Source organism: Glycine max, chromosome 11 (genome assembly GCF_000004515.6).
Source record: "Glycine max cultivar Williams 82 chromosome 11, Glycine_max_v4.0, whole genome shotgun sequence".
NCBI lineage: Eukaryota > Viridiplantae > Streptophyta > Magnoliopsida > Fabales > Fabaceae > Glycine > Glycine max.
The window spans coordinates 13,815,087-13,887,175 of NC_038247.2; the positions used below are offsets into that span (position 1 = coordinate 13,815,087).

Below are 72,089 nucleotides of genomic sequence, written 5' to 3' on the forward strand. Positions count from 1 at the left end.
GCTCCTTCTTCCATGGCTTATTCCCTAGTGGATGGTGCCTCCCCTCACCTCTTCTCCTTTATCTTTCGCTGCATCTCCATGGTGGAAAATCACCATTGAAGGACCTCATTGAATCTCAAAGATCCAGCCTCCATAGAAGCTCCACAAGCAAGTTTCCATCAAGCCCCAGGGTCTTCTTTAGAAACTGAGTTTCATCTGCAGATCCCTCATGTAAGACTAGACTCAGCTTAAGTAGCTTACTAAAGTTTAGCCTAATTTAGCCTAAGCTTCATCCGCAGATCCCTCATATAAGACTAGGCCTAAACTAAATAGCATTATTGTAACAGCATAATTAAAACCAAAACTTAACCCGTAAATCCCTCATGTAAGGCTAAGTTTCAATCCTACTTCAATCAAGTTCTAAGGCAACAGTACATTTCCCAATGCTAAAGTCACCTAACTGTGCACACAAATGGGTGATCATACCAAAAGCATACAAATATTAAGCATTGAACACAAAAAACATAATCAATTAGATATTAGGTATTTACATCAGTTGTTCATTAGAAATCCCCAACTAGGGTGTTTAGTTAGCCATTACAAAGAAACCCTAATAATAAATGAGATTAAAAGCAGAGAATAATAGTTCCTTACACAAGAAGGGGGATTCCTCCTCCTCTTCTCAGCATCTCACACTCACTCTCTACTCAATAATCTCTCTCAAATGACAAAACCTAGGCTTCAATGCACAAGCTACTCCCCTTTTCTACTTCTAGGGCTCTTTTACCCAAATAGGCCTGTGGCTGCTCTGGAATTCTATGCCCTGGCCGTTCTGCAGAAGCTATCATAAAAGGTGTTGTAAAAGATGTAAAATTTGTACCCTAATTATGCACAAGACAGGCTTTAAATAGGCTTTGAAATCGCGAAGCTGCACTTAGCGCCACCCTCGCACTTAGCGCGAGTAAGTGAAATTGGGCTTAGCGCCAGTCTCGAGCTTAGGCTGGCTGAAGGCACCTGCTGTGCTTAGCGCACTGATCTCGCGCTTAGCATGCGGCTTTGATGCTGATGCTCTGCCAAATTCTCCTTTGCGCTAAGTGTGCTGAAGCTGCGCTTAGCGGTGGATATGCACTTAGCCCAACTACTGAGCTTAGCCCAACTGCTACATTTGCAATTCAAAACTTAGCCTCTTTTTCACCTGAAAATGCACAGATTTCATCATTAAATCCAATGGAAATGTTCTAGAGACAGCGTTAACCATAAAATAAGATTTATTTACAAAAATCACTACAAAATAACCATAAATTGGGGAACTATACAAGCTTTGGAAAATGATTTCTATACAAAAGTTAGTCGTATGAAGCGACTAATAGGATGCTAGCATTATTCTTTCTATAAGAAGTTGGGGTTACCAGCCCACTAACATTTTTCTTTTACTGGCAGGCAAGACTTTGACTTATCCGCGAGGAATAATGAAAAATTTGCTAGTTGAAGTTGGAAAAATCATTTTCCAACTGATTTTGTGATTCTAGATATGGAGGATGAAGAAATCCCAATTATTTTTGGACAACCCTTCCTCTACACAGGAAGGGTTTTGATCGATCTCTGACAAGGAAAAATAGTTTTGAGGCTAGGTGTTGAGAAGAAGTGTTTAAAGTATTTGATTTAGAAATTAATTCTCTTCCTCCCCTACATGTAGCAAGCGTCCAAAGGCTTCTTCTACAAAAAGGAGTCCAAGGAGGCAAGTTGATGAAAAGAAGACCACCAACCAGATGCTAAGGGACTTGAGTGAAGCTGATGAAGATAAGGTTCCACTCATCCACTAAAAAAGAAAAGTTGAAGCTCAACAACAAGTCCTTGCTGCTAAGAAAAAGAAAAAAGTTGCTAAGGGTCCTTCTACCAAAGAACCTTTGCTTTCCTCTAAAATGCCAAAGAAAGTGAAGACTTGGGTAAGTAGAATGAACAAGGCAACTCTTGACAAAGACTAGACGCAACCCTATCTTTCTCAAGAATTTGTAAGTGTTGTTATCTCAACTTCTCACATTTCTCCTCAGTGATAGCGTCCACCTACACCACCACTAGCTCAAGAGTGACCACGATGTTCAATCATCATCTATTTCTTTTTTGTTAATGACAAGAGGGGGAGAAGTCTAGAGAAATTTTGATGTAAAGAAGCACTCTTTATATATATATATATATATATATATATATATATATATATATAAAGAATCAAACAAGGTTGCTTACAAGGTTACTTCAACAAACATTCAAAGGTTAAGCATTGCTTCAAGATTAATTCAAGATCAAGAAAAAGATAAGGCCTCAAACAATCTCACTGGTTGATTGGTTTTTTCCTTTAAAAAAATTGTTTCCAAGAGATCAAAGGCTCTGGTAATTGATTACCAGGCAGTGTAATCGATTACCAAAAGATAAGTTTGCAAATCAACTTTTAGAAAGGGTTTTGAAATTTGAATTTTGAATCTTGTAATCGATTACCAAATATTTGTAATCGATTACTAGTAACGGAACTCCTAAAATTCAAATTGAAAAGTCACGACCCTGCAAAATATAACTGTGTAATTGATTACGAGAAACCTATAATCGATTACCAGTGAGAAAATTTCAGAAAAGCTTTTTGAAAAGACACATCTCTTGAAACCATTTTGAAAAGGCACAATGGGCCTATATATATGTGTGTCTAACTTCAAAAAGCATAAGAGAGATGTTCTAAGAGAACTTAATTGTCAAATTCTCTCCAAACAACTCTTGGCCCAACACTTGCAAATCTATTGAGAATTCATCTAGGATCTTCAATTTGTATCATCTACTCTAAAGGAAAGAAATCTTTTTGTTCATCTCTTGAACTCAGTTGTAATCAAGAGACGGTGTGTCTCTTGGAGTGTGAGAATCTTGGACACAAGGGTGAAGGATCCCAAGGTGTGTTCAAAGTCTGTAAAGGATTTACAAAGATAGTGGAAAATCTCAAGTGGGTTGCTTGAGGACTGGACGTAGGCACAGAAAGTGGCCGAAACAATATAAATTGAGCTTGCATTTCTCTATTCCCTTATCTTAGTTATTTTACTGGAATTTACTTTGTCTTGCGCATTCAAAAGAACATTGTTAAATTGATTGATTCTTCGTCTTCTGCATTTTGAGCCTATCATATATCATTTAAAAGGGGGATAAATTATGTTAGTGGGAAATTTTGTAAGACTTAATTCACCCCCCCCCCCCCCTCTTAAGTTATTGAGGCCACTTATCCAACAACATATATATGTGTGTGTGTGTGTGTGTGTATTTGCTTTGATATACATAATTAATAATCATGCATGAGCTCACTATTATCTTTATACATCACATGATTAAGTTTTATCTTGATCAATAATCTTATGGTTTGTCATCAATAAAAAAAGGGGAGATTGTTAAGTTTGGATGGTCCATTATACTACGTTTGGATGATCCATCCATACCCTTAGTTTTGATGATTACAAAGATATAAATTTATGATGGATTAATGGTTTACTCTTAAATGAATAGGACTTACTATATATGAGCACATGGTAATGATATTATATCTTTATGCTCATTATTCATCGTCTATTCACACTAGAACTTATTTTTATAAAGAGTTATATTCAGTGTCCATTGCACTACCTTAAATAAGCGTCTAATCAATTGTGAAACCAATGTCTACACACTGAGTCCTTTTATTCACATCCATTGGACTTATTCACTTGCACGAGGCATTTTATTTTAAGTACAAGTAATGTCTAATATGTACTGATTCATTGGACGATACATTTAGAACCTTAGTTTTAGCATAACTACTTGATAAAATTATCTCTTTGCGAAAAGGTTTTCATATTTATTGTAACATCCTTTGTATAGACTTTTGGTTAATTTGAGAACACTCATAAATAGAATCTTGAATTCTCTCTCTCTTCTCTCTCTTTTCCTCTGTTGTTGCTCTTTTGAGGTGCTATTTGGATACTTCATAATCCAAATGAGCTAAATTTCATAGTTTTTGAGTGATTAAAGTATAATTCAAGTATGTAATCTTTGTTTTTATGATCAATCTCATAGTTAATGTGATCCTATTGATCAGGCTGGTTAGAGGCCATCTTTAGATGGTTTTTTGTCATCCAAAAAAGTGCTCATTCTTTTATGTGCCTAGTTAAATTTTCTCTTGGGAAAATTGGATTCACTCAATTCCTCCTTCTCAAAGCTTTATTTTTTTAAGGTTAGCTCATGCAAAGATGCCAACTAATTAGCTTTTAAGAGCTCATGGCTATGTTGGGGAATCTATGTGTAGTCTTTGTGGTGAGGCGAAGGAAACTTCAAATCATATTTTCCTTAATTGTTCTATTGCTGGTAGACTTTGGACTTGGCTACAAAATATTATTCACTTATGTATTGACAAAACATCTTGTGTTGTTGTTTTGAACTAGGTGACTGACAGGTCTTGTAGTAGTCATATAAAGGAAGTGTTAATCTCAGTTGTCATTCATATCTTTTGGGTGGTTTGGGATTGCCATAATAGTCTAAGATTTTAAGATACTAGTATTTCATTTTGTCAAGCCCAATCTATGGTAATTTCTACAGTTTCTTGGACAGGTTCTATGTCCAAAGGCAGTGCTTCCAATTCCATAACTGAGTTTACTATATTGAAGTGTTTGATTATGGTAATGGCTAGGCCCTCTAAAAGTGTAACTATTAAGCAAGTTGATTGGCATTTACCCATTAGTGGCTATATTAAATGTAACTCGGATGGAGCATCTCGTGGCTCTCTAGGTCAGATAGGAAGTGGTGGCATTTTTCGAGATGGTTTTGGGAAATTTAGAGGATGCTTTGTAGAATACATTTTTTGAGATGGCCTGATCTTCCTGGGGGCAAAGCAGATCATGGCCAAAAGGGTGGTTAGAGATGTCAAAACGGGTCAGCCCGGCCCACATGGGATGGCCCGCAACGGGTTGAGCTAAAAGTGGGCTAGCCCAGCTCGGCCCACTTTTGTGTGGGCTAACAAAATGCCAGCCCGGCTCGACCCACCACGGGTTGGTGGGTTATGCGGGCTGGCCCACTTTTCTGCCTTTTTTTGTAAAAAAAAAAATCCAAACAACTTAAAATAAAATCCAATATAAAAACCAAACTAAATCAAATCCAAACATTCAATATTAAAGTGATTGAAGTCTTCAAAATAAACATTCAACATTAAGATAATTGAAATTTAAATGTCATCAAAAATAAACTTCTAAACTATTGATATTAAACATTAGAGTCATGGAGTGTGAAATCCAGAACAACTTCTTCTTCTTTCTCAACATCACCATTAATTTCATCTACAAAGACAAAAAAAAATAAACAATATCATTAATAAGTCAAATAAATAAAACAACACACCAATAACAAACTAAAAATTATGGAAAAAGAAATGTAAATTACCAATATCTTCAAAACCATTTATCCAATTTTGGGTTAAAATTAGTGCTTGAACATTGGAAGGAAGAAGACTAGCGCGATACTTGTTTAGCACACAAGCACCAATGCTAAATGCTGATTCACTAGCAACAGTTGTTATAGGAATGCTTAACACCTCACATGCCAATTTACAAAGATTTGGATAACGTTATTGGCGGTCCCTCTAATAACTCAAAATATCCAACTTAGGAAAAAACTTTGGCTCAAGCGGTGTCTCAGCCAAATAGATATCTAATTCAGACTTGCCATTGACATTAACATTTTGGCTCACATAATTGATATATTCCTATGACAATATAAGAGAAAAATTAAATTAAATAAATTGAATCATAAAACAATTAAATAATTAAACAAAAGAAAAGACTAACATTATATGGATCTTCCATCTCTTGATTTTCTTCTATACTGAAATCTTCTTCAACAGTAGGTTGTTGAGAACTTGATGCAGTAGATGAACTTGACTTTACACTCACATATTCATCAAAGAGCTTGTACATCTTCTCTTTTGTGTTATTAATATTTTCATCACAAGTAGAAGCATCAAGCTTTGAATAGTAAAACCGAAGTGCTTCAAGCTTCATCCGTGGGTCAAGAATCATAGCAATTGAAAGAATGACATTATAGTCACTCCAATACTTGCCAAACTTTTCCATCATCAACACCGCCATATTTTGCAATACTGGATCATCACACTTAAGTGTTTCTCGCAACAACCATTCAATTTTCCTTACTTGCATGAAGTATTCATTGGAAGTTGGATAAGATGTACCTAAAAAAAATTCAAATAAGATAATTAAACTATAAATATAAATCTGAAACTATTTATTATAATTTTGAAGTTTGAAAAAATATACCTGAAATCAAATTAGTCATCTTATAAAAGGCTTCAAAAATTCACACAATTTTTCAGCTCTTTTCCATTCCTCATTAGATGGACAACATTTGTATTTTCTATCACGAATAGTGAAACTTGCAAAAGCACGAAGATACCTAAGAGCACTCTCAAGCATGATATAAGTAGAATTCCACCAAGTAGGCACATCCAACCTCAAGCCCACTTTAGTATCAATACCTCTCACTTGAGCAATACATTCGGTAAATACTATTTTTCTTGACTCGGATGCTCTCACATATTTAATGCTGTCTCTAATTTTTTGTAAAGCAACTTCAGCCACTTTTAATCCATCTTGAACTATAAGATTCAACACATGGGCACAACACCTCACATGCAAAAATTCACCATCACACAACAAGCTATTTTGCAATCTTAATTGCTCACCCAAAAGTTCTTATATACGATCATTAGCACTAGCATTGTCTAAAGTAATGGAAAATATTTTCCTATCAATTTCCCATTTAGTCAAGACTTCAAACACTTTGTTTGCCAAATCTTCACCGGTGTGAGGAGGCTCCAATTTACAAAAAGCAAGAATCTTACTATTCAATTTCCAATTATTATCAACAAAATGTGCTGTTAAACAAATATACCCCTCTTGAGTACAAGTAGTCCAACAATCAGATGTCAAACAAATTCTATTATGACATTTATGAATTGAATATTTTAATTTTTCTTTCATCTCACCATGAAGTTTCAGCAAACTAGACACCAATGTGTTCCTACTCACATGCTTAACATCAGAATTTATATATGAAAGTAATTCCCTAACCCATTTATATTCAACAAAGTTAAATGGCAAACCATGTTGAACAATACACATTGTTAGAAGCTCAAGAACACGCTTTTGGTCAACTTCCCTAGATCTTAACTTTCCAGCATGATCAATTATCATTCCACCCACATCATGAAATTTAGCTTTCTTTTTACACAAGAGCTTAACATGACGCAATAAATGTGAAGTACCAACTTTACTCCCACCAATTACATATTGTTGCCCACATGCAATGCATTCTGCCTTTTCTTTACCATCTACCACACCAATTTTAGTAAAATATTTCCAAGCTATATGTGACATCCTGCAAATTTCTACCCGGAATTTTGTATGTGATATATTTTAAATAATTATATATATAAGTATTATTCAGTGTACATATATATATATATATATATATATATATATATATATATATATATATATATATATATATATATATATATATATATATATATATATATTCTTGGAAGAAGTATGTACATTGGGGAAAGATACGCGGGTTAGGCTAATTAACGAAGAGTAATCCATAACTAGACAGTTATAGATTAATTCTCAATTAATTAGTCTAAAAATTATCGTTTTGCGTGCAACTAAAAATTTAACAAAACCAACCTCTGAACCACGCTCAGGGTTTCATTCTGAGCGTTTTGATATATATATTGTCTACTTTCGAAAACGGGCCCCGACGGGTGCAGAGAAACGCGAGGAACTAGAACCAGAGAAGTGGCACGCAAACTGAGGAAGGATTTTTAGCATTCAAAAGGTCAAATTTTTCTCTCCTTGTGGCTGAGTATGAAGTCACATCAAGGGGAAGAGGTGGGCCCCTTTGCTCCACTCAAAATGAGACATGTGGCATTGCTTTTAAAAAAGGAAAGAGAAAATCTTTTTAAAATAAAAGCCAAATTCTCTCTCTTCATTCAGACTTCAGAAAGCTTTTCCTCCCCCTTCCCACATTGCTTTTCTCTTCTTCTTCCTCTCCATTGAAGCCTCCATTAAAGCTCCAAAATTGCTCATCACTTCTACTCCAAATTGCAAAAGGAAGCCATTTTCGGAGTCGTGAAGCACACCTCTACGTTGTGGGACTTCGAATTTCAGGTATGGGTGGACTTCTTCTCACATGAAATTCATGGGTGTTGGCTTTTTGGGAGATATGATGGGTAGTTCTACTAGGTTTATGCCTTGTGGTAGTTATTTGTGAAGGAATTTGTTGAAAGCATGCTAAACTTGACATGTTTGATGTGAGTAAAGCTACCCATCCTGTTTTAGGGTTTTATGATGATGCTTTGTGATATTTGTATGCTGAAATTGTTGGTAGAAAACTGGTAAAGATGATGGGGAGAGTTAACTTAGGGTTAAATGTGAGAATGGTAGTGATGTGAGTGGAAAAGTGTGAGATTTTGAGGGTTTGGAAAGCCAAATTTGGGGTTAGTGGAAATTGGAGTCTAAAGTGAGTTGATTCTAGTTTAGAATGTCAATTAGGACTTGTAGGAAAGCTTGGGCAGAGCAAATGAGAAAAATGAGTGACAAATGTGAAAGCAAGAGTCATTTCTAGGGTAAATTGGGTGTTCAGAGGCCAAATTTTGAATCGGTGGAGTTTTCGCCTTAAAACCAGTTTGAGCAAGTCTAAATTAATGTTATAGACTTGTTTGAGATGAGAGTTTACTCCAAAATTAACCAATTCTCATTTTCACTTCTCAAACCTTGAAAATCCACAAAATTGATGGGTTTTGGATACCTAGATTTTGATTTACCTTGATCTGAAGCTTGTTTTTGGTTTAAATATGATTTATACATGATTTAGGACTTGTAGGATCCAATTTGAGCAAAATTTTATGTGGGCAAGATGGATTTCGAAATCTGCCCTATTATGCAGAAAAATGCTCTTGAATTGTGCAGCAGATTTTTTATGTGTGCAGAAAAATGCTTGTGCATTGCTGGGTATGGGAAAGGTAGTACATATTGGGTTCTAGACATTTTCTAGCATATCCCAACGGTCAAAATCTATATTTTTGTACTAGGAACCTCCAGTAAAATTTTCAAGGCGATCCAACGGTTAACGAATCGGAACTAAGAGAATGTTACTGGGGTATATGAGTAAGGAAAGCTGTGATATTTGAATGTGTTTTGGGCAGAGTTTTCTGCCTCTACTCTGTTTTCTTGGTTTAGGATAGTTCATGATATTTTGAAATTGAATTGCTTCGATATTGTGGAAGCTTGGAGGGGTTAATGGGGACCCGGTGTTGAGAGGAACGAGGATACGGGCTACGTGGGAGTGCGTGACCTCAATTTGAAGGTGGGCAACTGGGGATGGTACGTTAATGTTTGATTTGTGTAAGTGGGAGAGTTGATTTGCACCATCACCTGATCGCCACCTAGTACCACATATGACAGGTGCCCCATAATCCACTAAGCTTGATGTGAGAAAGCGTGGAAGAGTCAGTCTTCCTACTTTTGTTTGTTGACCACAGAGTGGTACCTGGAGATATGTCGCGGGGGTTAGGAGACCTTGGGGATGTCAGGTGGGGTGCCATTGCCCAAAACCAAGCTTGACCAATCCTGACCCAACCCGGGCATAGTCAGTCAGTGAGAACCTGTGACGTACCTAAACAGGCGAGCTCCTGGAAGTCAACCAATAAAAGAACAAAGACCACGAAGCAAGGATGCTTGTGTGGCGGCTGGCCAGCTATGAATCTTGAGTGGTATCTGGAAATTGGCCTCTGGTAATCGATTACCAAGGGTGTGTAATCGATTACATGGCTTAAAAATGGAGACAGGAAGTTAAAATGGCCTCTAGTAATCAATTACCAATGGGGTGTAATCGATTACACAAGGTGATAGGGCACTGGTAATCGATTACCAGTTTGGTGTAATCGTTTACACAGTGCTACCTGCCACTGGTAATCGATTACCATTTAGGTGTAATCGATTACACAGAGTAAATTGTAGATTTCCAAGTGCAAAAGTTGTGTAATTCGTGTTTGGGCACTGGTAATCGATTACCAGAGAAGAAATCCCTTGAGAAAGACCTTTTGACTATACGTAGCGGTTACAAGACGCATTGTATTGTTACCTGTAGTTAGATTTCTTGTGAAAGAGTCTACCCTCTTTCTTTAGTTTCTTGTAGATCGCGATGGCAGTGCAGTTAATCCATGATCGCGTGGTGATGGAGTGCCTAGAGGGAGTTTGGGAGACCCTCGAAGGCAATGAGAGGTGCCGATTCCGTGGCACAATTCGACTCACTGCTACTTCATTAGTACATCCGGAGGAACCCGCACGCACACTTCAGCAGCCTGTGGAGTGGATACTATCTACACCTACTCCATATCGACTAGTGGAGCCAGTTCAAGTGATAGAGGTGTCATCCTCTGAAGAAGATCCTGAAGAGGACCCAGAGGAGTTACCTCCTAAACCTGCTGTGGATGATCTTGACTTACCCGAGGATGATGAAGACCCCCTCCCTGATGTTGATTCCCCAGAGGATGTCATGTCAGCATCTGAGGCAGACTCCACAGAGGAGAGCGGCCCTAGAGGGACAGCGAATAGTGATGACTCTTCATCGTAGCAGACGGCTCCTTAGACTTGGAGTACATACTTTTTATGGGTGGGTGTATCTAGTAAAGACTGCTAGGTTTACTCTTTTGATTTTTGGGTGGGTAGACCTATTGTATAGAAATTTTGATGATTGTATATATGTGGCTGAAGCCACCACAGTTGATACCTTTGCTCTGGATGTCACTATGTATTTTGCAAACTCCCATATTTTGGACAATTTTAGATGATGAATGTAATTATGTTTAATCTTATTATTTGAAAAGGAAGTGTTAACAAACTTTATTGGAAAGAGTTTATCGACCGCATTTTATTATTTTTCACGTGACGTCCTAAAATGATGGCTGGTATATTTTTCTTTTTGAAAGAGCAAAATAGTTTAAAGGTTATGAGTGATTAGAAAGAAATGACTCCGAATAGAGTTGTGAACTAGCCATTCAGGACTCTATAGTGATAATTTTCCTTCTGAATTTAATTACTTTGAAAAAGAGAGAGAAAAGAAAAAGAAAAAAAAAATTCCCATGGTTTTTGCTATTTAATTTATTACTATTAAACCAGTCATTATTTAGGGATGCCACACTATAGAAGTGCAAACCTTAACTTTTTTACTCTTTTTTTCATCATTGTCACTTTTGTTCTCCTTTGCATTTGGTTTAGGTTCAACCCTGGCTTCTTCCTCATCTTCCATAAACTCAATATCATCAACAGAGTCAACTCGATTTACAGTTTCAGAAGTCATTTCCATCAATCTAATGCACATGTAGTTAACAAAGAAAAGAAAAGAAATTAAACTCGGATTCAACTCGGTTCACAGTTAGAAGCCATTCAACTCAGATTCAATACATCAAGAATAATTAACATTTAACAAAGGAAAGGAAAGAAATTAAAAGCATGAAAATAGGAGAGAAATTACCGTTTTGGAGGTCGACCACAACTCGGTGTCGTGGTGACGGGCAATTGAGCGTTCGGAGGTCACCGTCACCGTCGGTGGCTCGTGTGGTGGAGGTGCCACCAGATCAATTTTCTCAATTCACACTATTAGGGATTTAGGTTTCGTAACTTTTGTTGGCTCGTTGCCGTTTAGGTTTTCTACTTTTATATCTTTTCTGTTTGTTTGTTTAGGCTTGCTCTATTACGGAATATGAATTGCCAATTGGGTTACTAACTACAAAATAAAAATTTAATTTCTTAACAATTATAAATTTATAATAATAATAAAATAAAATAATATACTATTTAAATTTGGTGGGTTGACGGGTTGGCCCACCAACCCACGGGTTGAACCCACCTAACCCACGGGCTAAGTGGGCTGGGCTAAAAAATTGCTGGTATCGATTTTTTTAAAAAAATTGAGCCCAGCCCACCTCTAGCCCGCAGTGGGATGGGCTAGGCCACGGGCTGTAACCCATTTTGACGGCTCTAAGGGTGGTGAGGAAACCACATAGGAGGATAGAGCTTAAGTTGATGTTGTTGAAGAGCCCATAAAGACTGAGGTTATAAAGGCTACTAATTAATGGAGTAGATAAGGGTGTTACCAATGATCACATGGAGCCTATCACTGAGCTTAATCTTGTGGATGAGGAAACTGAGGATCAAAATGATAACACTGAGGGTGGCATTGTTGATGAAGTTGATGATATCATTGGAAGTGTCATATCTTCCATTGGAAGTTGATGATATCATTGAAAGTGTTATATCCTCTAGGAAGTCAATAATCGATTCATAAGTCTGGAAACTACTGGAGTAGGATCCTACCTCATTATGAACCCAAGACTAAATCGAAAGGGTATGGGTACTACTTTATAGGCTATCTAGGAGGGGAAGAAAGAGGAGGGATGAATGGATGAGGGGCTATCACTTAAACGGAAGTAGCCTTCGAGTCCAAGTCAATGACATTGCAGGAAGGAACAGGCAGAGGGAAATCGGCCTCATCCTTTTGGAAGCTTTTGAGGGCTGAAAGGATGCACCTATGCAGATTGTTTGATATTTTCTGCAATATGTAAATCAACGATTGGGGAAGGGAATGACTTCTAGCTATCTCAGGAGCGTTTCAAAATTCAAAGGTCATAATCATTATGCCTTTTTCGAAAATGTGAGAAAACATTTAAAGCATTTGAACAACATAACAGTTGACAAAATATCGCTTCGAATACTCCACCACTCAGATTTGACAGACACAAGTGCAATTTTTTCCCTTTAAGATTGATTCAACACTCGACTGAAAAGGAAATTGACTCCTTCGCGGACTTGACTATAATCAAACCGATGAGTATTACTCGAACTTGGCTAATAGATAGCAATGTCAGAACTGAGAACTTGAGATTATTTTCACAAGACTCCTACAACCAACTTCAGAGCTTAGGGGGCATGTGTACTATTTGGACTCGACAAGCCTCCATACTCAATGGCTAGCCAAGTAGACTATTCGATTTCTGTAGAACCTAACGGATATAATTAAAGTAAGAGGGAAAGTCTATCTTTTATTAGAAAGATAAAGATATCCCCTAAAAATGAAATTTATCTATTATTAGAGGAAAGATAAAATAAAATAATATATTTCCCTAATTACATTATCTTATGAGGGAAATTGAGATCTTATCATCGAATTTCACCTCTATAACAGGGAACATCAAGGTTCAAGTAATCCAACTCTTAATCCTACCTATATTTTGATGCATGTTATACCTTTGTACTGCTAACTTGAGCATCAAAATGTCTTCACAAGTACACCTTTACCACCATTCGTGGAGGAGCTTACAAAAGAGCACCACTATGAGAAGGTTTTGCCAAATTCAATAAGAACAAATAGCAAATCAATGAAATATTTCTATTGGGATAAAAAAAGATACCGTGTTTTGATCTGACCACTTCAATACCCAATAAATATTTGAGATCTCCAAGTTGTTTCATCTAAAATTCAAAGGCAATATTACTTTTTTGGTACTATAATTTGTGAAATAGAATGATGTTTTGGAGATGGCCGGTATAATTCCCATATAACGACAATGCCTTGGCAATGGTTTATATATATATATATATATATATATATATATATATATATATATATATATATACATTTTGCTGTTAAAACAAAAAAGATCATATCATCAACATAGATAATCATTGTGTAACCATATAAGTGAACTTAATACTACACCTTAATCAAAAAATTTAATGCTCAAGTTTACAGGATTTTCCTTCACTTATATGGTATTCAATATTTTCATTATTACACAATGTGAAATTTCATTTCACAGCTATACTTCAACACTTTGATTATACCAAATGTCTTCATAGACTTAGTCAACCTACCAAACCAAGCTCTTAGATATTGTTTTAATCCATACAAAACTTTGTTTAATTTGCAAAGCTTCATGGCATCTAAATGAGATAGAACATTGTCATCTATTAAATAATATTTGCTAACACATGTGTAGCATTACCGTATCCTGTATAGTTATGGATGCCTTTTCTTAAAGTAAATAAGTTCAATCCTGAAGCAAATATTAGTCCACTATTATTCAACGTTCGAACAAGTCTAAAACAAAGAGACAATTCTCAGGCACCAACCCATAAAACTTAGCATGGGTCTAGAACATAGTAAATTTTACGTATACGCACGAAGGGAATGTTTCAAATTAGAAAATTTTATAATATGAAAATGAGAATTAAGAGTAATAATCCTTAGATTATAGTTAAAGAAAATTAACGATTAAGATTAAAACTCGGTTAAGTAAAATCATGACTTTTATATTTATCTATTCTTCCTTAGCACTTCCGGATAGTCATTTATTGTTTCATCATGATTAAGTATATAAAAATCGAAATAGAAATTGCTCACGGTTTTATCATTAATCTGCCACACAGGTTAATAGAATATGTATTTTATATGCTTTAATTATTTAATTTGTGGTAGAAATCCAGATGACATCTTTGTTTTGGCACCCACGTCACAATTTCATCTTGTTGTTAATTTTCGTTTTCAGTGGGTTTGATTGCAATCTTGCGTTTATTTTGTATATATAAATCTCTTTTCTAGTCATTGTATAAATCTCATCATGTATTGTGATTTACACGAACAAAACACTCCCTGCTACGACGTGAACAAAAGAGGAGGAAGGGGAGATTGGAAACGACTTTGCGCAAGTTGTTGAATATGAAAGTCATGTGATTTCACTTGATCGGATTTTAATCATAATCGTTAATTTTTTTTAATTTCTAATTATAATATAAGGATTGTTATTCTTAGTTCTTATTTTCTCATTTAAAACATCTACACATGAAAACATTTATAAATTTTACTTGCTCTGTTTCTGTTAATGACTTTTATATTTTATTTTTTAATTTAATATTCAATCAATGACATTTGGACATGTACATTTATAACTGCATTTGTAATCATGTTTTTCGTACTATAATTATAATGATTACTGTTTTCTACTGCATAATCTAAAAGGCCCACTTTTGTTTGATTGGATTTATTTTTTCCAAAATTACCTATTTGGCTATCAGCTGTCCATTAAAGTTGGTCATTTCTGTTTTGATAATTATAGAAACTTGATAAACGTTTGTGGTGTAATCCAATGGTATAATTAGGAGACAAGAAGGAAAGACAAAATAATAATATGATAAGTAATCTAATAAAAAAAATTGAAAAATAATAGGATACAAATGGTATGCAAGAAAAAATAGATAAACAATTCTAATTTTTCTTATATTTACTCATATCTTAAATTACCTTTTTATAACATAGCTCTTGTTTTTACTTTAATTTTTTGTATTCCATCACTTATCTTATTTTTTTTATAATTAAACTTGGAGGTGTAGAAAACTTCATGGTTAGTTACTTGTTTAAATATAAAGAAAAAAGTCATAAAATGTTAGAGTAAAATTTTTCTATTAAAAATTTATCAAATATCTTATTTGTTAATATTTTTAGTTTTTAACTTATAATGGTTGATACAAATAGTAATGACTTGTGTCCCTTAACCAAATGATACAGGAGTTGAATCTTGGTTGGTCCTTGATGTGAATCCCTCTTGTCTTGCTTTAATTCGAATTAATTTTAGGATGAAATTCACACACCAATTGAGTCAGAAACGTATTGTTAACTTTTATACATTTCTCAACCTATAGAACTCGGATTGAAACGGTTCCAAATTGAGATGAAAGATGATGTTCTAAAACATAATTTAGACACAAAAAACACCCAAAAAAGTTAAGTAAAACTAGAGGTATACAAATAAGAAATTCGAACATAATTACAGAATTAGTATTGCAGAAAATTAGACAAGAAAACAAAAAACGTGAAAGGAAGAATAAGATATGCACCACAAGGAATGATGTTTGATAAGCCTTGAGGATCGCTACAAGCATTGAGCAATTCTTAATAAGATCAAATGATTTAAGAAAGAACCCTAACAGAGACAATTCTCACGCTTTAATGATAAAACCTAACAAAAGTCCCTTGTCTATTCACTTCAAAAAAATATTTATATAAATTAGTTCTCATGCACTTGGTAGAAAATAAAATAAAATAAAATCTCAACATTGTAAGCATAACTAAAATGCCTTAGTGATTAATTGAGGCATAATTAAGTGAGGCATGCAGGCCTCTAGATGTTGAGTCTCCTCATGCAATTGGATTACCCTCACATTAGCCACTATATGTTGCAAAGCTTCTTGGGTCTTTTAAGTACTTACTCTTGTCATGAGTCTTCTCATGCCTTTTATTAGGTCTTAGACTTCTTTCTAGGCTTGGGTCTAATCATTGATGTCCTCATCGATGGTTATGAAATAAATATTATTAGAAGAATATTCATTTTATGTACGCTTTTAATTCCCGATGAAAATTAATCACCATGTTCGTTCCAATATCACGTTGAACCAAAAAAAACATTTGTAATTTTAAATTATTTTATTTTTGAAAGGCATATAACTGCAACATGGTGATCCATTTTGCATACTCAAAATCAAAGCCCAAGCTAAAATGGCTTTATTACATTAGAGGCCCTTTGTTAGTTATTTCATTCACATACGTTTTTTGGCAACAAGGCAAAGATGATTCTTCTTGTGGCGAGCAAGTCCTGGCAGCCCCTCAGTGTCTATGTGTTCAGGTTTCATCCCTTGAGGCATTTCCCAATGGAATGAATTAAGAAGGTTTGCAGTTATGAGTTCCACTGTGGCAATTCCCAGTGATATTCCTGGGCAAATTCTGCGCCCTGCACCGAACGGAATGAACTCAAAATCTTGCCCCTTAAAATCTATCTCATTGTTCAAAAACCTCTCTGGGTAAAACTCTTCTGGGTCTTTCCAAGCCTCAGGGTCCCTCTGAATTGACCAACCATTCACATACACTATTGTCTTGGGTTGTATTTCGTACCCTTCTATTGTGAAACTTCTAATGGCTTCTCTTGGAACCAGTGGCGTTGGTGCATAAACCCTTAGTGTCTCTTTTATCACTGCCTTCAGATACACAAGCTTTTGAACATCCTCTTCCTCTATTAACTCTTTGTTGCCAGACAGGTTTCTAATTTCTTCTTGGGCTTTGCCCATTGCTCTTGGGTTCTTTATCAATCCGGTCATCACCCACACGGACGTAGCGGCAGTTGTATCAGTTCCAGCTATGAGTATGTCCTGTGATATAGTAAAGAATGAGCTAATATCAGAACTTTTTTCAATTTGTTAACATAGAGAAGAGACATAGTGGAAAAGAAGAAAGAAAGCTAAGATTTCATAACATTAACAATTGTAAAGTCTGTACAATACAAGGCATAAAAGAGTAATATATATACCTTTAATATTCCTTCTTTTCTGTTTGCTCATAATTTAATTTTGATTTGTTTTTAGCATGTAGAAGCTAAAGGATTGTTGGTCAAGAAACCAGTTCAGTTGTCCTAGAAGCTTAATACTCAATGTGTTTGTGCTATAATTTAGTTTTGTGACAATAACTAGGAAGCGTAATGATCAAATTCTTATTTGTGATGTGATGTTTTTGGGTCCATGTTTTCCATATGTTTCACGACACTGTATCGATGAACTAATAATATCCTAATGCGAAGAAGACAAAGCCTGATTAGTGAAAAAGCATGCTAGGCAGAAGAAGAAAAAAACATTTTCTAGATGATGCAACTCATTTAAATCCTTGGAAAATCATGTTTAGACACTCCTTGGATATTGTCATCAAAGAGAAAGAAAAATAAATGAAATAAGTGATTAATATGATTAATGATATAATATTTACATTTTGAAAGTGTCCAAAAAATCAGGATTATATATCCTTACAAATTTTTGAACAGTTACAGTGGAATTCGTTCCCAACTTATTATTAGTTTTAACTAAACGAATCTATCTTTGTTTCCTAAAAAAATCAGCTCCAGTGATTTGTGAGGGTCCACATATGATTTATAACTGGGCATCCACTTACTAATTATAAACTAAAACATTAATAAAAGTGTAATATATCTCATTAACAAGTAGAGACTTGTGTCTTAATCAGGTGATGAGGATTCGAATTCTAGTTAATCCTTGAATATAAAATAGACTTAAATATGTTTTTGATCCCTGATATATACCTATTATATTTTTAGTATCTAGTCCTTAATAAAAAATTTCTTCGGAAATTCCTATTATTTTAAAAGTTTTATATGAGGTTTCTATCGTTAGTCGGGAGCCGTTAACGGCTTACGTGACCGTTAACCAGACACGCTGACATGCGACATGTATTGTTAAGTGTCCTCGTTGGTTGAGTGGGATTACGTGTAGGAAAATTTTTTAATTAAAAACAATGTCATTTCTACAAGCTCCTTCTTCCTCTTTTCTGCAACCTTTTCACACACCACTGTCACCATCGAACAATGACACACGGTTAGAATTAATGTCTCGTGTAAGAGACATGTAACTTATGTAGGGACTAATAAATTAATAATTAATAATTAAGGACTAAATTGTAATTGGGTTAAATAGGAGAAGTTTCTAAGGATAACTGTTATTTGATGGGAGTAGTGATTATAAAAGGGATTAATACCCACTAACGTGAAACAAGGTCCCCTGAAACAAGGTCCCCTTCCTGGCAGAAAAGTATTCTCTTTAATATGTGGTTATTACAAACGTAGAGAGACAAAAAAAATAATCAATGAAGTGAAATCTTATTTCTCTTCTCTTTTAAGAAATCGAAGTGCACCAAAGAGAAGTCTCATTATTGAGAAAAGTACACATTATTTATCTATTATGTGTGAGAATCATAGGCTTTAAGATCAGTTTTCTATACTTGTTAATCCAGGAAACCCTTAAAATTTTTATATGTTTTATGAAATTTATGATTCTCCAAAAATGATTTATTTTCTCCCAATTATGCACAAACCTTAATTATGAAATTTAGGAATTTTATTTTTATGCTGTAAATATGATATTTTGTAAATAGAAAAAAGGGAGATTTTTTTTTCAAGAAATTATAATATTGGAAAAAGAAGTCAATTTTGTATTGATTGCTTTCAATTACTGCACAAGTACATGAAAGGCTTCTGCTGCCGCCATGTACGCACGTGAAGCATTTATTTGGAATGAAAGTGCACCATTTGTTTTGAACGCGGAGAAACACTTACGGAATTCTTGGAATTGCTATCAGTAGCTCACTTTTTGTTATTCTCAATCCTACGTATTTTTTTAAAAAATTATTGTTGAACGTGATTAAAGGATTGAAAGTTTATGCACTACAATTAAATTAACGTGAATGCTTTAAAATTATTGATAGCAGTAAATATTATATGCTATACATTTGCTTTAATGTGATTGAATTTCTATTATTTTATTGGTTATAATGTGAATGTATGATATTTATTTGGCCTGGAATGAAATTAATAAAATAAATATGAATTGTTAATAGCAATAAGTATGTGCAGGCCATATATTTGGTTGGAATTAAATGTATGATGAATTTGTTAGTCACCAAAATGGCTAAATTTATAAGGTTATTTAATTTCAAATTAACGATTATTTCAATTACTCATAAAATAATGGATGTTAAACTATATGATTATTGATTTATGGGTAATTAAAATTTATTGTTATAAGGCATTTATGGATCGTCCAAAGGTTGATTAGTTGTTCTTATAATTAATGAATATAATTGTAGGTGATTTGTGTGTGTCATTGGTTTTATTTATATACACAAAGGTAATAGGTACTACTAATTGGTTCATATTTAATTGCCAAATAATGTTAAGAGTTTTATTAGCATCATCATGTTTGTCTATTGTGTGTTCGTGTATCACCCAAAGGAGAACATCAAATACATTGACCGTTATCTGAACGAATCATATGTATGGCATGTGTTTTATGTCTCAAAATACTTATGTGAATTTTATTATAAAGAGAAAGTCCATTATAAAATTTGGAAAAGATTTAACACACTCGGCCTAATGCTCATGGGAATGATTGTTGCAGACAGTAATAAGATAGCTCTCCCTAAGAAGTGCTAAAAAGTTTACGAGGTTAGTGGAAGATCATTTTCAAACAACTGATAAGTCTCTTGCTGGAACATTAATGAGTACATTGACCATCATGAAGTTTGATGGTTCACGTACTATGCATGAACATGTCATTGAGATGACAAACATTGCAGTAAGACTTAAAACCTTGGGAATGACTGTGAATGAGAACTTTCTTGTTCAGTTTATTCTAAACTCATTACCGTCTGAGTATGGCTTGTTCCAAATGAGCTATAATACCATGAAAGTTAAATAGAATATGCATGAATTTCACAATATGTTAGTTCAGGAAGAAACGAGGCTTAAGAATCAAGGAAGTCACCCAGTCCATTATGTAAGCTACCAAGGGAATCAAGGAGCAAAAAAGAAATTTATGAAGAAGCATGATAAAGGCAAATGGTCATTAAAGATCAATGATGACTCTTTGCAAATCCAGAAGAAGGTATCAAAGGGCAATAGTTTCTAATTTTAAGGCAAATCTGGACACTTCCAGAAGGATTTCCTAAAGTGTAAATCTTGATTCGAAAAGAAAGGTGAGCTTAATGCTCTTGTATGTTTTGAATCAAACTTAATTGCCCATAATACATGGTGGATTGATTCTGGATGTACGACTTATGTTTCTAACATTATGGAGGGATTCCTTACAATACAAACCATAAACCCAAATGAGAAGTTCGTCTTCATGGGAAATAGAGTGAAAGCTCCAGTGGAAGCAGTCGGGACTTATCATTTAAAACTTGACACTGGACATCATTTAGATTTACTGGAAACTTTTTATGTACCTAGTTTATATAGGAATTTAGTTTCATTATCTAAACTTGATGTTACTAGATACTCTTTTAATTTTGGTAATGGATATTTCAGTTTATTTAAGCATAATCATCTTATTGGTACTGGTGTTCTTTGTGATGGTTTATATAAATTGAAATTAGATGGTTTGTATGCTAAAACCATTTTAACTCTGCATCATAATGTTGTCACTAAACGTAGTTTAGTGAATGAACGATCTATTTTCTTGTGGCATAAACATTTAGGTCACATTTCTAGAGAAAGGATGGAAAGATTAATAAAAAAATGAAATTCTTCTTGATCTAGATTTTACGGATCTAAATATTTGTGTGGATTGTATTAAGGGAAAACAAACAAAACATACAAAGACATGAGCTACAAGAAGCACTCAACTTCTTGAAATTGTGCATACTAATATTTGTGGACCTTTTGATGTTAATTCTTTTTGAAAGGAAAGATATTGTGAATATAAGTATACAGGTTTTGATGATGCCAAAGTATTCACTTAATAAGCTCCGATTGATTCAAGATTGATTCAAGATCAAGCAAACAAGATCAAGAAAAGCTAAGACCTTAGTCTATTTGTTAAAAGAATCTCATATTGATTGATATAAGTTTTGGCCTCAAAGTTTATTTTTGAAATGTTTTTAAAATGATTGATCAGTTCAAAATAAGTATTTTTGAACTGGTAATTCATTACCAGGTGTTGTAATCGATTACCAGAGACAGATTGCACATGTCTTTTCAAAAGTTTTTGAAATTTGAATTTTTAAATTCTTGTAATCGATTACCAAGTTTCGGCGGTTACCAGTAACGAGACTTCAGAAAATCCTTTGAAAAGTCATGACTCTTCAAAATTTAACTGTATAATCGATTACCAGAATGTTGTAATTGATTACCAGTGAAAGAATTTCATAAAATACTTAGAAAAGACACATCTCTTCAAAATTGTTTTTGAGCAGCCACCAAAGGGCCTATATATGACTTCAAAAATATTTAGAGATTTTCAAAATAAAACCTAATTGTCAAATTCTCTCAAAAACTACTATTTGGCCAAACACTTGCAAATCAATTGAGAATTCTTCTAAGATCTTCAATTTGTATCATATACTCAAAAGGAGAGAAATCTTTCTGTACATCTTATAAACACAGTTGTAATCAAGAGACTGTTCATCTTTTGGCTTGTGAGAATTCTGAACACAAGGGTGAGGGATTCCAATGTGTGTTCAAAGGTTGTAAAGAGTTTACAAAGATAGTCAAAAATCTCAAGTGAGTTGCTTGAGGACTAAACGTAGGCACGAGAAATGGCCGAACCAGGATAAAACGAGTTTGCAATTCTCTTTTTCCTTATCTCGGTAATTTTTATTGCACTTATTTTGTCTTGCATAATTGAAGAACATTATCGAATTAATTGATTCTTCATCTTTTATATTTTGAACCTATCACAGATATTTTTAAAAAGGGATTAAAACTTGTTAATCGAAAAATTCTTTAAAACTTAATTCACACTCCCCCTTTCTTAAGTTATTGAGGCCACTTGTTCAACAAGTGGTATCAGAGCAGGATTATTGTCTAAAGTTTAAAAACTTCAAGAATAGTTATGGTATCATCAAACTTTCTATTTCCCGAGGGAAACTCCATTAATAAGCCTCCTATTTTTAATGGAGAGGGTTATCACTATTGGAAAACCCGTATGCAAATTTTCATAGAAGCTATAGATTTAAATATATGAGAAGCCATTGAAATTGGTCCCATCATGCCTACAATGGTAGTAGGAAATGAAATTATAGAAAAACCTAGAGAACAATGGGATGAAGATGAAAGAAGAAGGGTTTAATATAATTTAAAGGCAAAAAATATAATTACTTCTGCATTAGGCATGAATGAATATTTTAGAGTCTCAAATTATAGAAATGCAAAAGAAATCTGGAATACATTACAAGTAACACATGAAGGCACAACTGACGTGAAAAGATCTAGAATAAATACCCTCACACATGAATATGAACTTTTTAGAATGAATCAAAATGAGACCATACAAGATATGCAAAAGAGATATACACATATAGTTAATTATCATGCATCATTAGGAAAGATATTTCCTAATGAGGATCTCATTAACAAAGTGTTCAAATGTTTAAGCAGACAATGAAAACCAAAGGTAACTGCAATTGTAGAATCAAAAGATCTCATCAACATGTCTCTTGCAACTCTTTTTGGGAAACTTCAAGAACATGAAATGAAACTTATGAGACTTAACCAACATGAAGAAAATGACAAAAAGAAGAAAGGAATTGCACTTAAAGCCTCATCTTCTATTCTTGAAAAAAGTGACAAAGAAGGCTTGAATGAACATAACAATATAGAAGAAGATGATGATTTCAGTCTCTTCATAAAAAGATTCAATAAATTTCTAAGAAACAAAGGAAATCGAAAAAGATCAAACTTCAATCCAAAGAAGAAAGGAGAAGATTCCTCCTCAGTTCCAAAATGTTATGAATGCGATCAACCTAAACACCTAAGAGTTGAGTGTCCTATCTTCAAAAGAAGAATGGATAAATCTGACAAGAAAACCTTCAAAGATAAGAAAGGAAAGAAAACTTATATCACTTGGGAAGATAATAACATGGATTCATCAAGTGATTAAAAAAATGAAGTAGTAAATCTAAGTTTCATGGCCAAAAACTATGAAAGCGAAGAAGAGGTAACATCTTCTAACTAAAGCTTATCTATTTCTTTTGATGAACTTCAAGATACATTCAATAACTTGCATAAAGAATCTGTCAAACTTGCCAAATTATTTTCATTTTCTAAGAAAACTATTTTAAATTTAGAAAAGAAAGTTTTGAAATTAAATGTAGAATTATAAAATCTTAAAGCAGAAGTTAAAACATTAAAACCAATAGATACAAACCAATCCTCTACTAAATGTTTAATACAAGAAAGCAATGAAGCATCTCATTCATGTAAATATTGTAAAATATTTAAAGAAGAAATTAAAGATGTAAAAGATTCTCTTTCCAAATTTACTCTTGGCAAAAATAATTTAGATATTATACTAGGAAAACAAATATGTGTTTTTGATAAGGCTGGATTGGGGTATAAACCTAAAAAACAACAAAAGATGTATAAAAATTTCTTTACATCTACTCAAAAGATTAGTTCTCTTTTCTTGACATGTTTTTACTATGGAAAGAAAAGACATAGTGCATCAACATGTTATTTTAGGAAAAATAGTAGTAGCATTGGAAAAATGGTATGGGTTCCAAAAGAATCTTTAGTCAAAACTAACATTCAAGGACTCAAGAAAATTTGGATACCTAAATCAAAAATATGATTATATGAATGAAGGATTCTTTGAAGTAGAGTTGGTACATTGATAGCGGTTGCTCTAAACACATCCTAAGAATAGTGGACATGTGACCTATGGAGACAACAACAAAGGTAAAATTCTTGGAGTTGGAAAAATAAGTATGAATCCTTCTATCTCCATAGAAAATATTTTACTTGTTGATGGTCTTAAGCATAGTTTACTAATTGTTAATCAATTATACGAAAAGGCTTTTTGGTGTCATTTGATTCTCATAATTGCTTTATTGAAAGTAAACATGACAAGAAAATAAAACATGTAGGACATAGAACTAATAATGTATACATGATAAATCTAGATAAAACCCCAAATCATGCTCAATGCTTTCTAAGCAAAGAGGATGAATCATGGTTGTGGCATAGGATAATTGCTCATATAAATATGAAACATCTAAATAAATTAATTTCAAAAGATTTAGCAATTGGATTTCCAAAACTCAGATTTGAAAAGGATAGATTATGTGATGCATGTCAAAAGAGAAAACAAGTAAGGGTCCCTTTCAAATCAAAGAATATTGTTTCTATCACTCAACCCTTACAACTTTTGCTCATGGACCTCTTTGGTACTTCTAGAACTATGAGTTTTGATGGAAATTATTATACTCTTGTCATAGTAGATGATTATTCAAGATTCACATGGACTCTATTTCTTACTCACAAAAGAGATTCATTTCATGCTTTTAAGAAACTTGCTAAAATCATTCAAAATAAGAAAAATATCAACATTGCATCCATTAGAAGTGATCATGGAGGAAGATTTGAGAATAAAGATTTTGAATTATTTTGTGATGAAAATGGGATAGAATATAATTTTTCTGCACCTAGAATTCCTCAACAAAATGGAGTAGTTGAGAGGAAAAATAGATCATTAGAAGAATTAGCCAAAACTTTACTTAATGATACAAATCTTCCTAAATATTTTTGGGCTGAAGCTGTTAATACTGCATTTTATATAATGAATAGAGCATTAATTAGACCTATCTTAAAGAAAACACCATATGAACTATACAAAGGAAGAAAACCAAATATTTCCCATATTCATATTTCTGGATGTAAATGATTTGTGTTAAATAATGAGAAAGACAACTTGGACAAGTTTGATGCAAAATCAGATGAAGGTATATTTCTTGGCTATTCTTTGAATAATAAAGATTTTAGAATTTATAATAAAATAACTATGATTATTGAAGAATCAATACATGTTTTTATGAGACTAACCCTATAAGGCCAAGAAAGGAAATACTTGATGATATTACAGATTCTTTAGAAGATATGCATATTCATGAAAAAGGTCACAAAGGCAAAGAAGATGGAAATAGTAAAGACTCTCAATTCAAAGAAAATCAAACAAATGTGGATCTTCAAAAGGAGTGGAGAACTTCAAGGTATCATCCTCTTGATAATATCATAGGTGACATCTCAAAAGGAGTAACAACTCGACACTCTCTTAAAGATGCATGCAATAATATGACTTTTGTCTCTTTAATTGAACCTAAAAACATAAATGAAACCATAATTGATGAACATTGGGTTATTGTTATGCAAGAGGAATTAAATCAATTTGAAAGAAATCAAGTTTGAGAATTAGTTGATAAACCTAATGATCATCCAATTATTGGAACTAAATGGGTATTTAGAAACAAATTGGATGAACATGGAATAATTATTAGAAATAAGGCTAGATTAGTGGCTAAAGGATATAACCAAGAAGAAGGAATAGATTATGAAGAAACTTATGCTCCAGTGGTTAGATTAGAAGCCATTAGAATTTTACTAGCCTTTGCATCAATAATGGATTTCAAACTTTATCATATGGATGTTAAAAGTGCATTTTTAAATGGTTTTATTCAAGGAGTGTATGTTGATCAACCTCCTGAATTTAAAAATTCAAATTTTTCCAATCACGTTTTTAAATTGAAAAAGGCTCTATATGGTTTAAAACAAGCCCTTAGGGCTTGGTATGAATGATTGAACAACTTTCTTTTAGAAAAAGGCTTTACAAGAGGAAAGGTCAATACCACACTTTTCATTAAAAGAAAAATGCATGCTATTCTGTCAGTTCAAATTTATGTAGATGGTATAATCTTTGGTTCTACTAATGATTCCTTAGTAAAGAATTCTCTAAAGATATGCAAAAGTGAATTTGAAATGTCCATGATGGGTGAGTTAAATTTCTTTCTTGGACTACAAATAAAACAAACCAAAAATTAAATATTTATTAGTCAAGCAAAATATTGCAAAGAATTGCTTAACAGATTTGGCATGAAAAATGCTAAACAAATGGTCACCCCTATGAGCACTACTTGCTATTTGGATAAAGATGAAGTCAGTCAATCAGTAAACATAAAGAAATATAAAGGTATGATCGGATCTCTTCTTTGTTTATCAGCAAGTAGACCTGATATCATGTATGTGTGCCTGATATCAAGTCAATCCCAAAGAATCTCACCTAGTGTCGTTAAAGAATAATGAGATATTTATTAGACACTATAAATCTAAGATTATGATATCCTAAGAATTCTTCATATAACTTAGTAGGATACTTTGACTCTGATTTTGCTGGATGCAAAACCAATATAAAAAGCACTGGTGGGACTTGTCACTTTATTGGTTCTGCACTGGTATCATGGCATAGCAAAAAGCAAAATAGTGTTGCCTTATCAACTGCAAAAGCGAAATATATTCCTGCTGGAAGTTGTTGTGCACAAATCGTTTGGATGAGACAACAACTTTTTGATTATGACTTAATGCTTGATCATATACCTATCCATTATGACAATACAAGTGCAATCAACCTATCCAAAAATCCTATTCTGCACTCTAGAACAAAACATATTGAAATAAGGCATCACTTCCTTAGAGATCATGTTCAAAAGGGGGATTGCATATTAGAGATTGTTGACACAAAGAATCAATTGACTGATATCTTTACAAAACCTCTTCCCAAATAAATTTTCTTTGCTATTAGAAGAGAATTAGGACTTATGGACCTATATGACTTAGATTCCTAATCCATTTAACTGCCTATGATGTTTGTTATCTTGAATATTTCATGTTTTTAGGGCCTGGTAATCGATTACCAACAACTATAATCAATTACCATAGAACAAATTTTCTGTAATTGATTACCAGAGGCAATTAGGCAGTTTCTTCCCACATCTATAATCGATTACAGAAGACTGTAATAAATTAAAACTCGCCCTTGCCTATAAAAACAATATTTTCTCTCTCTAATTACAGAACCTCCAACCTCCCTCTCTCTCTAATGGCTCCCCTCCTTCTCAAATCTTCCAAACCTCATAACTTTCTCATTTCTTCACCAAATCGCATCAAACAAAGTGTGAAGTTCATCATTTTCAATTCTCTACAAATCCCACCAATCAAAATCTTCAGAAAATTCACTAAATGGCAGAATCATCCAAGAAATGCAAGGATTCATCTTCCTCTACCACCACTGTAGGCCAACGCTGTCACGGTGCTTTCGATGACTCTCCAGCACCACCCAATCCTTCCCTTTCCTCACCATGCTCACTAACTCTGTTTTCCTCTGATGATCAACGTTAGAGGTATTACTCCTCCTTTTCAAATCATGTCATTCTTGATCCTAAATTTCTGGATTTTGATTTCTTTGAGGGAGAAACCTTTGACTATTATCAAGTATTCCAAAACTCTAAATTAGTAGACTTTATGACTCTAAAATTTCCTTATTATCCTGAATTAGTTCAAGTCTTCTATAATAATTTGGAAGTTCATGATTGAGTCATATTCTCTGAGGTACACAAAATACCTATTGTTGTTGATCAGTCATTATTCTATTCTCTTACCAAATTAAGTAGTCAAGGTGTACCTTTTGAGGGAACCTTAGTTGATGACTGGAAATCCATTTATTCTAGTCATGATGCTTGAATAATGGTTTGTGTTGAAAATGCTTATATGATTGGTTTTTTGCTTATTGGTTCTTTTTCCTTTGAGTGTTGCATCATGCATTATATTTTGTGTCGAGTATTACTTCCTCGTTCCACAAATCTTGCTCAAGCTTTTGAGGAAGATTTAATCCTATTATGGGCCTTGCAAACTGGCCGTCAAATTGATTGGATCCATCTTGTTCGCTACCTTATGCATAAGGCATTACGGGCAAATGCACCTCTCCCTTATCCCCACCTTATTACTCTGATTCTGCAGCACTTCAATATTCCCCCGGTTAATGAACCTTTTGTCAAGGTTAAACGTTCCTTTGCCATTGGAGCCACTGCAGTTGCGTCCTTTAGGTATAGGAAGGATCTGGATGGTCAATGGGTTCTTAAACAAGACCTCCTGCCTAATGCTCCCGATGAATGCACTCCATCTCCACCACCAAGGGATCCCTCCTCTTCATTGCTGAATGATGTTCTTAATAAGCTTCGGGATGTTCGTGTCTTTTTTGGAGACCGATTTGATTCCATGGATTCACGTGTTACACGACTTGAGGATGATATGAGCTTTATTTGTCGTTGCTTTGATCCTCTGGCTGATCATTAGAGTTTATCCCGTGTCATCATTTTTAGCACTTTATAACTTTATGTTTCTTAGCATTTCAGACTTCATGCCTATGGTTATTTAGGCTTTGATACATTTTAGGTTCTATTACGTTGCCTTTAAATTATTCTGTTTGAATGTTTAGGACTTGGTACTTTCAATTATTATTAATCATGTTATGGTACTGCTATATTGTTTGTTTAGGACTTGGAACTTTAAATTATTTGATTTAAAGCCTTGTGTATGATTTTTCTACTCCTCCCTTGTTTTTGATGTTGCCAAAGGAGGAGAAATAGCTAAAAGGTAAGGGGATTTTTGTTTGGAAATATCTTTTGAACATATGTTTTCAACTATGCAATTGTTGAAAACTTAAGGGGGAGTGAACGCCACAAATAGATACTTTCTTTACTCTTTCCCTACAGATGGTTGTCATCATCAAAAAGGGAAAGAATGTGAATTTAAGTATACAAGTTTTGAGCATACAGGTTTTGATGATGCCAAAGTATAAGCAAACAAGATTGCTTTAAGATTAATTCAAGGTCACGCAAACAAGATCAAGAAAAAGATAAGGCCTTAGTCCATTTGTTAAAAGAATCTCATATTGATTGATATAAGTTTTGGCCTCAAAGTTTAATTTTCAAATGTTTTTCATCAGTTCAAAATATCGATTATCAGGTGTTGTAATTGATTACCAGAGATAGATTGCACATGACTTTCCAAAAGTTTTTGAAACCTGAATTTTTAAATTCTTGTAATCGATTATCATGTTTCAATAATCGATTACCAGCAATGAGACTTCAGAAAATTCTTTGAATTATTAGAATGTTGTAATCGACTACAGTGAAAGAATTTCAGAAAATATTTTGAAAAGAATTTCAGAAAATATTTTGAAAATCGCGTGCGCGTGCGCGCGTGCGTGCGTGTGCGTGTGCGTGTGCGTGCGCGTGCGCGTGCGCGTGCGCGTGTGCGTGTGCGTGTGCGTGTGCGTGTGCGTGTGTGTGTGTGTGTGTGTGTGTGTGTGTGTGAAAGCAAAAACCTAATTGTCAAATTTGAGTTTGGCCAAACACTTGCAAATCAATTGAAAATTATTCTAAGATCTTCAATTTGTATCATCTGCTCTAAATGAGATACATTTTTATGTACATCTTATAAACACAGTTGTAATCAAGAGATTGTTCGTCTCTTAGCTTTTGAGAATCCTGAACACAAGGGTGAGGGATCCCAATGTGTGTTCAAAGGTTGTAAAGAGTTTACAAAGATAGTGAAAAATCTCAAGTGAGTTGCTTGAGGACTGGACGTAGACACGGGAAGTGGCCGAATCAGGATAAAACGAGTTTGCAATTTTCTCTTTCCTTATCTTCGTTATTTTTATTACACTTATTTTGGCTTGCATAATTGAAAAACATCAACGAATTAATTGCTTCTTCATCTTTTATATTATGAACCTATCACAAATATTTTAAAAAGGGAATTAAAACTTGTTAATAAAAAAATTCTTTAAAACTTAATTCACTCCCCTCTTTTAAGTTATTGAGGTCACTTGTTCAACATATAGTTTATCACCTTTATTGATGACTATTCACGTTACGGTTATGTCTACTAACTGCATGAGAAATCTCAGATAGTGAATGCCTGGTGAAAGTTATTAGGTCTGATAGAGGTGGTGAGTAGTACAAAAGATACAATGAAACTGGGCAACACCCAGGTCCATTTGCTAAACTTCTTAAAAAATGCGGCATTTGTGTGCAATACACAATGCCTGATACACCACAACAAAATGGTGTATCATAAAGGCATAATAGAACTTTAATGAATATGGTTAGGAGTATATTAAGCAATTCAACTTTACCCGTATCTTTCTAGATGTGCAAGGTTCATTGAAAATGATGAAATCAGTAGGAGTACAGTTTCACGAGATGTGGAAATTAAAGAAGTTAGAGTGTAAGTCCGTTTAGATTATGCCTCTAGCAATAAGGTGATTACTCCTTTAGTTGTTGTTCCAAAAAATAATGAAGAGGAGCAACACAATAATGAGTCCATGATACATAATGAATCTATTATGGAAGAACCATAAGAAGTTGCATTAAGGAGGTCTCAAAGAGAAAGGAGAACAACTATTTCGAATGATTATGTGGTATACCTACATGAAACAGAAATAGACTTAAGCATTAATGGTAATGATCCAGTTTCATTTTCACAAGCGACAAGCTATGATAATTTTGAAAAGTGGTTAAATGTCATGAAAGAAGAGATAAATTCCATGGAACATAATGATATTTGGGACCTTGTAGAATTGTCAAAGGGTTGTAAGAGAGTTGGTTGTAAGTGGGTCTTCAAGACTAAACGTGACTTTCATGACAATCTGGAATGTTACAAGGCTAGACTTATTGCTTAGGGATTTACTTAAAAAGATGACATTGATTATAAAGAGACATTTTCACCTATCTCACGAAAGGATTCTTTCAGGATTATCATGACATTAGTAGCCCATTATGACTTGGAACTACATCAGATGGATGTGAAAATTGTCTTTGTTAATGGAGCTTTAGAGGAGAATGTTTACATGGACCAACCAGATGGGTTCTCAGATTAAGGAAAGGAACACATGATGTTCAAATTAAAGAAATCAATATACATTCTTAAGCAAGCTCCTCACCAATGGTATTTAAAGTTTAATGATACCATTCCTTCCTTTAGAATTAAGGAAAATACTGTTGATCAATGTATATATCTGAAGGTCAGTGGGAGTAAGGTCATTTTTCCAATTCTGTATGTTGATGATATCTTGCTTGCAATTAATGATCTTGATCTTTTTCATGAGACTAAGAAATTTCTCTCTAACAACTTTGAAGTGAAAGATATGGGTGAGGTAAGCTATGTGATAGGGATAGAAATATTTTGTAGTAGATCACAAGGATTGTTAGACTTATCTCAAACATCATATATCAATATTTACTAGAGAGATTCAAGATGAAAAAGTGTTCAGCATCACCTATCCTAATTTATAAATGAGACAAATTTAGTCTCACACAATGTCCTAAAAATGATATGGAACGAAAACAAATGGAAGTCATTCTATATGCATTAGTTGTTGTTGCATCTACTCTGAAAGCTGAATTTATAGTATGTTTTGAGGCTACAATTCAGACTAATTTGTTGTGAAACCTTATTTAAGGGCTTAGAATTGTCGACAGTATTATTAGGCCACTAAAAATGTATTGTGATAACTTTGCAACAATATTTTTCTAAGAATGACAAGTATTCTAAGGGTGCTAAGCATATGGAATTGAAGTACTTTGTTGTGAAGGAAGAAGTTCAGAAACAAAGAGTGTCAATAGAGTATATTAACACAAACTTTATGATAGTTGACCATTTGACAAAGGGATTACCGCCCAAAACATTTATAGAACATGTTGAAAGTATAGGCATTATTGTTATTGGTGATCGTTAAGTGTAATTTACCTTATGCATTTTAGTGACACTCTAAGCTCATTTATGATATGTTTCTAATTACTTGTTCTATATGTTTACATGCATATTTGTATTAGAGTAATGTTAATAGGTTTTGTCTTGAATAAAGACATTATGTTGGACCAATTATGTACTCCTAACTAATGGTCATATTAAGGAGAAGACTAATTTATAGTACATGGAAGGGACTATGTCAATTAAGTTATGTGCAACTATCATGACTTGAATTGGTTCATATTCTTAATCATGAAATTATGATGTATTCAATGTATAGAACGGTTTAGTCATTTAAATGCGCATTATGTTAGTTTAATCTATTTATTTATTTAGTCCATAATATTTATTAATGTCATATGAGCCAAGTGGGAGAATGTTAGAATTAATGTGTCATGTAAGAGACATGTGACTTGTGTAGGAACTAATAAATAAATAATTAATAATTAAGGATTAAATTATAATTGGGTTAAATAGGAGAAGTTTCTAGAGGTAACTGTTACATGATGAGAATAGTGGTTATGAATGGGATTAATACCCACTAATGTGAAGTAAGGTCTCCTTCCTAACAGAAAAGTGTTTTGTTTAATATCTGGTTATCACAAACGTAGAGAGACAGAAAGAATATTCAAAGGAGTGAAATCTTGTTTCTCTCCTCTTCCAAGAAATCAAAGTGCACCGGAGAGAAATTTCATTATGGAGACATGTACGCATTGTTTATCTATTATGTGTGAGAATCATGGATTTTAAGATCTTATTAGTTTCCTATAATTGTTAATCTAAGAAATCCTTAAAATTTTTACACCAACACCACCAAACCATAGATCGCGATACCAACACACCACCACGGCATGAACACAAAGCGCAAACACCGCCATCGTCTTACAACACCATTGTGCCCCTATTCATGTGCCCGAACAAAAACAAGGAATAAAAAATGTCATTTTGGGATGGTGATGGTGAACCAGATCTGAAGAAGGATGGAGATAGTGGCTGCGAGTTGCAATGCAAGCACGACCTCCCTCTGCTCCTCGATGCGGGCAATGGTGGAGGACTTGCACTTCGGGATGGAGGTCTTGCAACAGTGGAGGGATTCGAGGGTTTCTTTGGAGAGGGAATCAAGATATTGGGATTTCTCGACAACGGAGTGTTGGAGGGAGGAGAAGTGGGTGGAGAGGGTGGTGAAGAGGTTGGTGCATTTGGTGAGAATGGTTTATTTGCTTTGAGTTCATCAAAGAATTGCTAGACCCTCGTCGCCATTGGAGAGTGCTAAGACTCCTTTCTCAAACTGAAATCGAAAATCGTGCTCGCAGAGCTCCTCCATACCACACCTCCGTCGGACCCCGACCTATCCGCCACGCTCAAATCCATGTGGAGGAAGATGGACGTAGCGATGTTGCTATGGTTCATGGTGTCAAAGCGGAGGGAGTCAGCATTGCTGTGAGAAGAGATAGCGGCGGCGATGGAGGAGGCAGTGGACCCAGCCTAGCTGGTGGTAGAGGCAATGGAGAGAGAAAGAGAGAAACAAACGAAAAAAGGAATAAAAAACAACATCGTTTCTGCTTTTTAAAAATTAAAAAGAAAAATTTATGTGTAATCTCACTCAGCCAACGGGTATACATGGTAACACATGTCACAATGCCAATGTGTCTGATTAATGGTCACGTAAGCAGTTAACGAATTCCGACCAACGACACAAATCTTGAACAAAACTTTTAAAATATTAGAAACTCGATTCAAAGAAAAAATTTATTAGGAACTATATGCCAAAAATGAATATATACGAGGGACAAAAATATATTTAAGCTTATAAAATAAATCGTTTTGAAAGATGAATATTCGTCTCTCATGTGTAAGTTCAAGATTTCCAACAAAAAAACTACATGAATTGCAGATGTACATGGAGTTAATTAAAGACCAAAGTTCTAAGAAATTAAAAGGGGAAAGCATGAGCACATACCAAGATGATAGCTTTGATTTGATCATCGGTGAGGTCGATTGACAAGCGACCCTGCTTCTTCAGCTCAAGCAACAGATCAACAAGATCCTTCTCTTCGTTCTGTTTCACTTTCACCCTATTAGGATCAAGGTGCTCGTCAAGCACTTCCTGCAAGAACCCATCCAACGCCTCGAAAGTCTTTTCGAGACGAGTAACCATCCCGGTGAGTTTATCAATCCACCCCAAGAACGGAATGTAATCCGAAACAAAAAAAGAGAGCAACATAGCTTGCGAGTCATTAAGCAGCCCATGGAACCTGCTTTTTTCGGCGCCGTCGTCATCATACTTCCTCCCAAAGGCAAGCCTGTACAGTGACGGATCCAGAATATTTCTTAACGAAGATAAAATAAAATTTAATATTTTCTCAGATAAAAAATAAAATAAACTCTATTAAAAGAATATTAAAAAAATTAAACATAATAAAAACTAAAAACATAAAGCAAAAAAATTTAATATTAATTTATTTTCTTTTTTATCCTTTTCAACTTTCTACATTCATTTTTTATAATAATTTTCTAATGGAAACAACACCTAATTTTTATGGGAATAAAAAAATTATTCATTATATTAAGTAAAAAAATTTACTCAGGACAATTGTCCCTAATTGCTTTATAGATAGATCCATCCTTGCCTGCATATTATAGCGCTTGATACCGCCATCAAAACCTCGGTCAAGTTGGTTGTTTTGGAAGAATCAACGTGGGATGATACGATCTGCAGCATTCGCTTGGCCTCGGATTTTCTGACATGGGAGAAAGCGGAGATTCTCTTGGAGCTGAAGAAATGGACAACGCAGATTTTTCTGATTTCTCTCCAGTGGTCGTTGTAGGGAGAGAAGATAAGCTCAAGGGCATTGTAGGTTAATTTTAGAGGGCCGAGAGAGGGAGGTCTTGTGCACACGTCCAGATCGTGGTCTTTGAGGACTTCTTTGGCGAGTTTTGGAGAGGAAACGACGAGGGCTGGCTTGAAGCCGATTCGGAGGGAGAAAAGGGGACCGTAGGTCTTTGAGAGCTGCCCTAGTTGGAGATTGAGCTTCGAAGCGTCGAGTTGGTGAAGGTTGCCGATTATGGGAAGGCCTCTTGGACCTGGTGGACGTGGCGGGTTGTTTTTGTTGGCTTTGAAGAGGATCAATAGCAACACTACTGCAGGAAGAGCTATGAGTATGTACACAAGTGGCAACATTTTGGATAAGACAGAACGAGCAAGCAAGTTAGAAAATTCTAGTGTGTAGTCATAATCAATATATATAATCAACGAGTCTGGCTCTGTTTTGTTTAATGTGTGAATATTATAAATTACGGATCCCAAAAAAATCAATAAATGGAATAAATCTGTCAATATTCTCAATTTTTTATTTTCCTTTATTTGCAGGATAAAATAGGTTGTTGTTTTACTTTTTTTTACTGTATAATGTACGGGTCATTTGGTCTAGCTTCGTGCGTTTTGCGAACGTAAGCAACTACGAAAATTGGGAGAGAGACACTTACAGCATCTTTAATACTAAATATTATTTGATATTTTAAGACCATTAATTACCTGATTTATAATTCTAACCTATAATTATAATTATGTGACACATAAATAATTAAATATATTTATTAAATTAAAGGTATATTTAATCATTATTTAATAAAAATTAGTTATTATTTCTTAATTTAAGGAATATTAATATATTTTAATATATAAAATTATCTACATATCCCATAATTATTAGTTAGAATCATAAATTGAGAGTTTTTAATTTTTTTAATATAGATAGATTCTTGAACTTGGATTCTTAAGTTTAAAAACTTTCGTTATCATATTTATTATTATTTTTCTGAAGAGTTATCTTTTCAATTTTTTTATGTAAGTAAAATTCAAAGAATCAAAATTAAATTATACTTCTAAAATAAATAAAAAATAACAAAAATTCTTACCAGTATTCATAATTTCATAGACTGTGTTTGCGAACGTAAGCAATTACGAAAATTGGCATGAGGAGACCGACCCACTAAGTTATCTAGCTAATGCCTATAGAATTTGCCAGTTACAATTCTATAGTGGCACGTTAACCAAAAAAATTACTTGCAAGATACTGCACAGGGTTTTATATAAAGAAAAAGATATTTAGACACCTAAAACCCTAAATGTCTTTTGACACCAAAAGATTGACAAAAAGGAAAATATAGGTATTACAGTTGCTATGATATGATATGATATGGAAAAAAAATATATAAAAAAACAAAAATATTATGAAAGTGTTTAAAATATAGGAGCGTTCAAATATTATCATTCCTTAGATAATGTATGCATGACTTTTTCACCATATTGTTGTATACTAATACAAACTTTCTTTTACATCTTTATTTCTTTTATTTTTTTTTTTCCTTTCACACATTACTTATGATTAGAGTGTTCAAAATCGAATCAAATCGAATGTAAAATAAAAAATCAAAAGCCAAACTAAAACACTAAAAATTATAAAAAAATAAAATAAAATAGATGGTCATTGGTTTGATTTGGTTTTTAAATTCTCCAAACTGCACAATTCGGTTCAGTTTGTGATTTTACATGCATAAATCGAACCAAACCAAATTGTACCACGAACACACCTGGAAATTATTGTTATAATTAGTGTTTTGTTATTGGATATCTACTATCTAAGTTTCTATGATTGGAAGCAACTATTATAGATGTTGTTTTACTAGGGTTTTTTTTAAAGTTCTGTTAAGTCAAAAGTCATTTTATGACTTAAGACAAATTAGGACTCCTAATTATTTTGATTAGATGCAAACAAATACAAATGATAAAAGCAACATCCGATCCATCATTTGATTATGTTTTGCTAATTTGTGTTTGATATTTCATACAATAGCAAGCATAAGCCATAACTGATAAGGCATTTAAGAGAAGAATTTAAGAAGATCTAACAAAGTCTTGTGAAGACACTACTACAAAAGCAGAATTCAACGTCGGTTAAAATGGGTATACTACGTCGGTTGAAGACCGTCGTTGTCTGCGACGACGTAATAAATTCGATGGCTTTCAAAGACGGTTATAGAAAACCGTCGTAGATATTACAGAATTCTAAGACGGGCTGTCGGTCAGCCCCGTCTTTAGAACTTACTAGAGACTACGACGGCCATAAGGACAGCACCGTCGTAGACATAATCTTGTTCTACGACGGTTGTTTCCAAAGGACCGTCGTAGAAAGGTCCACAATTCAAACACGGCTGTCAACAGCCCCGTCGTAGAAGTAACAACAGACTACGACGGGCATGGGGACACCACCGTCGTAGAAGTAACAACAGACTACGACGGTTGTCTACCCAGAACCGAACCGTCGTAGAAGGGTCCTATCACTACAACGGTGTTTTGTTGCGGACGACCGTCGTAAGAGACGGTGTTAATACTACTATAGTCACGTAACAACACCGTCGTTGAGATAAACGTGTTCTACGACGGTTGTATGGCATGGACCGTCGTAGACTTGTATTCATACTACTACGGTCTTCTGTTGCCGACGACCGTCGTAAAAGAGGGAATTAATACTACTACGGTTTGCTTTGTAGGTCCGTCTTAGAAACATCACGTTTCTACGACGGTCATTTCCTTAGAACCGTCGTGGAATGTTTTTTTTTTTTAACAACAAATTATGCAGTAATAATGTGCTGGTTCCACGGTTTTATTTTTAACCCAAGCCTTGTGGATGGCTGTTCAGGTTATAGTACGTGCACAATTGTCCTATAATTTGAACCTGATCATAATAATCGGGAGAAATATACATTTAATTAGTCAAATTTAATCATAAGAGCACATAATTAAGGAATAAAAAGATGATATAAGCACTTTGAAAATCCTAAAAGCAGATGAAAATGCTTCTTAGAAGGATACATGCATGATATATAATGTCTGTTGATTTTAAAGTCATTAAATTAAGACACAGAGCTTAATTAAGGATCCCTAGTGACTCAACCATTTGTTCATTGAAGTGATTACCTTGTAATAAGATCTGTTGAAGGTCACAGCTTGGTTGATGTGTCCCCCTATAGCAACAACAAGAACAAACAAACCCAATAGATCATAGACTTAAATATGGTAATTTAGAGGAACAACAAAGTGACCACCACCCTGATGGTAATTTCAGGTCACCTGCAGGTTTAAACAAAGGAGGTGGGGGTACCTCCTTGTAGTCCTTGTCAGCACCAACCTGAGCAGAAGTTACCTAGCTGGGTTTAAAGTCAGCAATTGTAGCAGTAAAAGTTAATGACACGACAACATTATGATAGACAATTAAGTACAAGCAAAAAAGTTAGTTATCAGATGTTCAAGTGAAACAAAAAGCAGAGAGAAACTTCAATTCCAGTATACGATCCCTAGTGACTCAACCATTTGTTCATTGAAGTGATTACCTTGTAATAAGATCTGTTGAAGGTCACAGCTTGGTTGATGTGTCCCCCTATAGCAACAACAAGAACAAACAAACCCAATAGATCATAGACTTAAATATGGTAATTTAGAGGAACAACAAAGTGACCACCACCCTGATGGTAATTTCAGGTCACCTGCAGGTTTAAACAAAGGAGGTGGGGGTACCTCCTTGTAGTCCTTGTCAGCACCACCCTGAGCAGAAGTTACCTAGCTGGGTTTAAAGTCAGCAATTGTAGCAGTAAAAGTTAATGACACGACAACATTATGATAGACAATTAAGTACAAGCAAAAAAGTTAGTTATCAAATGTTAAGTGAAACAAAAAGCAGAGAGAAAATTAAATTCAGTATACAACTCAAGCATTAACTGAAACAATATACTGTTCAAGGCACACGGCCACATTGAAGGGCTGGATAGGAAATTGTTCAACCTGAGAGAAAATTAAATTCAATATACAACTCAAGTTATCTAAACAATGTACTGTTCTCAGCAGACAAATAAAATTCTGGCCTACACGAAAACTGTTCCTAAGTTATCAAATTTTTTCTTGGTTCGCATTTCTTCATTTGGATAAAATAGGCCGCCCATTTATGCCGGAGTGTGGTCATGGTCTCTTCTGTTAGCGGTGATCGATCAGAAAACCACTGCACATGTATATATGAATTTAGTAAATCACATAGCATCAGGTAAAAAGTAATGACGTCTAATTACATTAATGCAAAATCCACAAGGTGTCCAAAATTAAGCATAACATATTGTGTGTCACAATGAAATTCAATCGTAAGACATCCATTAAGTAAAGCAGTCACAATAATTTGCACTTATTATGATTAAACAAATAAATCTTGTACATTGTATAACAGTATATCAATACTATCATATAAGAACATCCTAGTAATATATGAATCATTCATAATTTTATACATCCATTAATATCTTGGTATTTCTGTTCTTATTATTTTTTTTTACTCTTTCTAGTTGTTAAAGGTATTAAATAGTATTTTTTTTTTTTGAAATGCAAAGATAATTTATATTAATAAAAAGTACCAGAGGTACTTCAAGATATACATAGAAGGAATCCTGTACTAGCAGGAACAAAAACAAACAATAGACAACAAGCCCCCACCCTGCCCTACAATAGACAACAAGCCCCCACCAAGCCCCCTCTGTTGTACCCTTCTGTTTCTCTTGCTAACTTCAACAAAATGATGGTTTAGAATTAAAATGAAGTTCTTAAATAATTAATAGGAATGAAGACCATTTTAGTAACACTGTATTTATCTGGATCTTTTTCTTCAACATTATCTATATGATTGGTTCAAATATATTATTATTAAAAATCTTGAATTTTGATGGATCACACAGGCCATTTAATAACTCTTTTTGTATATATATTTAGAAGTACTACTCATCACCTAATAAATTTTAAACCTTTTCAATCAATGATAAAAATACTGTTAAAAAAACAGTGCCACTAGTATTGTTCATTGAGTGAAAAGCCGACCAAGCAAGTCACACACATGTATAAAAAAACACATGGTATAATAAATAAAAATAGGTCCTGTGATGTATTGAGAAAAGCAAAATAAATTAAGACAGATTCTTACTTTTAAGGGTAGGAAGAAAAAAATTGAATATACTAGTATAGACAGCTTCTTAGTTGTTATTTTATTAATTTTTCATAGTTTAATTAGAGATCATAAAAGAGAATATATAAATTTTAATTCATTTATACAACCTTATAATTTATTAGAGATGTTCCTAAATTAGATTCTTTTTAAAATAGATATATAAATTCATTATATATATAATTAATATCATCAAAATGCATGAAACATGAATCTAAGATAATTCATCATAATAAATTAATATAAGTTTAAACAAAATTCATCAAAATATGTATTCAAGTTGAAACAAAATTCTTTTTATTTAGATCGACAATTCAACCCTACCAAGTCAGTCTTATAATTTCATAAGTTGCATATAAAATAAATCGGAACCATAGATCATAGACAGATACTGATCTAGAGCAACCTAATCATTTTTTAGCATGATGTGATAAGATACTAACTAACATTTACTATAATGAATAATGGATTGCCCATAAGGGCTAGCAGCTGAAATCAAGTCTAAGGTTTTTTAACCAAAGTGTTTTGTTCCATTTCAGTTCAGTAATATTTTCTTTAGTTTGCACTCTCTTAATAATAATCACAAGGAGTATTTCAAGCCTCAGTATTTATACAAAGTATTTTTGTGTCTTACTATCTTCATTTCAATCACGTTCCATTAGTAAGAGCATTTATGTAAACAACAAGCCAAAAGTTAGGGATATATATTCTGTATTTTTATTAACAACATTTATACAAACAACAAATGAAAAATCTCTAAGTTAGAGATAAATTCTATTTTCATTATATAATTACACGAAAAACACAAGAAAAAAATTGAGGTATAGGTAAAATTTTGAAAGGTAAATGGTTTGCATCATGAAGACTATCGGATGAAAGTAACCAATTAAAAGAACAAACAAGAAGTGAATCAAGTATGAAGGAGTGTTCATGGTTGGATATGTTGGGTAAACGATTACTCAGAGGTTGCTTGTTGGGTGTCCACCGAGGAGAGACAAGCAGCAAGAATAAGAGGCTTATACCTCAGAGCAATTTTAAGGCAAGATATCAGCTTCTTTGACAAGGAAACCAATACTGGTGAGGTTGTTGGAAGGATGTCAGGTGACACACTTCTTATTCAAGAAGCCCTGGGAGAGAAGGTATTAATGAAAAGCTACAACTACCAAATCATCACTATTTCCTCTACAACAAAATTAAAATAAAAATAAAAATTAACTTTTTCTTTATCCTTTGTGTGATAATACCAGGTAAGAAAATTCATACAGTGTGTGGCATGTTTTTTAGGACGTTTAGTCATAGCATTCATCAAGGGTTGGCTTCTAACCCTTGTCCTTTTATCTTGTATTCCACCTCTTGTAATCTTTGGTTCCATGATGAGCTTTACTTTTGCAATGTTGCCATCCCGTGGACAAGCAGCTTATTCTGAAGCAGCAACTATAGTAGAGCGCACAATTGATTCAATTTGACAAGTATGCCAATCTTCATAATGGAACTTGTCAATCTTGTTCTTTTACATGTTTGTAGACAGTAGAATATAAAAGATACACATTCCTCCAATGCAGGTTGCATCATTTACAGGCGAGAGTCAAGCTACAGCTCAATACAATCAATCCTTAACCAAAGCTTACAGGACTGCAGTGCAAGATGGAGTGGTTGCTGGTTTAGGCCTAGGGTCAATCCTTAACCAAAGCTTATAGGCCTTGTCAGTCAGGAACCAATACTCTTCAGTTGCAGCATCAAAGAAAACATTGCCTATGGTAAGGATGGGGCAACAAATGAAGAAATCAGAGCTGCCACTGAACTTGCTAATGCAGCTAAATTCATTGATAGATTTCCACATGTGAGTTCGCACTTTCATATTTTGAAATTTCCATTGTTCTGCCTTTGCAACAATATTAATTTCAAATTTCACAATACGAAGACTACTACAGCATCAGGAACCAGGAAAAGTGAACTGTTTGTGGCTGATGTCAACACCCAATTGAAGAACAAAAACATCACTACTGATATCAAATAATTATTCAACAGGGAGGATAATAGACAGTGCTAAGATTCTTGCTTGGAGTTTTAGTGATTCAAAATTTTCAATTGGTGATGCATTAGTGACAGAAAATTTGCCTTCATTTGTTCATCATAAAAAGTGGTTTCCTGGAGCACAAGCTTTCGCGGTAGGTGTCACCAGTATTGTATTTGTGTTAATCATTGGTTTTGGTTATGTAGCATTTTTCGTTCTCCGCAGAAGAAAGACACAAGAAGAAGTTGAAGATTGGGAACTGGAGTATTGGCCTCACAGGATAGGTTTCCATGAGATCGATGCAGCAACAAGGGGGTTTTCTGAAGAGAATGTGGTTGTTGTAGGAGGGACCGTGAAGGTATATAAAGGGGTTTTGCATGGGGTAGAAGTTGCAGTCAAGAGAATTCCTCAAGAAAGGGAAGAAGGGATGAGAGAGTTTTTGGCCGAGGTTTCAAGCCTTGGCAGAATGAAGCACAAAAATTTAGTAGGATTAAGAGGCTGGTGCAAAAAAGAAAAGGGAAATTTGATTCTAGTTTATGACTTCATGAGCAATGTAAGTTTAGACAAATGGATATTTGAGTGTGAAGAGGGAATGATGCTAACATGGGAAGAGAGGATTCAAGTTTTGAAAAATGTAGCCACAGGGATTCTATACCTGCATGAGGGTTGGGAAGTTAAGGTCTTGCATAGGGACATTAAAGAAAGCAATGTTCTTCTTGATAAGGACATGAATGCAAGGCTGGGAGATTTCGGATTGGCTCGTATGCATGATCATCAGGGACAAGTGGTCAGCACAACAAGAGTAATAGGGACACTAGGATACATTGCTCCTGAAGTGATTCAAAGAGGAACAGCGTCAACTTTGTCTGATGTGTTTGGTTTTGGAATATTGGTGTTGGAAGTAATTTGCGGACGAAGACCTATTGAAGAACATAAGCCGGGGCTAATTGAATGGCTGATGTCCTTAATGGTGCAAGGCCAATTGCACAGTGCAGTTGATGAAAGGTTGAAGGCTAAAGGGGGATACACCATAGAGGAAGGTGAGAGATTACTTCATTTGGGTTTGTTGTGTTCACATATAGACCCTAGTATTAGACCAACAATGAGGCAGGTTGTGAAAATTTTGGAGGTGGAAATTGACAGCATTGAGTCTGATGAAGATAACATGGAAATGAGTTTGCTTGGAAAAATAAGATCAGCTACTACGTGGTCTAGAGCTGAATGTGCTTTACCATACAGTGGTTACCCTTCTTTTGATGAAGTTAAGATGTTCAGTTTTAATTCTAGGACTTCTAGAAGTGGCTCAAGTACCTTTCCAGGATCAGGATCAGAAATCACCAGTATTAATATGTAACCCCCATAGTTAGTTGAATAATTAGAGAGTTAGTTAAGGGCTGAGTTGAAAAGGGGTTCAGAGGGAGATTCAACTCTTTCCATCAGTACTCATAACATTTCATACAAGCTACTGCAACTACCAAAATGTTTCATCTTAACGGCAATTATAAAATAAATCAATTTACTTATGTAATTCATCAAATAAAACTTTTACAAACAACATACTTATATATAATTTATTCTCCAGTTTATTCAATTACAGACACAACTAAACATGAAGACAGTAAATCTGAAGCTCAAATTAAACATCATGGGTTTCATCAAGTTCAGTGTACTAACTTAGACCAAACGCTCAACGAAACTGATAATGTGGCACAGGATGACACACCACTGATGAAGGATGGCAGCAGGCTGTTCCCGAAAGTCGTTCACTCACTGCTCGCAAGTCAGCTTCATCAATGAGCCCCACATAAACCCCACTGAAACGCAAAAAAAAAAAAAAAATTTACAACCCATAGCTGCAGGTTACATAAGGTAGACAAAAATCGTACTTTCTCTCACAAAACACACAATGTATCTTACCTTACGGAACCAGCTTATCTTCCTTAAACAGTACAATGTAGACCACGATGAAGACAACCAACAACAACCAAGGGCCTGAGACGACAATGAAGCAGAATCATAACATGAATGAAGGAATATAACACATGCAAATGAAGGGATACACAAAGAAGAGCTAAATGCACCCATACCTTTGTCGGCGGCGGCTTCAAACGGAACGAGACGCAACGGACACGAGATGGTGGTTGTCGGAGACGATGGTCTTTGTCGGAGAAGATGCTCTGTGTAGCTAGGGCACCAAAGCAATAGTAAGTAGTCAAAAAAATGGAGAAAAGAAGTGATACGGCGCGCCAACGTAAGAGATAGTAAGAAGCACGTGCCGTAAACGTGATAGAATTTAGGATACAACGACGGGTCCTACCAAAGACCGTCTTTGAATGACAACAACAACAACCACCAGGGGGCCGCCACGTGTCTATACTAAACATACAATGACGGCTCTTCGGGTAAACCCGTCTTTGTATGTTAACGCATTAAATCACGTGCAATCCACGTGTACCACAAACAATACGAAGACGGGTGTTGCGGCAGGACCGTCTTTGATGACGTGTTTATACTGTAACCATACAAAGACGGGTGTTAGCCAAAAACCGTCTTTGTATTTTAACGCCTCCAATCACGTGGCCTACACGTGAAACCACCAACAATCCAAAGACGGGTATTTGGATAAAACCGTCTTTGGATTTTAAATCCTCAAATCACGTGGCTGTCACGTGAAAATACTTTAAAAACAACGACGGTCTCACCAGTGAACCGTCTTTGTATACTCGTCGGCCCACTCACATGCTTGCCACATGCTACCATTTACGATACAAAGACGGTTCTTTCCAAAAAACCGTCTTTGTAACTTACCCAGCTAAATACGAATCGCCACAACAGCTGGATGTCTACGACGGGTAGCGGCAAACGTCGTCGTTCTGAAGCCCTTAATTACGGATATGCCACCGGTTGAGCTTCTACGACGTTTCTTTGAAACCGTCGTTGAATTGCTGACGTAGTAAGCTGCTTTTGTAGTAGTGAGAATAAATGAAGTCCAAGATATGAAAATGTTGATCTCCATCAATAGATGTTAGACTTTTGGCAAGCGTACCAATTGTCGTCGTAGGTTATATATTTGTAAAAAGAGATCGTCTCCATAGGGACTTGAGTTTACTTAATTTATTTGGATAAAAGTTATCAGTTCAATAGTTATGTACAAGTTTTAGTCAAAATATCATGGGTTTGTTTAACTAATTAAATTTAAAGTAATGAAATAATAGAATTTATGGAACTGTCGGAAATAACGGAATTTAGTGCGTCAAAAATACGTACAGTTACGAAAACAATAAAAATGAAGTTGATTAATTCAAGAAAATGTAGGATTGGATTTCATCATTCATACCCTTAATATCCTAATAAGATTAACATATATGAATCATTTTCTAACATTAGTGATGCATACATTAAGTTACCCCAAGTCGATCCCTCGCACTTGGGACCTAAGAATATTTATTAAATATCGATCCCTCACATATGAAGTAAATACCATAACATTACAATCATAATCTCGTGTTTTTTGCAATCAAAGTGTTATGCTCTATTCCTAGCAACATAACGTAAAGAGTAACTTCATTCATTTCAAATTCTAAGAGTGCTTCCCAGTCAAACTTAAAATCCAATTTCATGAAACTAGTGATCAAATAGAATCAAGCATTATGAGTAGAATGAAATCACCAATAATGAGTAGAAAAGATTTATATATATATATATATATATATATATAATATCAAAAAGGATATATAAGGGTACAAAGATTATATCCAATCCTTAAGAAAAACTAACTGATCATTGCGTAGAGCACAAAACTAACAAGAGAAATGATGAAGGATGCGATCCATGGTCACAACTCTGCCACGCCTGGACTCCACTTTCCATTTTCTTCTTCTTCCTTGGCTTCTCACATTTTTCTCTACAACTGGATGATTATTTTTTCAACATATGCATGGCTATTTATAGAAAACAGCCAAGGGGTGCAGGAAAATTCACCCAGGCAAGCTGTAGCTCGCCTAGGCGAATTTGTGGCTTAATGCTGAAGAAACATACTCGCCCAGGCGAGTGTGTTGCTTATGGGTGAAGCAAGCTTTAAAACACTTTGAACATATCGAGAGAAAAGACTAAAGAGCTGATTGTATATTCATAGTTTTAGTCAATGAACAATCCCAAACAACAAATCCTTTTTTATTTGTTTAGAGCCAACTGTGGCTTGGTAAGACAAAGAGTATTGGGTTGTTTGTCAAGCTTGAGATATAGCTTATTTTTTTTAAGAGCAAAAAATGACAGTAAATAATACTTATAACTTATGAGAAGTTACTGAAACTTGGTGGTTTGACAAGAACTGGATGTAGTCTCAGTTATAGAGACAAACTGGTTTAAAAATTCCTACTCTGATCTTTCTTGCTTTCTTTTAGCTTTATCTAACTAAGGGTATGAATTTGTTTTTAGACTTTAATATATATCTTGTGTTTTCAAAAATGTATTTATATCGCCTAATAGGGTTTTCAAAATATCTGTTACAAAGTTTTATTAGACAAAAAACTTTGTTTTACTTGCAAAAGGTTTTAAAATTTTTTAAATTACAATTCAACATCCCTTCTTATGATATTTATCTTTAGAAGTTCACTCGTTGGAACTTGGAAGCAAGTATTATGTTCTACTTTTACTTTTACATTAAATGATTTATTATTTAAGTTGAATGGTTACTTTTAAGTTGAATTATTATTATTTAAATTGAAAACAATTATTGTTTAACTTTAAGTGTAATTGTTGTTCATTTATATTGTTGATTGTTGAACTAGTTAGTATTATTATCCACGTTTTGTCCAATTAATACTAAACTTTTTAAGTATTTTTTATATACTTACTACTAGAATTTTCAAATCCCAAAAATCAAACCAAACCAAACCACAAAAAATTGGTTTGGTTTGGTTTAGATTTTATAAATATTTTAAATAGAACCAAACTACACCACAATTAATTTTATTATTTGATTCAAACTAATTTTAAATTAAAACTGTACCAAACCTCAGCACAAACACCTCTACTTATGGTGTATACAACTTCTCTTTTGGTTCTTTTTGTTTGCATCTCTCCCTTGTCTCTAGCCACCTATATTGACAATGTACCTTCATAACAATTAAATTCATGCACATTTTTGGGTGCATTGTTTTAAAAATCGGATCGTATTGGGCGTTTTGGTTGAACCAAGAATTGGCCTAGTGACCAATCCATTTACTCTAATAAATCGACTATTTTAGAACTGGTTGGATTGACATAAAATTGATAAAAATCATTGAATTGGTACTGAAAAGCAATATTGAATCGGTATTTTTGTTTTAAAAAAATCATTTTTAATTTAATCTAGAATATTTTTAAAATAAACAAACATACATTTAATAAGATTTACAAATACGTATAAATTATTTTATTAATTATTATTAATTTTTTTTATAAAAAGTATAATTTAGTAATTTATATTTATTTATTTCTTTATATCTTAATCTTTTATAATTTTATAGTATTATATTAATTTCCCATTTTATAATTTATTCTACATGTTAAATTTTAATAACATATCTTATTAAATTATAAACCTATTAAATGATGTTCTTACTTTAGTTTTTAGTGTTATAAAGTTATATTACTATATTTATTTAATATGAATTTTTATGTTATATAATGATTATTATTATATATTAATACCGGTTTGATCAGAGTTTAACCTTTAAACCTTGAATCAATATCTTGAATCGGTTTAGTGATAGGTCCAATTTTAAAAATATTAATTGGATGTCTACAAATCATTTTTGCAATATAAATTCTTCATCGTTTTTCTCTTTGCTCATCCAAGGAATCTCACATTTGTCATGGCATGAAAATTAATTTTGATCATATAACTCTTGAAATTATAAAAAGTAACTTACTTGTGATCAAGCAAATTTGTGGGAAGCACTTTATAGCTAAAGTGAGAAGAAGGGGTGCAAAACCAAAACCGATTGTTAATAAATAACATTTTCCAATCAGTTTTATGTCAGGATTTTTTCTAGCCAGTTCATTAACATTATAAATATCAACAAAAAATTATTAACAAAATTTAACTACTTTCTAGCTTTTGTTACTTTCTTACCTTTTGCATATTATTTCTACTATTTTCTTTTCACACGTGTTAACAATGACTACTTCTAGTAATCATCAATAATTTTTTTATCTATTTTCTTTTCACACGTGTTACAAAATTTTATTTTATATAAGATGAACATTTCTTTTACCTTGTTAACTGATTTATTTTGATCAATATTTTTCTCCTACATTGGAATGAAAAATAATATTTCAACTTGATTTTAAAATGTTTTTCCAATTCAAGATACTTGCACGGGATCCATAAACATGCAAGATCATTTAAAATGTTTCTTCTATAAACATTGTTTTCAATATGTTTTTGAATATACTACTTTTCTGCATATTCATCCTAAAAATTATGACTGTTTTCTTCCGCATTAATATAGGATGTAATGATTTTTTTTTCAACCATGATTCGAGTCTCCAAAGCAAGAAGTCTGAGACTCCACTCCATAAATGTGAGCAAATGCCTTATCTTGAATTTTATTTATTTCTCTAAATATTGTTTAAATTTTACTGATTTTTTTTCTTTCAATATCAACAACCTCCACATATTCTAAATTTTCAGTATTTTATTTTACTTCTACAATATAAGCGTATTCATTTTTTTAAAAGAAAAAAGAAAATGACTTCTTTGCCTCTATGATTTAAGTTTTTAGAACAAATAATTTGAATTTTTGTTTCCTTAAGGTTCAAAAAGGTCCTATTTTAGATTTGTTTTCTCTTCTACAAAAAAAATCTACTTTTACTTATTTTTCAACAACAATGACTTTCTCATATGCTACAATTTGACTATTTTACTCTACTCCTACAATTACATAAGTTGAATATGAGTATATTGTTATTTTACAAAGAACAATTTGAGACTTTGTTCTCTTAAGATAAACAAGGATCTATTTTAATGAGAAGATAATCACTAAAAAAAGAATGAGAAAAAATAACATATAAAAAGTATCATGCAATACTATTTAAGAAATTAGTAACAAGTATATATAATATTTTTTATAGATAAATAATCCTTATTATAATTAAATTATATCTTATAAAGTCTGAAGCATATAATAGTTTTTATAAATAAATACATTTAAAAAGAAAAATTAATGAAACTAAAGTAAAAGAATGAAATGATGATGATGGTGATGATGATGGACAAATCTCATTATACTAACGAGAACCATTTAATTTATGTGATGATGAGATTAATGATTCAAAACTTCAACGATATAACATAGTAATTAAAAGTAATATCTTCAAAATGAATAAAAATATAATCTTAAAATATTTAACAGTAAATGTATTTTATAATATTTCACAACTTCAACAAATTTAAAATAAAATACATCTAAAAATATTCATTATAAACACACAAAAAATAAGTATCTGTTAGCATAATATCAACAATTACAAAAGTCTAGCACTCAAACTAAAATAATTATATATTATATTCATACTTATCATATATTTACATTCTTTTTTAATTTATACTTGAAATAGATATACTATAAAAATATAGAATTATAATTTTATCTATGTAGATATACTATAAAAATATACCAAATATAAATATTAAAATATTTAGTAAGTAACCATAGAAAGATAATGGGTAGAATTATATATGATTAAATAATTGCCCAGATTATTTAAGTAAATTTAAGAACAAATTATTGCAATCTCCCTTGAGATTTGCACTAATTACAAATATTTTTTCTCTTTTTTTATTTTAGACAAAATCTTTTAACTTTTATGATTTCGTTACACTACACTTCCTCCATCGTAAACAGTATTAATTTCATTTATTTTTTAGATCACATGCTTGATACCTGGCTTTTATGAAAATTGTAATCCTTAAGTTATCCACATCTCATTCGTATAAAACCCTTATCTTTTGGCACACCATTGTTAAATGTTTACGAGTCACTATTATTGCTGAGTCTGATGAAGCTAGTGCTCATTTGTTTTTGTGGATGAAGCTTTCTAGTTCATGGTTATGTTCATGATGTTGATTTTATTTTTTGTTTTTTTTATGATGTTCAACTGAGATGGAAGAGATTCTTGCATTTTTTGGCATTCTGAGATGAATGAATGGAGATTACCTATCATTGGGAGGAGAACATGAGCACGAAAGGAGAAGACCTAGCACCATAACGGAGGAGAAGATGATGCTGAGAACAAAACAGTATTGAGGCTCACACTGTTTGGGTCACTTAGAGCCAGGGACAATTTGGATTTTCATAAGTGAATAAAAAATTAATGTAAATTAAATTTAATTTTTAAACGGCAAATTAACACAGTCAAAGTAGTGGATGCCAAAGAAATGGTTAAAAAAAGGAGAAAAGACACGTGTAATTAGTGCAAATCTTAGGGAAAGTAATTGTAATTTGCTCTAAATGTAATAACAAGTAGTAGAAAAGGAGGCCTATTCAATAATTAAGGTCAAGAAGGTCTAACTTAGTTGATTAAACATAGTGTATATTTTGACCTAATCTTCGATTTCCACATAAAAAATTCAATAATTAAGGGACTTTTTAACAACTGCCACATAATAAACCCACTCATCAATAAAAAGAAACAAGCCCAAAACTGTAAAACCTAAATGCAAGCATAACACAAATTCTAACCAAGTCAAACCAGCACCAAAGTGGAGCAAGAAAAAAACAAAAGGGTGACAATTGAATTTGCACAAGAAGTGAAAAATATAAAGACAAATGGATGATGGTGTGCAAGTTGTTTCGGTGACTTTTGTGGTTTTGGAAGGTCCTGCATGGCTTGGATCGATGATGTAATGCGGTGGCTGGTCAATGCGGCAAACTTGTGGTAGCATATAGCATGGATGAAGCTAGCTGCGGTGGAGTGAAAATAGCAATAATGTTACAAGGTAAAGATAGGTTCGAGCATGATTGTGAAGTGAAGGCATCGCTATGATGTCTGAGGTTTCAGAAATTTGGTTGTCTTTTGATGTTATGGCTGATTGGGTTGTTGAAGGGTGTGATAAGGCTGAGATGGCCGATTGTTTAGTGGGTGTTTGGACCAATGTTGGCAAATTGGTTTTATATTAAAAATGATTTTATTTGGTTAAAATTTATTTTTAATAATGTAATCAATGTTTAAATATTTTTATTATAAAAGTAAGGTAGTAGTAAATAAAAATTTATTCAACCCAAAAGTTATTTAAAATTGTTTTAATTCAAAATTAATTCTCAACTTAAAATTAAAATCTCATGAATCAAATATGTGAAAGTTTGTCTAATATTATATTAATTAATATTTCAACGTCATTTGAGAGAACTCAAAGTGAAATCAAACACATGATCTATTTAGATTGAAAGGAAATAAAAAATTTGATTGTTTAGTAGTGTGTTGACCCAAGGTTAAAGCAGCTCATGCGAGAGTTTTAGGCCAACTAATCAAAAAATTATTTGTTCTTAATTTTTGTAAAGAAAAAAAACCCTCATATGTTGGCAAACAAGTCACATATGTTCACAAAAAAATCTAATATATAACTTGTATGTAAAATATTTTTTTTTCTTGAAGTTTACTTTAGAAGGTATTTTTTTTAATTTATATAAATTGTAGACAACTATAGAAGGTTTATAACAATTTATATATTCTATTCAACCAAGTGAATTAGATTTTTGATTATTAGAAGGTGTTTACATTTATTGAAGGTCATACCTCCAAGAAAATTATTTTGGAAGGAAGATACATTATGAGAGAAAAAAAATTGTCTTCTCTAAAAGTAGTGGGGTCTTCATATTTCATGATAATCTTGCAAAATTGCATTTAGCCGAGATAGTGCCGTAGCAATGCTAAGGTCAATTAGGCCATTGCCCTTAGGCCTCCCACTAAGACCTTAATTTTATATGTATTTATAAAAAATTAATTTAAATTTAAATTATTAGGTAATATATATTTTTTTTATTTATTATTATTCTGTTAGTAAAATTATAAAATTTTAATATATGTACACAAAAAATAGATATATTATAAATCACTTAAGAAGTTTATAATTCATTTGAAAATTATAGAAAAATTAGTTTCCATTTACTTTAAATTAAAAAAAATCATATTATGATATTGTTAGTTTAATACTTTAAATTAAAACAAACATGAAATTAATTCTATTGAAGAATCTTTTAGTATTTTTTATACATATTAGATCAATCAATTAATTCTATTGAATTAATCAATCTCCATTGAGTTAATCAATTAATTGAGTATTACAAAAGATCAATCAATTAATTTTATTGAATTAATCAATCTCTGATATTACAAACATGAAGAATATTTTCGTATTGAGTGTTTTTTATACATATTAGATCAATCAATTAATTCTATTGAGATACGATTTGAATAATTTTTACAATATGAGACTATTTTTGGTTTTTTATTTGATTCCAAAAAAATTAAAGCTTTAGATGAGGATGAATTGAAAAAATATTATATTAATCTTGAAAAGTTTTTAAGGTTTAATGAATACTCTGATATTGATGATCTTGATTTATTTTTAGAATTGAAAGTACTAAAAGAAGTGTTAAGAGAAGAAATTAGCACACCAATGAGTTATATTAAAACTTTAGATTCTTTTTCAAATGTTTATATTGCATATAGAATTTTATTGACAATTCCTGTAACAGTTGCTATTGCTGAAAAAAGTTTTTCAAAATTAAAATTACTTAAATCATATCTAAAATCAACAATATTACAAGATAGATTGAATGTATTAGCTATTTTATTTATTGAAAGTGAAGTATTAAAATTGCTTGATTATAAAACTCTGATAAATGATTTTGCAGCTAAAAAAGCTAAAAGATTAATATAAAAATTAATATTTTATATAATATACTAAATCTCTTTAAAATTCTTGTAAAAAAAAGACACCTTTAACATTTTCTCCTTAGGCCCCAAGATATTGCATGCTAAATTGGAAAAATAAGTTTATAGGAAAACAGTGACGGATTTAGGGGGCAAGCAGCAAGGGCCTTGGCCTCCACCAAACAAGTTTTTATTAATTTGAAACATCTTTTTTATTAATACAAGAAAAAATCAATTTCAATTTTTACTATTTCTATAAAATCAAATTTATATTTGTAGATTTTATCTTATAGAAATAATAGAATCTCTTGAGACTCTTTATTAATATGTATGAGAAAAAATAAAATTAAAAATTAAAAAAATATTTATAGAGTAAAATAAATAAGAAAAATAGGATATTTGAGTTAATATTTGTTTAATTTTCTTCTGGTAGTGGGTCTTACTTTTATTTTTACATATAAAATTAATAATAAATATTTTTATAAAACTTGCTATTTATTAAATAATTATTTATTAAAAATTAGAATTTAAATTATTGTAAAAAAAAATCTAAACCCCTTTAATACATTTTTGGATCCGTTCCCTATAAAAGGAAACAATGTGCTAAAAGAGACCAAATATAAACTCACAAGAGAACTATTTAATATGAAAAGGAAAGATAATGAAATTAAGTAGACGACAAAGATTTAAGAGACCAGCAATACATAAGAAAAAAAGGAAAACTAAGATAATGAAAAGTGAACTAAGACTTTAGAGGCAAAGAATTGAGGATAATAGATAAGAATTGCAAGAAGATACAAAGAAATGAAAGAATTTAAAATTGAAAGAAAAATGAATGCATGAAATGGTAAAGAAGGAGCAATAAAATGAAAAGATCAAAAGCACCAAGAAGTGCCAACAAGTACAATAAGGAAGAAAATTAAATTGCATTAACAAGAAACAAAAGGACAATAACGTGTAAGAAAAATGAAGCAGAAATGCAGGAAAAATAAATCAGCGTAAAATAATTGCACTGAATACGAAACCTTAATTCTCTATCGCTTAGTATAATAGGATTTTACGAGTTCTTTATGATTAATTGTATTAAAAAAAATAAAAAAGTCTTAGCATACAATAATAAAGTTTTTTTTTTCTTAGTACTGATTCGGATTACCAAAGTTAAATCACAATCCAACATTAAATAAGCCAAAATAGCAACTCTCCCTCACGCAGAAAAGCAACCATCACCCTCCAATTGCCTTGCGAGGACGCAAGAAGTTGCCAAAAACCATATGTGAATGTTTCTAGAACTTGTCACACTAGTAGAAAATATAGAATTAACATCGGAAGATTAACATCGGTTTTTTTTATAAACCGATATTAACAAAGGCGCGATAACATTTTTGTAAATAAGTCGAGTTAGTTAACATCGGTTTTTTTAAATCCGATGTTAACTACCTGCGGTTAACATCGGTTTTTTGAAAACTGATGTTAACTACCTTAGGTCAACATCGGTTATTTTTAAAAAACCAATGTTGTTCTGTTGATAAATTAAAAACCTGAATTACTTCATCCTCCCCCGTGCTAAAATCCTATCGTACTTTCTCCTTTCTCCTTCCGCCTGAGCTACGACTGCAACCACATTGTTGTCAACTACGATTTCCACTGAAACCCTATCGTCACTGCAACCACATTGTTGTCAGCTACGACTGGTCGTGACTCTTCTTTCTTAGTCCCAGTTTGAGTTGCCTGTGGCTGCCACTCGAGGTCAGCTTCATGTCTTCATTCTTTTTCGTTGCATTTAGACTCTGTTTTCTTTGCTTTTTATAAGGACATTGTTGTCATTGGACTTTGTTTTTTTGGTTGGGGTACGGGTCTCTGTTACCTTGTTGATCGAAAGTAGTTTGACCTGTTTGTTCTTTTGCTTTGCTCGTTTCACATTTTCTGTTCTTTTGAATGTATTAGAAAATTATTTGCAGTTGGTCTACTATCCTGGGGTGTCGTAGATTTAGTTCCTTTTTCATTCAATGTTTTGACAGTGGAGCAAGGGCTGGTGGTTATATATGTGAGTTGTTTTCCTAACCATAAGATTTATTTGATAGTGGGAAAGGGAATGTAATGGTGGAGATGTGGGCAGAAGGGTTTCAGAGGTGTTAGGCACAATGGATGGTTTTGGGGATTTCGATGAGTTAGGAGAACACAAAGGGCTTTGTGTACTTTGGGTCAGAAAACAAAAGCTTTGGTGAAGTAACCCGGCTTCTGGTGTGGCAGGTATTGGTTTTGCTGACAAATAGTGCAGTTGCGAACAAAAGCTTTAGTGTCAAAGTACATGCTTGACCAGTAGAAGGAGGTGCCAAGCCTAACCAAATTTGGTTGTGGTTTAAAGTGTGCTGTCGTTGGGGAGGAGTGGTGAAGATTGGAAATCTGAGGCACAAAGAGTCAATTCTGTAAGTACAATAAGCCTTTTGAGACTCTGAAACTTATTTGCATGCTTTCATCAATTTCAACTTTTCTAATCAGTTATTTGCATTCACAAGGTCTTGCGTTTAAATTTGTAGGTTATGTTTCGTTCCACTTTGTAATCTGAGCCACTGTTGGATTATCTACCAAAGGACTTGCAACATACTTCTCTTGTACAGCAAGTGTTGAACCAATTGGCTGATGGTATGTCTCTATTATAGAGTCTGGATTCCCAAATATCATACTTATGACCATGAACAAGAGCTTCTACATGCCCAAATATGATAGTTGTTGGTTTTTTGTATGTGAAATTTTGTAACAAAAAAAAAAAGAACACTTAAAGGCCATAGTTTAGTTCAGTACCTGCATTAGTTGACTATGCAAACAGGACTATAATGACAAAGCCTCATAATACAATATAATACCTTATGTTGGAGTTTACTATTTCCTTAATGACATGTGAAATTTAAGTATTAGTTAAAAAATGTTTTGATGTTTTGGGTACTGAATAATTTATTTTTAAGTTTTTCATTGATTTTGTTCATGAATCGTACGATATAATCGATTCATTGGTGTTTTGGGTATTGAATGATGTTGATATCCATTTTTGAGAAGTTGCCACTTGCCATTTGATTCTCTTATCCTACTTGGTGGTGGTGCATTTATTTTTATTTCCAAAACAAGGTTCACAATAACATGATTTTGAAAGCAAGAATTTGGGCCAAAAGGGAACCTTAACCATTTTGATTTGATATAGTCTTATGACAAAGGCAACTCCTTGTATACTTAAATTCACATATAGTGCCAAGTAGTACTAGGTTATGCTTTTACAATAAATAGCATTTTGGTTTGAAAATAATATGTAGGACAAGAAAGTAACTTAAGAACTAAGAAGCACATCAAACTTTGTCTACCTATTTACAAAAGGGACAGTCAGAAATAGGAGTATAAGTTATCCATTTATTGGAATAATTTTGTATTTCAATACTAGAATCCATTCATAAGATACACAAAATTATATCAATACTAGAATCCATTCATAAGATATTTCAAAGAACATGTATTTTAGTGCAAATACATAAACTAGTAGTAATCTTTTATTCCATTCTGCAAAAACAAGTTAAACACTATCGAAACTAATGAATACTCCCCAACAACAGTTAACATGGTCATGCAACTCTAACCTCCTCATGAAAGTTCCATCTCCAGGCAATGCCTCTAAAGCAAACACATCAAGGGACATAACTTATATTTAACTTTGTGTGCATAATGATTAATGACTCGATCTTTGCAACCACTCATACAATAACTATGAATATGAATCTTCATAAACTTCATAAATATTTACTCTGTAGTTTATATGATAGACACTGAACCGTATGTAGGTTGTTTACTAGGAGAAATGGATGGGGTAGCAGAGAATCAATCTCTCATGTAGGCAAAAGGTGTAATTTGCTTTGTAATTACCTAGTACCTATAAATGTGGCAGATGGCAAGGAAAGCAAGGACCTATGTAGGTGAGAGGACAAGGACATGGGTTTAGAGTAGATGTTCTGCACATCTGCAGCACTCAAGATTTATCTTTTATTTTCTATATTTTATATTCAAAGAGAATAGAGATTACTCTTACTATAAGCAACTAGTTTTGTATGGTGCAGACGAGGATGGAAAGGCTGTAAGAGATGAGAAAAAGAATAGAAAGTCTCACAGACTTCCTTCTTCTTCTAAATCTGTCTATACTTCTCTTGATTTGGTTTATAGTAATCTATGGGGACCCTCTCATGTCTCTTCAACTAATGGATTTCTCTATTATATAACTTTTGTTGGTGCTTATTCTCATTTCACTTGGATTTATCTTCTTAAAAGTAAATCTAAAATCCTCATCATTTTTCAAAAGTTCAAGGGTATGGCAGAATTACAGTTTAATTTCAAAATTAAGTCTCCAAACTGATTGGGGAGGAGAGTTTAGGCCATTTACATCCTTTTTAGCTACCTGTGGCATTCAACATAGGCTAATTTGTCCTCACACTCATCATCAAAATGAGGTCGTTGAATGAAAACACAGGCATATTGTAGAACTTGGTCATCACTGCATCATGCTTCCTTACCACTTAAATTTTGAGGTGTTGCCTTTTGCACAACTGTCTATCTTATAAACAGACTACCCACAACATCACTAAATTTTTTAGTAACCTATCATATACTGTTCCAACAGTTTCCAGATTATACTTTTCTCAAAACCTTTAGATGTGCTTGTTTCCCTTTACGTAGACCCTACAACAACCACAAGGTAGACTTTAGATCTGTTGAATGCCTTTTCTTGGGTTATTCTACCTCTGATAAAGGGTATAAATGTATGTCTTCTTCAGGCAGAATTTATATCTCCAAGGATGTCATTTTCAATGAGTCCAAGTTTCCCTATGCTGACTTGTTTGAGACTTCTACTTCTCTCAGTCAGTCCACTTCCTCCTCCATTCCTTTTCAGTTTCCTTCCATTCCTATCATTCAGTCTCCAATGTTTTACATCCTACTTCTAATTCCCATCAACCCACTCAAACTCATACCTCCTATGTTTCCGGTCATCTCAATTCTCCTGATGTTGGACAGTCTACATCTGTTTCTGCACAGTCCTCTTCTAATCATCAGCCAGTTCAGTCTGACACTGACATACCTATTCCAACTTCTAGTTCAGCATCTAGTCCAGTTCAGTCCCCTAGTACTGAACCCACAAATCAGTATAAAAAATGACAAAGTGCAGCATAATTTACTGTCCCAGAGTCATACACTCCTCTTGAGATGAGTTCTTTGTTCAGATTACTAGAAAGCAATACACACGTATCCCCTTATTCCCCTATTACATACATTTAATAATAGTATCTGCTCCTTACTTTGTGTCCAAAACTGTCAACATGACAGTTACTATTCAATATTCAACATATTCTAGATTCTAATAATACATAACAGTCGTGATAGTTATTATTACATCTATTTTAATATATCACTACTAACTACTACTAGTTTCTGCCAATAACTGTCATAGCTACCCATAACTCTCAGTTCCCATCAGGTGATAAAGAGAGATGGATCACATTTGCTTGCAAAGAAGCCAAGATGCAAAAGAATGGTTTTAAGTCTGTCAAACCATTATCTTGGTGCTTTGTTAAGCCCATATAATTCTCTGTTTAACTTAAAAACTAGTGAAGTATTATGGTTTTCGAAACCTAGAGGAAACCAACACAGTTAACATAATTAAAATGAACAAGATTAAGAAAAGTTTCGGTGCAAATGTATAGATATAAATAAATTTGAGTGAGTATGACAAAGGTTTTGTAAAGAAGTTTGTGGTTGTGGGTTACCACAAATTTATGGTTTTGCATCATTGCATCGTGTTGTTAGAACTTAGAAGCTTAAGCTTGATCCATTATACAATTGTTAACTATATCAGGTATTTAAAACCTACACAAATGCTGAGTTGCAATGAATTTGTAATTGCAAGTTGAGAGACATACTAAGTAAGAGCGAGTTAGTGATATACAAATCCTAATATATCAATTATGGTCTATAATTCATCTTTAGTCCTTTAAAAGTGAAAATACTATAATATAGTACATGTATGTTGTTGTCCCTTAAATTTATACAAATCACACAGATTCTAATTGTCTTATTCTTGTTGGTTTCTAAACTTTATTTAGGTTTGTGGTTGCATTCAGAGAGGAATTCTATAAGCTGTACTTGTCGACTTTGGGTGACATTAAGGAAAGGGTAAGATTTAAGCTAGGATTGCCTATTTTTGAGCATTATTTAACTTTTTATGCACTTTAAGTATATTCCTTGTTTAATTCCACTTTAAGTTGGCACCAAGTAAATTGTGATTGTTTGCAACTGCTGATATTAGGGTGTCTAACATGAGATAAGCTTGTAATTATTCTTCTATACTCTCTCTCTCTATATATTTCTTGTACACATACAACTAAACGTACCGAATAAAATCTTTAGTTTATCCATCTTCTATATAGGATCAAATAAGCCTATAATTTCATAGTCCTCTCTCAGAAACTATTCATGGCTTCCTCACTTCTGGAAATAACCACTGCATCCACCCTTCCCATCAAACTCACTGCCCCCAGTCAAATCACTCATTGTAGAAGCAAAGCTTCATGGTGAATCAAAGGTGATTGAAATGTGTTTTGATGATAACAATGATGATAACAAAAGATGATGACAAAGGTGATGACAAAAAGCTCAAAGATCAATCAAAGAACAACTCAAGTGAATCAAGAACAATTCAAGAGTTCAAGATAAGAATCAAGAAGAATTCAAGACTTAAGAAGAAAGTTAAGAGTCAAGAATCAAGATTCAAGGTTCAAGATCTCAAAAATCACGATCAAGATTCAAGACTCAAGATTCAAGAATCAAGAGAAGGCTTAATCAAGATAAGTATAAAAAGTTTTCTCAAAAATTGAGTAGCACATGATTTTTCTCAAAACATGTTTACCAAAGAGTTTTTACTCTCTGGTAATCGATTACCAGATTGTTGTAATCGATTACCAGTAGCAAAATTGTTTTGAAAAAGTTTTCAAATTGAATTTACAACGTTCCAATTAATTTCAAAAAGCTGTAATCGATTACCAGTGCCTTTGAACGTTGAAATTCAAATTCAAATGTGAAGAATCACATCCTTTCACATAAATGCTTTGTGTAATTGATTACACTGATTTGGTAATCGATTACTAGTGATTGTTTTTGAATAAAATCAAAAGATGTAACTCTTCAAATAGATTTTGACTTTTTCAAATTGGTTTTAAGTTTTTCTAAAAGTTATAACTCTTCTAAATGGTTGTCTTGACCAGACATGAAGAGTCTATAAAAGCAAGGCTTTGTTTTGCATTTCAAGCATCTTGAACACTTATTCATAAAATCCTTTACAAGCCTTGAATCTCTTTGAACTTCTTCTTCTTCTTTGTACCAAAAGCTTTCTAAAGTTTTCTGGTTTTCTAAACCTTGAAAACTTGTGCTATTCATCTTTTCATTCTCTTCTCCCTTTGCCAAAAAGAATTCGCTAAGGACTAACTGCCTGAATTCTTTTTGTGTCTCTCTTCTCCCTTTTCCAAAAGAACGAAGGACTAACCGCCTGAATTATTTTGTGTCTCCCTTCTCCCTTGTCAAAGAATTCAAAACGACACAGTCTGAGAATTCTTTTGATTCTTCCCTTTCCCTATTCACAAAGTATCAAAGGTTTAACAGCCTGAGATCTTTGTCTCAACACATTGGAGGGTACATCCTTTGTGGTACAAGTAGAGGGTACATCTACTTGGGTTTGACTGAGAACAAGAGAGGGTACATCTCTTGTGGATCAGTTCTAGTGGAGGGTACATCCACTAGGTTCAAAGAGAACAAGGGAGGGTACATCCCTTGTGGATCTTTGCTTGTAAAAGGATTTTTACAAGGTTGAAAGAAATCTCAAGGACCGCAGGTCGCTTGGGGACTCGATGTAGGCACGGGTTGTTGCCGGACCGGTATAAAAACTCTTATGTATTTGTTTCCTTCTTTCCTACTCTTTTACTTTCCGTTGTGCATTTAATTTCTTCTTTTACTTTCTGTTAAGATTCTCTTCTACTCCTCATTCTCTTAAAAATTTAGTAAAAGTCTTAAAAAGAATAATTTTTAATTAGTAAAGGTTTAGGAATAATTAATTCAACCCCTCCTTCTTAATTATTCTGAGGCCACTCGATGCAACACTTATCAACATAATTTTGTAGTTATTTTATAGCTTTTACTCTAGTCATAGTAGTTTCTAATGTTCCTGGCAACATTAGTGTTACATCAGCTTTACAGCATATTCATAAATGATGATGCCAATGATATCGCAAAACAACCCATGAGATGAAAATTTGTTGTCTATAGGCACATGCCGACATGGACAGTTTACTCATTTTCACTAACGCTTAGGACACTAGAATGAGATCACATGGGTAGTTCGATCCATGCATGACAGAATGATGAAATATAAGTGTAGTCCTTTTGGTAATATTTCATGGCACCTAAACTACTACATCAAATTAAGATAACATAACACAAATTATCAAATACTTAAATTTTTTTTCTTTAAATTAAGGTTTCCTCTTCTTACACGATCATGATTGAATTAAGTGGCAGTGACTCAGTTTGAAAACTAAAACCAAGAGAAGATACATAGATGCAATTATTTTTTCGGGTAGGTAGCACTAAATTAAAGCATACTAGTACATGAAGAAAAAGACTGAGAAATTAACAGCTTAATTGCTAGTTGTAAGTGGAATTGCTGGTGTGATTAGTACTAGTAACTGGGTATTTCTGAGCATTCTTCACTATTTTAGTCAGAGCAGCCTGTCCAAGATCTAGCCCACAAACATCAGCAAGACGCACTAAATAAAGCAAAACATCTAAAAGCTCTTCCTCTAAGTGCTCCTTATCATCAGAACTCCAATTGGGCAATCCCTTTGCAACCTCTCCTTTCCACTGCAAGATCTCAGAAAGCTCTCCCACCTCTCCCACCTACATAATAAATCATTAATATAGAATGCTTCATTAATTATATATTAATTAAAGAAATTTCAATATCATCAATTTAGGTAAATATGACATATATGTATATTTTTTACTTACAAGAGCTAAAAGAACTGCTCGATGGAGGTGGCATATGGCAGATGGAGGTGGCATATGGCAGATATGCCTCCATCTTTACAATCCATGACTTGAAAGCACTTACCTTACACCTTAAAAGTTTTAGCCCGAATTTGAATAGCGATTTTCTCTATTAATCCCCTAGTTACTTGCCTTGCCTATCACACTCACCTATAGAATCTTACCAGCTTCAATGATACCTTACCAGCTTCAATAACATTGTAGAATTGATCAGCCACAACATTGAAGCAAGTTGCCCCAATTTGTCCACCATCAGAATCCACAACATCAAAAGAAAACACCTACCAACATAATAGAGGTAGACATTCTTGGCCTTTAGAGTTTTACTACTGAACGGCTAACATAAGGTAAAAGGTAATCAAAACTAGGCCAAAGTATATCGTAGGCCTATGTATCATTGGATATTAATGGTTGACAAGGGAAAAAGATAAATACAGTTAACAATAACCATACAGATAATAAACTTAATAATTTTATAAATTTAAGAAGTTCCAAAACTATTTTTAACACAATCGTACCCTAAAAGTTTGCAGAATAAATTACATTTTCCTCCAATTGCAGTTTTGTAGTTAAAAAAAAAGTTTCTTATATAAGAGTTGATTAGGCATTGGATAATTGACCACATAGTATATTGCAAGGTTGTCCTTATCATCTATATAACTAGATTTCAATTTCAAACATATGACATGGACTATGGTTTTTTTTCCAGGTTATCATATACTACTTTTAATTCACATTGTTGTTGAAGCTCTTTAGGTTTATAGCAACTCCAGGTACGTACATAGGAACTAGTATGTATATACTGGTGTTTGATTTAAAATGTTATATACTGGTGTTTGATTTAAAATGTTGCATACTGATGTTTGATTTAAAATATTATATGCAACACCTTTAAAAGGACTACACCAAATATAATGTTATGATTTGAAAGGGTACCTAAGATTTCGATGATTTTTTTTTATCAGCAACATATATATATATATATATATATATATATATATATATATATATATATATATATATATATATATATATATAGATAATTGAGTACCAGAGGTACTGAAGTACAAATGTTTTGTTGCCCAAGCTAATGGTTCCAGATTAGACCAAATGGAATCTATTAGGAACCACAGCCAAGCCACACCATATTAGTGAAAGAATCTGCTAATCAAAAGTTCTATTCTTAACTAGTACAGTATCCCTTCTCTAAGGTTACTAGACCATTGGTTAAAATGCAAAGAGAAATCCTTCTCGAAATGCCTTAGCCATGTCCACAACAAAAAAAGCTGCCTCATCGATCAATTTGTTGCTGTCAAATGATTCGATGATGATTGTTGGACTACCTTCTTATATCCCTTAACAACTCCTTGATGACTGGCAAGGTCTGCAACAATGCTGTCCAATGACCATAGCACAAAGGAACCAAGTGCTTCATCCACTAAAATTGTGTGTGTACGTAAACTAGAATGCATTCAGAACCTCCATTTCCTTCTCCTTTGAACCCTCTTCCCTCTGCACTGATTTCCTTCTTCTTTTGTGCCCTTTGCACCCATTTCCTTCTCCTTTGAAGCTTTTCTCTAGACTTTCGTGGAGGTGCCTTTACATACACACACAATTTTAGTAGCCTATCTCTGCCACATTCTGTTAGAAAGTTAACTAACAATGACTAAATAACTATAACTCTTACAACGAGCAGAATCAGCCCATTAGGGTTACCTATTAGAATTGATTTGATAGGATATGAATTTTTTGTAAACCATATCAATTCAGAGATTGTAGCGGCTGTTTCTCTCTCTGTGAATCTCTCTATGGCAGCAATTGAAATTGCTCATGACCATGGATGGAAGTGTTTATACTTGGAGTGTGGTTGAATCCTTGTTAACTTAGCTTTTGAGAATGTCATTGTTATCCGTTGGTAGTTGCATAATACATGGCAGAATTGTTGTGTCCTCCAAAGAAGGTCAATTCATGCTGATGCAATCCTATCCCGCAAGGGCATTGGATAGAAGACTCGAAGAAGATTGGGCAAGAGATGCAAGAGAAGGCCCTAGGGTTCTCATGAGTCTTAGGGTAGATTTCGGGCCCATGGGCTAAGTATGAGCCCGCTTATCTTTGTACATATTAGATTAAGGTTTCATTATTTTTGGGCCTTGTATTTAGGGCTCCATAATATAGGTAAGGTACCCTAGAAATGTAGAAATTTTCAGCCCTTGTATTTTAGGGCACCTAGACTAGTTTTTTGTATTAGGGGTAGCTTTGTAATTTCACATGCATTAAGTGAATATTTGATGTGTGTGGTTGGAAATAAATTTAATTGAATTGGTAGAAGCCCAATCCAATTAAATTTTAGAGGTGGAGGTGAGCATTTGCTTACTACACCCCATTGCCACATCATATAGTCACACTTTGTGCATGTCCTTCATGCTTTACATGCCTCATGACACCTAAGCACACTTAGTGGAGAATCTTGGAATTGATCTTGGATTAGTGGGCTGAACCATAACTAAAATTCAATAATCATAATTAGTGAAATTTTGGCTCCACAAATTCAATTTCAAATTCAAGTGAAATTTGAATTGAAATTCAAATTTCCCTCCAATTTTGTGTGACACTTAGGCTATAAATAGAGGTCATGTGTGTGCATTTTTTTCAACTTTGATCATTTGAATATTAAACTTCAGATTTGAAAGCTCATTTAGAGCACAAAATTTCGTGCTCTTCTCTTCCTCTCCCTTCATTCATCTCCTTCTTCCTCCAAGCTCTTATCCATGGCCTCCTTTGGTGGTGAGCTTCTTCTAGACTCATCTTCTCCTTGAAGTGGCGTCTCCTCTCTCTCTTCCTTTCTTCATTCCGCTGCCATTCATCTTCCTAGAAGCAAAGGAATCCATTGATGAAGAAGATCCTAGGCCTACAAGCTCCAATGGAGCTTACATCATGTGGTATCAAGAGCATCTTCATCTAGGTGATGTTCTTTTGCTTCCTCTATCTTTTTGTTCGGTGAATTCTCTTTAATTCCTTGTTCTTCATCTTATTCTCCTTGTATATCCTCCATTGTCTTGTGGTTTGGTGCTGTTTTGAGTAGATTCAAAAAAATAAACCGATTAAATCTTAGATCTACACTTGTTCTTGCATTTCTATGGTTCAAATTTTGTAGATCTACTCTTGAATCATGTTTTTTGTGTTGATTTTAGGTTCTATCATTTTTCATTCATAATATTCTTGTGCTGAACCTTAGATCTAAATGTTCTTCCAAAATATTGATTAAAAAAACACAAAAATCTAAGTGTAAATCACTTAATCCATGCTGTCTTAGAGTCATGTTTAGTCATAGTAATTGTCACATTATGTTCTAAATTTGTGTTGAATTTTATTTTGTTGATTGAATTCTATATATATTTTTTCATGTATTCTTGTCATTCTTAGCCTATCTTTTGAATTTTGAGTCTAATTCATGCATGTTATTTAGTTCATAACATGTTCTAAATCAATTCCTAGAAGTAGTCTTGTTCTTGAACTTTTTTTTGTTTTCTAAGTTTCCTACATGATGCCTATGATGAAGTTGAGTTGTGGTGCTGAGTTGTGGCTGGATTTGTGAATCAAAATAAGTCTTAAGCTCTCCTGAATAGTGTTATTCAAGATAATTGAGCATAAGCAAACACAAATTGTAACTATCCAAGCCTTAAGCAACATAAACACTACTCTTGATTTCTAGGTTGAAATCGCTGGTGTTGGCAGCTTGAACATACGAACTTGTATAAATTAATGGGAATTGGTCACTACGTTTTTGGAGCTGAAAGTTTTACTTAATTTTCTAGAAATCTGGACCAAAATTATAAAAAAATAACCAAGCAATTTGGATTAAAGGAAAAAATAATAAAAATCGCACAAGTTGGCAAAAAAATCAGTGTCGTGGAAAAAAAAAGTGAAAGGAAAGTGTGCTTGTTGTTTTGGCTCAAAATTTGCTCTATAATTGGTGCCTATTTTATACCAATCCTAGTTCTAAAATTTCAATTGAAAATTATTGTGAAAACAAGTGCCAAAACTAGAGGTTTCTTGAGTCCTTTTTTTTTTAGTTTTTCTACTCTACTCTAGAGCCATTCTAGGTTTCTCTTTGAGTCCTAGCTTGTTTTTTTGTGCTTTTCATTGCTTTAATTGTTGAATAATCCTTGGAAATTTGTCTTGTTAAAACTATATTGGTTTAGCTTTCATTTCATTTTTTTTTTGGTCTTTGGTTATTGCTTGTCTCTTTGTTTCCTTGCTTGTGAGTTGCCATATAGGGAATTGGAAAGGAGGATTGGTGCCATATCTTGAAGGATTTGAGTCAAGAAGGAAGGGGCCAACCACCTTAGGAGCTATTGGACTAAGAAGCACTCCAAATTGAGTGAAACAATAAAGAGAGAATAGCCACCACAATTGAGGACTTTTTCTTTGTAATTGGCAATTTGCTTTGCTTTCAAATTTTGTAACAAAAAGGCCTTTCATTGGAAGTAAGTTGGGAGCCTCCGCTAGGTCACCCTACTTCCATTTGTGTGTAATAATTTTAGGCAATTTTCCCTTAGGATAGTGAGTGTTTTGTTGGGAACCTTAAATGAGGTCATCCAAACACTCTTAGGATCCGCCTAGTTTGCATTTCTTGCACTTTAATTTTTTACTTACTTTCACAGCTTATTTCCTTTACCCTCCATTGTCAAACCGCCAAGATAGCTTGCTTTTTACCAATTCGTTTTTACCTTATCTTTCACACCTCTTTTAGTGTTTATTTTGGCTAGTTTCAACCATAGTTTCTTTTACCTTTTTTTTCAAACCCCCAACAAGAAAGAACCATAACTTAGGAACCAACATGAGTCTTCATTCTTCATCTAGTGTTAATGGTGAGGTTTCTACTCCTAAGGACCCCTTGTATAAGATATTAGATGAGTTGAGATCCCTTAAGTTGTGGAAAGAAAAACAAGAGAGAAAAGAAAAAGGTAAAAAAAGAGTGGAAGAAATAAGTCAAGATGAAAGAGAGAAAATAAGAGAGGAAGAAAGAAGGAAAATACTAAAAGAATTAAGAAAAGAAAAACATGCCTCTTATAGTAGTCATAACTCTTGCAAGAGCCTAAGTGAAGAACTTCGTGACTATTATGAAGAAAGACATAGGTCACATCTTAGACCTCACTCTTGCAAGTATGCAAAGATGATAAGGGGAAGACAATAGAAAAGCAACCCCCTAAGGCTAGTATGCAAGAGAAGACTAGCTCTATAAAGTGCTTTAAATGTCTTAGAAGAGGACACATTACTTCTCAATGCCCCACCAAGAAAACCATGATTTTGAGGGGCCAAGACATTTATAATAGCCAAGATGAGGCTACTACTTCACCTTCCTCTAGTGAACGTGAAGAAGCAAAAGGGGAAGAATCTAGTGAAGAAATCTACCCCCAAGAAGTGAGACAACCTTTAATGGTTAAGGAGGAGTGTAAGGAGGTAAGTGTCTCCTCCAAGAGGTTAGCTAAGAAGGAAAGCCATTTTGAAATAAAGACAAATATTAAAGAAACTTCTCCTCTTAGACATCCTCCATATTTTCTCCTTTGTAAAAAGACACTTGTTAGCATTGCCACACCTCTTCGGCTTTAGTTTATTCCTCAAGTAAAGGAGTTGTTGGATGAGGGTTTGGTTCACAGGAGCTTAAATCCTTGTGCTTTGTCGGTGCCCAAAATAGGTATTACTAGGCATCAAATCCCTAAAATAGGTGGTATGATGAATGTTTTGAGTGGTGCAACCCTCTTTTGTAAAATCACTCGTGCACCCAACATCTTCATGATTTGTGTACATAGGGACTCATTAGGTAGGTTTGTCCTTATTTTTAGTTTCAATACAAACTTAGGTACTTATATGGGACACCTTAGTTTTGTCATACATTTTGGTAGGAATAATCAACATGAAAATACAGAAAAAGGTATGTTTTATTGCATTACTTTTCTTAATTTTTTAAATAGTGATCAAGGGGTTCCCATGAACCCTAAGAAAATAATGGACATTCCTGAGTGACCAACTCCACCAAGTATAAGAAAAATTTGGGGCTTCCATGACTTTACAAAATTTTACAAAAGGTTTGTCCCATATTTTTCTATACATGTAGCACCACTCATTGAGTTGGTGAGGAACATTGCTCCTTCATGGGAAGATGCCAACGAAATGGGTTTTCAGACCTTACCTTACTTCAACATACCAAACACCATTAATACATATGTTTTTGTTCTTTTTACAGGTGTTGAGGAAAAAAGCCCAGAGTTTCAAAAACCTCGGGATTTGAGGTCAAATCCTTTTCAAGGGGGAGGGAATGATGCAATCCTACCCTGCAAGGGCATTGGATAGAAGACTCTAAGAAGATTGGGCCAGAGATGCAAGAGAAGGCCCTAGGGTTCTCATGAGCCTTAGGGTAGATTTCGGGCCCATGGGCTAAGTATGAGCCCGCTTATCTTTGTACATATTAGATTAAGGTTTCATTATTTTTGGGCCTTGTATTTAGGGCTCCATAATATAGGTAAGGTACCCTAGAAATGTAGAAATTTTCAGCCCTTGTATTTTAGGGCACCTAGACTAGTTTTTTGTATTAGGGGTAGTTTTGTAATTTCACATGCATTAAGTGAATATTTGATGTGTGTGGTTGGAAATAAATTTAATTTAATTGGTAGAAGCCCAATCCAATTAAATTTTAGAGGGGGAGGTGAGCATTTGCTTACTACACCCCATTGCCACATCATATAGTCACACTTTGTGCATGTCCTTCATGCTTTACATGCCTCATGACACCTAAACACACTTAGTGGAGAATCTTGGAATTGATCTTGGATTAGTGGGCTGAGCCATAACTAAAATTCACTAATCATAATTAGTGAAATTTTGGCTCCACAAATTCAATTTCAAATTCAAGTGAAATTTGAATTGAAATTCAAATTTCCCTCATATTTTGTGTGACACTTAGGCTATAAATAGAGGTCATGTGTGTGCGTATTTTTCAACTTTGATAATTTGAATATTAAACTTCAGATTTCAAAGCTCATATAGAGCACAAAATTTCGTGCTCTTCTCTTCCTCTCCTTCTTCCTCCAAGCTCTTATCCATGGCCTCCTATGGTGGTGAGCTTCTTCTAGACTCATCTTCTCCTTGAAGTGGTGTCTCCTCTCTCTCTTCCTTTCGTCATTCCGCTGCCATTCATCTTCCAAGAAGCAAAGGAATCCATTGATAAAGAATATCCTAGGCCTACAAGCTCCAATGGAGCTTACATCACATGCTACTGCAAATTGATTATAATGCTTGTTCTGGTCTTAGTGGTTTAGTAACTCTTCAATATAGGAGTGCATCGTGTGGCTGATGATTTTTAGAATATAATGATCCTTTGGTACTCTCGAATGACCCCCCCACACACAACCACACACACACACACACACACACACACACACATAGTCACACACACACAGATACACAAACACACACACACAAAGACAAACACACGCAAACACATACATAAACACACACACACACACACACACACACACACACATAAAGAGATTGACACACACACACACACACACACAGAGTCACACACACATAGATACACAAACACACACACACACACAGACAAACACACACACACACACATAAAGAGACAGACACACACACGCACACACAAAGTCACACACACACACAAATACAAAAACACACACACACACATAGACAAACACACAGACACACACACACACACACACATAAAGAGACAGACACACAAACACACACACACAGACACACACACAGACAACTGTTGATGTCCTTATATGTTCTTGTATGTCATGAATGTTATATGCTATGCAAACAACTGTTGATGTCGATATTTTTCTGTAATTGAAATTTAGAATTTGTATGTTCTTGTACGTCATGAATGTAATTTGCTATATAAACAACTATTGTTCATGCTGAGTGAACCTTAGATTCCTGTTTGAGACTGAATGCAATGATTCTTGTGGACAGTTTGCATTAGTCATTGTATTTAGTCTTGAATTGCCCGTTTGGACAATTTGGGGAGACTAGTATTTTTATGTTAGATTCATTCATCAAGGTTATTATTATTTTGATTAATTTGATGAAATTTCAGTTCAATGCATTTCAAGTTGTTCTCTGAGAGCATACTTGATTATCGGGAAATTCATTTCACCGATGTCATGTCGTGTACTTGGAGACCAATGCGAAATGCTGCCGAAATTTAGTCAAAATTTTCAAAATAATGCTAACCCTAACGTTTGAAGCTAACATAAAAGACAGTCTTCCTAAATGGGATAGGGCCACACCTATAAATAAAAAGTAAGATTTTCATGCATGGAATTGCTTAGATGGATCGAAGTTGGATGAATGAAAGTCGCATGAGCCCAGAATATGAGGATGGCATCGAGCAGTTCTTGCAATTTGCTTCAGAAAGAGGTCGACCGAATGAAGAAGGAAAATATTATTGTCCTTGCATCAACTGTTTGAATGGAAGACGACAACTACTGGACGACATACGGGACCATCTATTGTGTGATGGGATTAAGAATAATTACACGACGTGGATATGGCATGGTGAAGTGACAGACATGCAGAATAGGTCCCAATCTGAACCATTTGATGTAGAAATGGGAGATCGCTTAGAGGACATGATTCGTGACCTTGGACAAGAGTCTTTCCTGCAAGCACACGCCCCTGTGTATGAAGGATTACAGAGTGATTCAAAGAAGCCTTTGTATACGGGGTGCAAGAATTCCTTAACCCTGTTGTCTGCGGTGTTAAGTTTGGTTAATGTGAAGGCCAGGTATGGGTGGAGTGACAAAAGTTTCACCTCATTGCTTGAGGTAGTGCACAATCTGCTTCCAGAGGACAACACGGTTCCTAAAAGTTACTATAAGGCAAAAAAGATATTGTGTCCGATGGGTATGGAGCATCAGAAGATTCATGCTTGCCCCAATGATTGCATACTGTATAGGCATGAATTTGAAGAAATGTCAAAATGCCCTATCTGTGGGACTTCACGGTACAAAGTGAAGGATGAAGAGGAAAGCAGTTCTGATGAAAAATCCAACAAGGGCCCCCCAACGAAGGTTTTGTGGTATCTTCCAACCATTCCAAGGTTTAAGCATCTTTTTTCTAATGAAGATGACGCAAAAGACCTTACATGGCATTCAAATGGAAGGATTTCTGATGGAATGGTCCGTCATCCGGGTAATTGCTCACAGTGGAAGAAGATTGATGGTTTGCATCCGGATTTTGGGAAAGAGCCAAGAAATCTTCGACTTGGACTAGCCAGTGATGGAATGAATCCATATGGCACCTTAAGCACTCAACACAGTTCATGGCCAGTTCTGCTAGTAATTTACAATTTGCCTCCTTGGTTTTGCATGAAGCGAAAATACATGATGTTGTCTATGATGATATCGGGCCCAAGACAGCCAGGAAATGACATTGATGTGTATCTAAGTCCGTTGGTTGAAGATCTGAGAAAGTTGTGGGATGAGGGGGTTGTAGTGTTTGATGCATTTCACAAGGAGATGTTTGAAATGCGTGCAATGCTTTTTTGTACCATTAACGACTTTTCAGCATATGGGAATCTCAACGGTTACAGTGTTAAGGGTCATCATGCATGCCCCATCTATGAAGAAAACACAAGCTACATACAACTAAAACA

General features: G+C 33.7%; 2 protein-coding genes across 2 annotated transcripts; one reads left to right on the forward strand and one right to left on the reverse strand.

The window, feature by feature from the left end:
- Nucleotides 1–16,571: 16,571 nt before the first annotated feature.
- LOC100806470 (cytochrome P450 83B1) lies at nt 16,572–35,521 on the reverse strand. Its single transcript, XM_003538024.5, has 3 exons — nt 34,930–35,521; nt 34,260–34,602; nt 16,572–17,309 (listed from the first exon to the last, which is right to left on the reverse strand). Exons 1-3 carry the CDS (start codon nt 35,478–35,480, stop codon nt 16,704–16,706), a joined length of 1,500 nt encoding a protein of 499 aa, XP_003538072.1. The 5' UTR covers nt 35,481–35,521; the 3' UTR covers nt 16,572–16,703.
- Nucleotides 35,522–42,101: 6,580 nt separating this feature from the next.
- On the forward strand, nt 42,102–43,706 carry LOC100795856 (L-type lectin-domain containing receptor kinase VII.1-like). Its single transcript, XM_041006812.1, has 2 exons — nt 42,102–42,178; nt 42,326–43,706. The coding sequence occupies exons 1-2, from the start codon at nt 42,102–42,104 to the stop codon at nt 43,704–43,706; spliced, it is 1,458 nt and encodes a 485-aa protein (XP_040862746.1).
- Nucleotides 43,707–72,089: the final 28,383 nt, after the last annotated feature.

Excerpts from the sequence above, each read along its gene's own strand:
- LOC100795856 (XM_041006812.1), top strand. The coding sequence starts at position 42,102 with ATGGGGCAACAAATGAAGAAATCAGAGCTGCCACTGAACTTGCTAATG. Across the intron at positions 42,179-42,325 it reads TCATTGATAGATTTCCACAT|AACAAAAACATCACTACTGA; the intron begins GTGAGTTCGCAC and ends ACCCAATTGAAG.
- LOC100806470 (XM_003538024.5), bottom strand. The coding sequence starts at position 35,480 with ATGTTGCCACTTGTGTACATACTCATAGCTCTTCCTGCAGTAGTGTTG. Across the intron at positions 34,603-34,929 it reads TCAAGCGCTATAATATGCAG|GCTTGCCTTTGGGAGGAAGT; the intron begins GCAAGGATGGAT and ends GTCACTGTACAG. Across the intron at positions 17,310-34,259 it reads AAATCAAAGCTATCATCTTG|GACATACTCATAGCTGGAAC; the intron begins GTATGTGCTCAT and ends ACTATATCACAG.